Source organism: Bufo bufo, chromosome 4 (assembly GCF_905171765.1).
Source record: "Bufo bufo chromosome 4, aBufBuf1.1, whole genome shotgun sequence".
Classification (NCBI taxonomy): domain Eukaryota; kingdom Metazoa; phylum Chordata; class Amphibia; order Anura; family Bufonidae; genus Bufo; species Bufo bufo.
The window spans coordinates 468,002,707-468,074,795 of record NC_053392.1 but is presented as its reverse complement, the minus strand read 5'-3'; positions in this window follow the sequence as shown (position 1 = coordinate 468,074,795).

Sequence of the window (72,089 nt, the reverse complement as noted above, 5' to 3'; positions counted from 1 at the left end):
TAATTTCGTCACTGGAGCGTGATCGTAAGATGCGCGAGTATAGGCACATACTGGTAGATGCGCTGCTTGTGGCATTCCCACCTGACCGTGGGGGCACAGTGGAAGCACAAGGCGAAGGCAGAGGAGGAAGAAGAGGTCGCCAACGCAGATGGTGCACCGCCAGCTCCTCAGAAGGCAGGGTTAGCATGGCCGAAATGTGGAAAAGCTTTGTCAGCACGTCACAACAACCAGCACCATTAGCTGATATGGAATGTCTTTGCAGGAGGCAGCATTTCACCAACATGGTGGAGCAGTATGTGTGCACGCGCCTACACGTACTGATTGATGGGTCTTCCCACTTCAACTTCTGGGTCTCCAAATTGGCCATATGGCCTGAGCTTGCCCTTTACGCCTTGGAGGTGCTGGCCTGCCCTGAAGCCAGTGTATTGTCTGAACGTGTGTTTAGCACAGCAGGGGGCGTTATCACAGACAAGCGCAGCCGCCTGTCCACAGCCAATGTGGACAAGCTCACGCTCATTAAAATGAACCAGGCATGGATCCCACAGGACTTGTCTGTACCTTGTGCAGAATAGACATGTATACTGGCCTCACCCAGCCATTTTTATACTCCAGCGCAATTGCTCATTGTTGTATTTTTTTATATTTCCCACTCTTTTGGGGTGTAACCTAATTTAAGCAAAAAATTATAATTATTCAAACCCAAAACCAGTGTTGGCTACCTCCTCCACCGCTGCTTACACCTACACCGCCACATCCACCGCCTCCTCAACCTCCTACTCTATATGGACCTCCTCCTCCTAGATCAGTGATGGCGAACCTATGGCACGGGTGCCAGAGGGGCACTCAGAGCCCTCTATGTGGGCACCCACGCCCTGGAAAAAGTCTATGGCATAGCAATATGCTTTAGACTTTTCCTGCCATTCATCATCCCCAGGACACACTATAAACAGCACAGTCAGCGCATTAAATGTAGGCTATTAATCTATTATAGATAAATGATAAAGGACATGAAAGATATATTATATTGGTATTTAGGTTAAATTGCCGTGTCGGCACTTTGCGATAAATAAGTGGGTATTTGGTTGCAGTTTTGGGCACTCGGTCTCTAAAAGGTTCACCATCACTGTCCTAGATCAAGATTTTTATTTTATTTTTTTATGTATTTTATGTTATTTTAAGTCATTTGCCTATCCACATTTGTTTGTAGAGCACTTGCCATGCTCTTAATCAAATTTTGCTGCCATTTGCAGCCCTCTAGCCCTTGACTTTTTTAGAGCCATTTTAGTGCACAAAAGTTCGGGTCCCCATTGAATTCAATGGGGTTCGGGTTCGGGGTCAAGTTCGAGTCAAGTTCGGGTCCCGAATTCGAACTTTTTTGTGAAGTTCGGCCGAACCCGTCGAACCCGAAAATCCAGGTGTCCGCTCAACTCTACTTAGCACCATCGGTGGCCAGTATTTCAGTCTGCACAAAAGCACTTTTTTTCTTGGCTGCTGCCAGGAAGGAAAAGAGAAAGTGCCCGTTATGATGTCATCACCCATAAGTGCTGAAGGGTTCCATTGTGACAAGCTCAGTGTTCCATCTATTATAATTTTCATGGAAGCTACCATATTGATTTTCTTCAGACTGCCATTTTGATTTGCACTTAAACAGAGTAGTCATTTCAATAAAAAAACTATTTTGGGAAGGGTTTGGATTGCAACAAAAGAAGTCAGCAAGGAGGAAGCCTAGTTTCTAAGCATTCTTGCTTGCAGCTGCTTTTGAAATCCTGGAGCACACAGGACAGGTGCAGAGTTGCTAAGAAAATTCTGTAGTAGCACAGAATGTTGATTGGACAGACAGGAACCTTCTTATTCTTCCTGGTCTACAAATCCATTAAAGATATGGTACCTCATGGGAGCTAATGAGGTGCAGACGCTAAACTGATCTGAACCTGCATTGCAGTGACCAAAAAGCAAGAGCCAGAAAAGCTTAGCACCGTCGGTGGCCGATTCCTCCCCACCATGTTGAGACAGTAGGTAGAGAGGGGTCCTCTTAGAGTTCATATTGCCTTATATCAGAAACAGATAAGAAGCCTTATTTGTCCTGGGCATGCTAATGTACGCTGGACAGTATTCCAATCTCCACAGAAGCACCTTTTTTCCCTTAAAGGGGTTGTCTGGATTCAGAACTGAACCCGGACATACCCTTATTTTCACCCAAGCAGACCCCCTGAGGCTAGCATCGGAGCATCTCTCTAGCCCTGTGCTAGATCACGCAGGGCACTGGCTCTTTTGTTTATCATAACACACTGCCGGGTGGAAGCTTCCGCCCGGCAGTGTGTTCAATGATGTCACCGGCTCTGATGGGCGGGCTTTAGTGCTGCCCTAGCCATTTTACTGGCTAGGGCAGTGCTAAAGCCCGCCCATCAGTGCTGGTGATGTCACCAGGCTTCCTGGCAGCCCCATGGAGAGCCCCGGTACGTCACCAGAACTCCTAAAAATGCCTTTGCCCTGCGCGATTTAGCGCAGGGCAAAGGAGAGCATCAGAGCATGAACTGCTCCGATGCTCATGTCAGGGGGGCTGCCTGGGTGAAAATGGAGGTATGTCCGGGTTCAGCTCTGAACCCGGACAACCCCTTTAAACAAATCTTTCCATTAACTGACACATTTCATGCACACAAAAATGCACATCTACATGTTGATTTGCACCCTGACCAGTTGATATGCATTAATTCAAGGCTGAATGTAGAATGAAGCATCATGGCTGCTGCCAGGGAGGAAAACAGCAAGGGACCATTGTGATGTCAACATCCATGAGTGCTGAAGGATTCCATCGTGACACTCTCAGTGTTCCGTCTATTGAAAATGACATGAAGGCTGCCAGATTGATTTTCTGGAGGCTGCCATTTAGATTTACAATTAAACAGAGTCATTGTTTCAATAAATAAGCAATGTTTGGAAGGGTTTGGATTGCAACAAAGGTCAGCAAGGAGGAAGCCTAGTCCCTAAGCATTATTGCTTGTAGCTGCATTAAAATAGTGGGCTGGAAGCTGCTTTTGGATTCCTGGAGCATCCAGGGTAGGTGCAGAGTTGCTAAGAAAATTCTGTAGTAGCACAGAACGTTGAGTGGACAGACCGGCGCCTTCTTATTCTCTCTGGTCCAAAAATCCATAAAAGGTATGGTATCTCATTGGAGGTGGTGAGGTGCAGACACTAAACTGATCTGAACCTGCATTGCAGTGGCCAAAAAGCAAGAACCAGAAAAGGCTTAGCACCATCGGTGGCTGATTCCCCCCATGTTGAGACAGTGGGTGCAGAGGGGTACTCTCAGAGTTCTTATTGCCTTTCTGTCAGAAAAAGAAGTTTTGTCTGTTCTGGGCTTGCTAATGTACGCTGGCCAGTATTCCAATCTGCACAAAAGCACTTTTTTTCCCCTCATAAAAATCTTTCCATTAACTGACGCTAGCATTTCACGCACACAAAAATGCACATTTATCTGTTGATTTGCACCATGAACTGTTGATATGCATGGATCCACATCTGACACTGTAGAATAAAGCATTGTGGCTGCTGCCAGGGAAGAAAACAGCGAGGGCCCATTGTGATGTCATCATCCATGGGTGCTGAAGGGTTCCATTGTGACACACTTAGTGTTCTGCCTATTACATTTTTTATGGAGGTTGCCATATTGATTTTCTGCAGGCTGCCTTTTTGATTTGAAGTTAAACAGACCCATTATTTCAAAAAATAAGCAATGTTTGGAAGGGTTTGGATTGCAACAACAGAAGTCAGCAAGGAGAAATCCAAGTCCCTACGTTCAATTAAATGAACACACTACTCACTGGTACTGACAATTTACAATGATATATTGATGCAGCACATTGCGTTAAATAAAAGTGTTAAACTAACACAGTATAATGAATTGAAATTTAACGAGTGTACTAACACAGTACAATGTGTTGATTGAAACTGTTAGACAAACACAGTACAATGCATTGAATTTAAATATGCAGTATATGCTTATATATACACTCACCTAAAGAATTATTAGGAACACCATACTAATACGGTGTTGGACCCCCTTTTGCCTTCAGAACTGCCTTAATTCTACGTGGCATTGATTCCACAAGGTGCTGATAGCATTCTTTAGAAATGTTGGCCCATATTGATAGGATAGCATCTTGCAGTTGATGGAGATTTGAGGGATGCACATCCAGGGCACGAAGCTCCCGTTCCACCACATCCCAAAGATGCTCTATTGGGTTGAGATCTGGTGACTGTGGGGCCATTTTAGTACAGTGAACTCATTGTCATGTTCAAGAAACCAATTTGAAATGATTGGAGCTTTGTGACATGGTGCATTATCCTGCTGGAAGTAGCCATCAGAGGATGGGTACATGTTCTCATTCTGTTTACGCCAAATTCGGACTCTACCATTTCAATGTCTCAACAGAAATCGAGACTCATCAGACCAGGCAACATTTTTCCAGTCTTCAACAGTCCAATTTTGGTGAGCTTGTGCAAATTGTAGCCTCTTTTTCCTATTTGTAGTGGAGATGAGTGGTACCCGGTGGGGTCTTCTGCTGTTGTAGCCCATCCGCCTCAAGGTTGTGCGTGTTGTGGCTTCACAAATGGTTTGCTGCATACCTCGGTTGTAACGAGTGGTTATTTCAGTCAACGTTGCTCTTCTATCAGCTTGAATCAGACGGCCCATTCTCCTCTGACCTCTAGCATCCACAAGGCATTTTTGCCCACAGGACTGCCGCATACTGGATGTTTTTCCCTTTTCACACCATTCTTTGTAAACCCTAGAAATGGCTGTGCGTGAAAATCCCAGTAACTGAGCAGATTGTGAAACACTCAGACCGGCCCGTCTGGCACCAACAACCATGCCACGCTCAAAATGGCTTAAATCACCTTTCTTTCCCATTCTGACATTCAGTTTGGAGTTCAGGAGATTGTCTTGACCAGGAGCACCCCCCTAAATGCATTGAAGCAACGGCCATGTGATTGGTTGACTAGATAATTGCATTAATGAGAAATAGAACAGGTGTTCCTAATAATTCGTTAGGTGAGTGTATATATGCAGTACAATGTGTTGAATTAAATTGCTATACTAAAGCAGTACAATGCATTAAGGTTAAACTGCTATTTTAGTTCAGTAGAATGCATTGAATGAAACTGTAATACTAATGCATAACAATGTTTTGAATGACACTGTTATACAAACACAGTACAATGTGTTATATTGAAAATGTTATACTTACGAAGTACAATGTTTTGAATGAAAATGCTTATGTAATACAATGCTATAAATGCAGTTATTCTAAAATAATGCAATGTGCTGAATAAAACTCTTATACTTTATTGTTACCTCCAAATGCAAAATGAGACAAAGATGAATCCAGCACTAGAAGTTTCTTAAGTTGCTTGTTTCTTTATTAAGGCGTATATAATATATGGTAACAGCGTCAGCATCAATCCTCTCACTCCAGAAATAGTCTACGCGTTTTGAACAAAAAAGTTCTTACTCATGACTAAAGAAATGCCCAAATACCTGTAATTTATAGGGAACTATTTCTGATTCTCCCTTAATCCAAAAGTAGGGAGGAGAAAAGGGAGAAACAGGTGCATAGCTCCACCTTCATTACTTAGGGTGTTACTATTGTGTCTATCCTAAACACAAACATGGTGCATAAAACATGTAACATATAAAAAAAATCACATTGTGTGTGCTCAATGATAAAAACAAGTAGCAAAAATGGTTCATGTACCTCCTTCGCGGTTTATAGACTCCAAACTCGAGTCCTATTGCACAAACCGCAAGCATGAGTTTGCAAAAAACAAAAACTGCACAGTCTGAATAGGCATGTGAAAAGCAGTGCTGAATAATGAATTATAATATATAGAGCAGCACTGATTTGATAATCACAGCGTGCAGTGCAGTAATGGTACACATGGGGATGAAGGTATACGCAGGAAATATGGAAAAAACATAAATAAAGAAAAATTGAACTGTCAGTTATAATACATTCAATAAACGTGCATCAGTTCTTTTCTTAAATTCAAACCAGTTGGGTATCTGGTCTTTAATCTAAATATCCAAAAGGCTTCTCTTTGTACAATTAACCTTTTAATATCCCCTCCTCGAGATGGAGTGTAAACTCGCTCTATAGCATATGCACATAAGTGACGCAGAGAACGATTATGTATGGTAATAAATTGTTTTGCCGCATTGGAGATATTAGTGTATGATGGATTGGTGATGTCATTTAAATGCTCCAGGATTCTTGTTCTGAATCTTCTAGATGTACTTCCCAAGTATAATAAATCACATGGTTTGCATTCTATCACATATATGACCCCTGTGGAGTTGGATTTTTTTATATGATTTGATAGGAAAATTTGTAGTATGACCCGAATTATGAAAGGTTTTTGTTTAGGGACTGCGATACCGCATGTTTTACAAGGGTGTCGACCACATCGGGTAAAAGCCGTATACTTCAACTAGGTGTTAAGTTTAATAAACCTAACTAATAAACCTAACACCTGGTTGAAGTACCTGTGGTTTCCGTGCACCTGGGGGATTACAACAAGGATAACAATTCAAGGTGAGCTGGATATCTCTACTTTATTGTTACAATTATATTTCTTGCAATTTCAATAGCACAAAGTCAAACACTCTTGTTTTTAAGAGGTTAAGAGATGGAGTCTGATCACTGAAGGCAAGGGCACTAAAACTTAACATTTAGCAGAATAAATATAAAAAAGTCTATCCAAGGTAAGATGACCAAAACAGGTCCCAAGAACGAGTCTCATATTTACGGACACAACAGAGAAAACACAGCTGATGAATAAAATGTAGGGCAAAATATCTAGCCTAAGGTCCCAAACTTTATTATCTATCTGGCTGCACTGTGGACACTATGGGGGTAATTTATCAAACTGGTGTAAAGTAGAACTGGCTAAGATGCCTATAGCAACCAATCAGATTTCTCCTATCATTTTCCTAAGGAGCTGTCCATAATGAAAGATGGAATCAGATTGGTTGCCAGGGGCAACTAAGCCAGTTCTACTTTACACCAGTTTGATAAATTACCCCCAATATTTATTTCTTAACTGTCTACCTATTAAGGTGCCAGTTACATGTTGGTCCCCTGAAGAACTCGTTCTAGGGAAATGGGTGAGGACAGTGTAGGGACACTTAGGGCATCAGGGTGTGACTTTATTGTTAGGGATATTTAGGTCTATGGGATAATCTCCCCTGCCTCTACCCTTTTTGTTACATGTTCTCGTACCTTACCCAAATTATTTTTTAGCATGTTTTGTTTGTCGAGTGTGTTTTGTGTGTCATGTCTGTAATTATGGGCATATTGTTTTGTGATCTGTTTTTGGTCATCTTACCTTGGATTTGATTTATTATATTTATTCAATTAAAAGTTACGTTTTAGAACCTTCAGTGATGAGACTTTCATTTAGCATGCTTTTCCTGTCCTATTTTTGTATCTAATTGCCTTCAGTGAATTTTGGTAAGAGACAGAGATTGACATTATGTTAAGATAAAAAAATAATTTAATGTTAGAAATACTTTCTATAGTACAGATTTTGCTTTTGTATGTATTCTGCCGAAAAAATAAGGCTAGCCATGAAAATAAGGGTAGTCTTTTAATATTTATTGCTTATGAGTGTTCATATTGTCAAACACAAATGGATTGTCTGAGCGATTGGTAGAATAGAACATTTCTATCTAGCTACAAATATGATCAAAGTATACCGTATTGTCTGTTGTAAGAAGACAATTCTGCGATTAAGGCCTCATGCACACGACCGTTGTGTGCATCCGTGGCTGTTGTGCCGTTTTCCGTTTTTTTTCGCGGACCCATTGACTTTCAATGGGTCCGTGGAAAAATCGGAAAATGCACCGTTTTGCAGCCGCATCCGTGATCCGTGTTTCCTGTCCGTCAAAAAAATATGACCTGTCCTATTTTTTTGACGGACAACGGTTCACGGACCCATTCAAGTCAATAGGTCCGTGAAAGAACACGGATGCACACAAGATTGGCATCCGCGTCCGTGATCCGTGGCCGTAGGTTACTTTTGTACAGACAAATCCGAAGATCCGTCTGCATAAAAGCTTTTTCAGAGATGAGTTTTCACTTTGTGAAAACTCAAATCCGACAGTATATTCTAACACAGAGGCGTTCCCATAGTGATGGGGACGCTTCTAGTTAGAATATACTACGAACTGTGTACATGACTGCCCCCTGCTGCCTGGCAGCACCCGATCTCTTACAGGGGGCTGTGATCCGCACAATTAACCCCTCAGGTGCTGCACCTGAGGGGTTAATTGTGCATATCATAGCCCCCTATAAGAGATCAGGGGCTGCCAGACAGCAGGGGGCAGACCCCCCTCCCTCCCCAGTTTGAATATCATTGGAGGCCAGTGTGCGCCCCCCCGCCCCCACTATTGTAATATCATTGGTGGCCAGTGTGCGGCCTCCCCCGGCCACCCCCCTCGCTCTATTGTAATATCATTGGTGGCCAGTGTGCGGCCCCCCCGGCCCCCCCTCTATTGTAATATCATTGGTGGCCAGTGTGCGGCCTCCCCCGGCCACCCCCTCCCTCTATTGTAATATCATTGGTGGCCAGTGTGCGGCCTCCCCTCCCCCCCCCGATCATTGGTGGCAGCGGAGATTCCGATCGGAGTCCCAGTTTAATCGCTCTTGGGCTCCGATCGGTAACCATGGCAACCAGGACGCTACTGCAGGCCTGGTTGCCATGGTTACTTAGCAATATTACAATATTAGAAGCATCATACTTACCTGCTGGCTGCTGTGCTGTCTGTGTCCCGCCGGGAGCTCCTCCTACTGGTAAGTGACAGGTCTGTGCGGCGCATTGCTTAATGATCGGAGCCCCAAAGCGATTAAACTGGGACTCCGATCGGAATCTCCGCTGCCACCAATGATCGTGCAGGGGGGGGGGGAGAGGGGAGGCCGCACACTGGCCACCAATGATATTACAATAGAGGGGGGGAGGGGGGCCGACGGAGGCCGCACACTGGCCACCAATGATATTACAATAGAGGGGGGGCTGGGGGGGCCGCACACTGGCCACCAATGATATTACAATAGAGGGGGGGGCGGGGGGCCGCACACTGGCCACCAATGATATTACAATAGAGGGAGGGGGGGCCGCACACTGGCCACCAATGATATTACAATAGGGGGGGGGTGGGGGGAGGCGCACACTGGCCACCAATGATATTTAAACTGGGGAGGGAGGGGGGTCTGCCCCCTGCTGCCTGGCAGCCCCCGATCTTTTACAGGGGGCTATGATACGCACAATTAACCCCTTCAGGTGCGGCACCTGAAGGGTTAATTGTGCTGATCACAGCCCCCTGTAAAAGATCGGGTGCTGCCAGGCAGCAGGGGGCAGTCATGTACACAGTTCGTAGTATATTCTAACTAGAAGCGTCCCCATCACTATGGGAACGCCTCTGTGTTAGAATATACTGTCGGATCTGAGTTTCACGATGTAACTCAAATCCGATGGTATATTCTAACATAGAGGCGTTCCCATGGTGATGGGGACGCTTCAAGTTAAAATATACCATCGGATTGGAGAAAACTCCGATCCTATGGTATATTAACTCCTGACTTTACATTGAAAGTCAATGGGGGACGGATCCGTTTGAAATTGCACCATATTGTGTCAACGTCAAACGGATCCGTCCCCATTGACTTGCATTGTAATTCAGGACGGATCCGTTTGGCTCCGCACGGCCAGGCGGACACCAAAACGACTTTTTTTTCATGTCCTTGGATCCTCCAAAAATCAAGGAAGACCCACGGACGAAAAAACGGTCACGGATCACGGAAAAACGGAACCCGTTTTTGCGGACTGCAAAAAAAAAGGTCGTGTGCAGGAGGCCTAATAAAGATGTTGCTCTGAGTCTGTGCCTTACTTTTACACATTGAATGTTATTGTTATATACACTTAGGAAGAGTTGATAATTCTCAGAGCACATGCAAAATATAAAAAGTCTTCTTTTGCACTCTATTAAGCTATGACCTTTATTATAACCAATTTAAAAACATCTTGAACACAGCAGTAAAAGACATATTTTAGACACAGTGTAACTTGTTCTTAGTCCTTATATATCTTCCTCCTCATTTGTGCCGATAAGCCTGCATCCATCCATGCATACATCATGTACATTAGCAGAAATTTCAATACTTTTGGGGTCATTTATTAAACTAGTGTAAAGTAGAACTGACTTAGTTGCCCATAGCAACCAATCAGATTCCACCTTTCATTTTTGACATCTCCTTTGGAAAATGAAATGTAGAATCTGATAAGTTGCTAGGGGCAACTAAGTCAGTTTTGCTTTACACCAGTATTATTAATGAACCCATTTGAGTTTAACATTAGAGTCAAGAGGTGGCCACAGCACTCTTTCTAATGGCTTTTTTTGGGTGCACGTCCCCCGGTTGATCCCTCTCCACCCGAGGATCCGTATTACACTTTATCATATAGTAGAAGACAGCACACAAAGGACTTTAGTTTTGTTTATTGCTTTAATTTATTTGATTTCCACATCAGTAGTATACAGTGCAATGTTTCAGGCCCTTGTTATTGGATGCCATTTATCAAGATAGTGGGTAATAATAAAATCATAATGTCGGATGTCGTATATCTGGACTTCTCCAAAGCATTTGACACTGTACCACATAAAAGGTTAGTATATAAAATGAGAATGCTCGGACTGGGAGAAAATGTCTGTATGTGGGTAAGTAACTGGCTCAATGATAGAAAACAGAGGGTGGTTATTAACGGTACACACTAAGATTGGGTCACTGTCACTAGTGGGGTACCTCAGGGGTCAGTATTGGGCCCTATTCTCTTCAATATATTTATTAATGATCTCGTAGAAGGCTTGCATAGTAAAATATCAATTTTCGCAGATGACACTAAACTGTGTAAAGTAATTAACACTGAAGAGGACAGTATGCTACTACAGAGGGATCTGGATAGATTGGAGGCTTGGGCAGAGAAGTGGCAGATGAGGTTTAACACTGATAAATGTAAGGTTATGCACATGGGAAGGAATAATGCAAGTCACCCGTACATACTAAATGGTAAAACACTCGGTAACACTGACATGGAAAAGGATCTAGGAATTTTAATAAACAGCAAACTAAGCTGCAAAAAACAGTGTCAGGCAGCTGCTGCCAAGGCCAATAAGATAATGTGTTGCATCAAAAGGGGCATAGATGCCCGTGATAAGAACATAGTTCTACCACTTTACAAATCATTAGTCAGACCACTCATGGAGTACTGTGTACAGTTCTGGGCTCCTGTGAACAAGGCAGACATAGCAGAGCTGGAGAGGGTCCAGAGGAGGGCAACTAAAGTAATTACTGGAATGGGGAGACTACAGTACCCTGAAAGATGATCAAAATTAGGGTTATTCACTTTAGAAAAAAGACGACTGAGGGGAGATCTAATTACTATGTATAAATATATCAAGGGTCAGTACAGAGATCTCTCCCATCATCTATTTATCCCCAGGACTGTGACTGTAACAAGGGGATATCCTCTGCGTCTGGAGGAAAGAAGGTTTGTACACAAACATAGAAGAGGATTCTTTATGGTAAGAGCAGTGAGACTATGGAACTCTCTGCCTGAGGAGGTGGTGATGGTGAGTACAATAAAGGAATTCAAGAGGGGCTTGGATGTATTTCTGGAGTGTAATAATATTACAGGATATAGCTACTAGAGAGGGGTCGTTGATCCAGGGAGTTATTCTGATTGCCTGATTGGAGTCGGGAAGGAATTTTTTATTCCCCTAAAGTGGGGAAAATTGGCTTCTACCTCACAGTTTTTTTTTTTGCCTTCCTCTGGATCAACTTGCAGGATAACAGGCCGAACTGGATGGACAAATGTCTTTTTTCGGCCTTATGTTACTATGTTACTATATAATATATCTTAGGCACAATATTACAAGATATTACAGAAACATGATTATTATATGGTTGGCAGTAGAATACATGAATTAGCAATAGATGAATACATTAGACATGATTGGTAGCAAATAGCATAGGCAAAAAAGGAGAGAAAAAAATATAGTTGTAGGTAGTCACTAGAAAAATATAAATGGAGTGAAAGGAAGAGTAGCTATTCAATTTTGTTAGGTATGTCGCATAATAATTCATAGAGAAGTATATAATTAGATTCATAAAGCAAATCCAAGGATGAACATTAATTATTTCAAAATATTCAACATATACATTGCATGATCGGTCGCAAAGAGCATAATTTCCAGCATTCACAGCAAGTTCACAGTAAGAATATAATTGTAGGTATGGATAACAAGCACATGAATAGTTAAGTATTTCAAATTAGATTTAGAGATCAATGTATAGTCAAATGGTCATACTGTATATGTACAGCTGAGTGAATTGAAGGTGCCCTAAGTAACGGAGGCTAAATAAAATAAAATCTAGTTAATAGGAAGTAAGAAGGAGGCAGTTGTACAATCTATTCCAAGGCGGTAAATAGTAGACGAGAATGAAGTTGTCTAGTCTAAAGGTAACAGGAAAAGTATCCAGATCATAACTATATAGAATATAGTGGTGTGGTCTTACCTGTCCTAATGTGGGTACAAATGAGGGTGGCTGGTGTGCGCTGGCTGGAGACGCCGGCGCCTTTTTAAAACCAACCCCTTGTCTTGTGGGCCAGCTAGAGATCGCGTCTTGCGATCATGCGCAGTGGAAATTCTGTCAAAAACGGATGAGAAAGCTTGATGTTCTGGGCTTGCTAATATACGCTGGACAGTGTTTCAGTCTGCAAAAGTGGCTTTTTTTCACCCAATCTTTCCATTAACTGACACCAGCATTTCAAGCACACAAAAACATACCCTTACCTGTTGATTTGCACCCTTAGGCCCCTTTCACACAGGCGAGAATTCTGCGCGGGTACAATGCGTGAGGTGAACGCATTGCACCCGCACTGAATCCGGACCCATTCACTTCAATGGGGCTGTGGACATGAGCGGTGATTTTCACGCATCACTTGTGCATTGCGTGAAAATCGCAGCATGCTCTATATTGTGCGTTTTTCACGCAAAGCAGGCCCCATAGAAGTGAATGGGGCTGCGTGGAATTCGCAAGCATCCGCAAGCAAGTGCGGATCCGGTGCGATTTTCACGCATGGTTGCTAGGAGACGATCGGGATGGGGACCTGATCTTTATTATTTTCCCTTATAACATGGTTATAAGGGAAAATAATAGCATTCTTAATACAGAATGCTTAGTAAAATGTCCATTGAGGGGTTAAAAATAATAAACAAATTTAACTCACCCCATCCACTTGGTCGTGTAGTGGATCTCCTCTTCTTTCTACTTTCTTCAGGACCTGGCTAAAGGCTGCACGACCAAGTGGATGGGATGAGTTAAATTTGTTTATTATTTTTAACCCCTCCATCCCTAATTTACTATGCATTCTGTATTAGGAATGTTATTATTTTCCCTTATAAGCATGTTATAAGGGAAAATAATAAAATCTACAGAACACCGATCCAAAACCCGCATTTCTGTGAAGAAGTCCGGGTTCGGGTCTGGGTACCAAATATGCCGATTTTTCTCACGCGCGTGCAAAACGCATTAAAAAGTTTTGCACTCGCACTGAAAAATCGCACATTTTCCCGCAACACACCCGCATCTTGTCCGGCCCTCACACGCGATGCCCATGTGAAAGAGGCCTTGCCTGTTGATATGCATAAATTCACACCTGACTGAAGAATGAAGCATCATGGCTGCTGCCAAGGAGGAAAAGAGCAAGGGCCAATTATGATGTCATCACCAATGGGTGCTGAAGGGTTCCATTGTGACACGCTTAGTGTTCCGTCTATTGAAATTTTCATGGAGGCTGCCATTTCTGGAGGCTGCCATTTTGATTTGCACTTAAACAGAGTCATCATTTCAAAAAATAAGCAATGTTGGGAAGGGTTTGGATTGCAACAACAAAAGTCAGCAAGGAGGAAGCCAAGTCCCTAAGCACTATTGCTTTCAGCTGCATTGGAATAGTGGCCTGGAAGCTGCTTTTGAATTCCTGGAGCAGCCAGGGCAGGTGCAGAGTTGCTTAGAAAATTCTGTAGTAGCACAGAACGTTGATTGGACAGACAGGCGCCTTTACCCTGGTCCAGAAATCCATAAAAGGTATGGTATCTCATTGGAGGTGGGGAGGTGCAGACACTAAACTGATCTGAACCTGCATTGCAGTTGCCAAAAAGCAAGAACCAGAAAAGGCTTAGCACAAGTGTAGGTCGAGCATTTTACTCAAACATCGCAATGCTCGGCACATCACGTTGTTCGGCCGAATACCGCGTGTGCTCGAGCACGATGCTCGAGTCTCCTCCCCGCACGTTTCTTGGCTTCTACGCAGCCAATAAACGTGCAAGTAAGTACTGCCAATGGCAAGTAAGTACTGCCATTCACTGTATTGCCGTAGTGCCATGTAATGCTGTTGGCTACTGGCATTACAGTGATTGGCTGGCTATATAGCACCCGATGACATGAATTTGGCTCAGTCTTAGTCAGGAAGAGCTGGAGAGCAGAAGGGAGAGATAGTGTAGGGAGTGAAATAGGAATATTTTAGTTTTTATACTTGTTATAGACCCAAAAGTTATTTTAAGGACTATTGATGTGTGTGGCAGCAATATATATTTTTAGTGCAGCCTGCACTAAATTGCTAAAACTTGTTAGAGACCCAAAAGTCCTTTTAAGGACTATTGTGTGTGGCAGCAATATATATTTTTAGTGCAACCTGCAGTAAATTGCTAAAACTTGTTAGAGACTAGTGATGGACGAACATCGGCCGGGACAATTCATGAACGTAAAGGCGCATTCGCGATCAAATATTTGAGAACTGCGGGTTCTGGCGGACCCCATTGACTTTAATGGCAGGCGAACATGAAAAACCTTCAGGTCACATTCGCAGCCACAAAATACTTACTAGAAAATTATACTGCACAAATAGTCCCACAACATGGACAGTGACATACCAGAGGGGGATCAATGGCAAAAATTCCCAAATATGAATTTTAATCAGGGGCCATTTTTATGCATCTTACGCTACTTTCACACTTGCGTTCGGAGCGGATCCGTCTGGTGTCTGTACCGCTCCTATAATGCAAACGCTTGCATCCGTTCAGAACGGATCCGTCTGCATAACTGTTTTTTTCAGATCTGATTTTTCACTTCGTGAAAACTCAGATCCGACAGTATATTCTAACGCAGAGGCGTTCCCATGGTGATGGGGACGCTTCAAGTTAGAATATACTAAAAGAACTGTGTACATGACTGCCCCCTGCTGCCTGGCAGGTGCTGCCAGGCAGCAGGGGGCAGACCCCCCTCCCTCCCTCCCCTGTATTTAACTCATTAGTGGCCAGTGTGGCCGGACCCCCCTCCCTCCCCCCCTGTTTTTAACTCATTGGTGGCCAGTGCGACCGGCCCCCCTCCCCCCCTGTTTTTAACTCATTGGTGGCCAGTGCAGCCGGCCCCCCCTCCCCCCCCTAATTAAAATGACCGACCCCCCATCATTGGTGGCAGCGGAGAGTTCCGATCGGAGTCCCAGTCTAATCGCTGGGACTCTGATCGGTAACCATGGCAACCAGGACGCTACTGCATTCCTGGCTGCCATGGTTACTTACCAATTTTAGAAGCATTATACTTACCTGCGATGTCTGTGACCGGTCGGGCGCTCCTCCTACTGGTAAGTGAAAGGTCTGTGCTATAAGCAAAGCGCCGCACAGACCTTTCACTTACCAGTAGGAGGAGCACCGGGCCGGTCACAGACATCGCAGGTAAGTATAATACTTCTAAAATTGCTAAGTAACCATGGCAGCCAGGAATGCAGTAGCGTCCTGGTTGCCATGGTTACCAATCGGAGCCCCAGCGATTAAACTGAGACTCCGATCGGAACTCTCCGCTGCCACCAATGATGGGGGGGTCGGTCATTTTAATTAGGGCGGGATATAGCAGGGGGCAGTCATGTACACAGTTCTTTTAGTATAGTCTAACTTGAAGCGTCCCCATCACCATGGGAACGCCTCTGTGTTAGAATATACTGTCGGATCTGAGTTTCACGATCTAACTCAAATCCGATGGTATATTCTAACATAGAGGCGTTCCCATGGTGATGGGGACGCTTCAAGTTAAAATATACCATCGGATTGGAGAAAACTCAGATCCGATGGTATATTAATAGGGACTCCTGACTTTACATTGAAAGTCAATGGGGGACGGATCCGTTTACAATTTGGCTCCGCACGGCCAGGCGGACACGAAAACGCTGCAAGCTGCGTTCGGGTGTCCGCCTGTTGAGCAGAACGGAGGCCAAACGGTGCCAAACTGATGCATTCTGAGCGGATCCGCATCCACTCAGAATGCATTGGGGCAGTACGGATCCGTTCGGGGCCGCTTGTGAGAGCCTTCAAACGGAACTCACAAGCGGAACCCCGAACGCAAGTGTGAAAGTAGCCTAAAAGGGCAACTGTCAAAAATTTGCCCTGCTGGAGCCTAGAAAAGTTTTATTTTAGGCCACGGGAGTACAGGCCCCAAAAATTAGGCATTCACCTGATAAAAAAGAACTTGTGATGATGTGGCTGGAGGTACATAAGGCAGTCACTGGATAACAATTTTACTGTAGGCCAGTAGAGTACAGGCCCAAAAAATTGGGCATTTACCTGACAGAAAAGAACAAGTGATTATGTGGCTGGAGGTATATTAGATGGTCACTGGATAACAATTTTACTGTAGGCCAGTACAGACCCCAAAAATTAGGCATTCTTCTGACAGAAAAGTACAAGTGATTATGTGAATCAGAAAAGATGGTTGACAACAGTTTTCGCAAAATTGAGGAAGAATTTCTGATCACTGTAAGTAATTTGACATTAAAGCAGTGTATTTGATTACATTTCAAATGCATGTTATAACAATCGCTGTATATGCAGATCGATTGTTTAAAAAAAGCGCCATTACGAAAATCCCTAATGATGCGATTTATTTTTTTGCGGTACACACAACTTCACATTTGATAAGGTCTCATGAGATATTAGTGATTGGTGCACTAAGTATTGTTGTGAGAACTAGCCACTCCAGTACAGGCCCCAAATATTTGCCAATAGGCATTCACCTGACAGCAAACAACTTTGTAGGATTCTGTGGCTGGAGGGACATTAGGCAGTCACAGGATAAAAATGTAACTGTCGGCCAGCACAGGCCCCAAAAATTTGCCAATAGGCGTTCACCTGACAGCAAAGAACTTTGGACTCTGTGGCTGGAGGTACATTAGGCGGTCACAGGATAAAAATTTAACTGTCGGCCAGTACAGGCCCCAAAAATTAGGCATTCAACGGACATAAAAGCCCTTTTATACAGCTGTATTTACCTAAGACAGGGACCATGATTTGTTCTGGGTGGTGGCAGATATTTGTGGGCTGTCATGAGGAAATTTAATCAATCAATCATTAGCTAGGTGAGTGTGCTTATCGGTCACTATCCCCCCTGCTGCGCTGAACGTCCTTTCGGACAGGACACTGGACGAGGGGAAAGCCAACAGTTCCATGGCAAATTGTGCCAGCTCTGGCCACAGGTCAACTAAAAACCAAACAAGTGGAATGTTATATCAAAAATTGTCATTTATTATAAAATATAAAAATGGAGAACAACAGGATGTCATACAGTACACGGAGAAGCACAGGGTAAGTCAAAACAAAAAGAACCACCATGAGGCTGCGCAAGGTAATGCACAGATGGGTACGATCAAAAGGTAACGCTAAAGCAAAGGCTCTGGGAAACCAATTGAGTATCACATATAATAGTCTCCTCAATAGGGATGTGGTGCACGAAGCGCCACAGACTCAATGTGAGAAACCCAAAATAGTAGCTAGCAACATGGAATAATATAGGCGTCACATTCAGCCAGATAAAATAATACAATGGTGAGAACTCACTTGGCTAGGATCAAAAATAATAGACCTGGTATACGCCTAAGTGCAAGGGACCCAGCGTGGATACATGCAGGGGTACCCCACACACAGTGAAGAACCGTGCTAGTTACAGACCGTACCTGAAGACATGGTGGCAAGATGAATGACAGGCCCTGGGCGCGAGACCTCGACGCGCGTTTCACCTCAACGGCTTCGTCAAGCCTGCACACCCAGTAGTCCAGGGGTTCATCGCTTCTCAGAGCGTCCACATCGGCCGTTAACCCGATGTAGTCGGACACCTGTTGGTCTAAGCGTTCCCTGAGGCTGGATCCGGAGGACGGCTGTCGATGGGTTGTCTGCAAGAATGATCTCATATCCGAAGTGACTAACACATCTTCAAACGGCCTTCTTCTTGCATGCGCTGTTGGATTGGTAACCGCAACTGTTTCTCTGTGAGTGGAAATTCCTCTGCCAGTGCCTGCAAAAGCAGAATGCAGCATTTCTCGAAGCAAGGCCTGGAATGGCTACATACTGATAGCCCTCTGTGATGGTGGTAACATTTCTGCCATTTTGTGTTTGTACCGGGGGTCTAAGTACGTTGCCACCCAGTACTGGTCCTTGCCCTTTATGCTTTTTATACGGGGGTCCCTCTTCAAACACTGGAGCATGAAGGCCCCCATTTGCACTAAACTGAAAGTGGTGAAGTGGTCTGGCCCCTGCTCATCATCCAGGATAAGGTCGTCTTCATTCTCCTCCCCCCATCCACGGACAACACCAGGGATCCCAGAAACGATTAAAGCATGCTCTTCTTGCTCCTCCTCCGCCCCGGCAACATCCTCCTCTGACACCTCTTCAAACTCCTGTTGTTGACTTGTCTCAGATGGAGTAGCCCCCCCTTGGAATTCATACGGCATTGCGACTTCCTCATCTTCCTGCTCCTGCTCCTCGACGGCTTGATCAATGACACAACGCATTGCACGCTCCAGAAAGAAGGCGTAATGTGCGATGTCACTGATGACGCCCTGGCTGCAACTGACCAGTTTGGTGATCTTATCAAATAGCCACATAAGTCTGCATGCATTGCGCATGAGCAGCCACTGGCGCGGTAAAAAAAAAACAAGCTCCCCAGAACCTGTCCTGCCGCAGAGTTCGTACAGGTAGTCATTAACTGCAAGTTTCTGCTGGAGCAGCCTATCAAGCATATACAAGGTGGAGTTCCATCGCGTCAGGCAGTCACAAATCAGACGTCTAACGGGCAGGTGGTGACGCCGCTGAATGTCAGCAAGGCGAGACATGGCCGTGTAAGATCTTCCTGGCCTGCCGCAAGACGTCCTGGACCTCGGGTTATTTGGCAACAAATTGATGCCACGACTAAGTTCAGGACATGTGCCATGCCCGGCACGTGTGTCATTTTCCCCTGTTTCAGCACGCTCAGCAGATTGACACCGTTGTTGCACACCACTTTACCAACTGTCAAATTGAACAGGGTGAGCCATTGATCTGCCTGTGACTGCAAATCTGAAAGGAGTCCAGGAACGGTGTGGCTCTTGGCTTCCAGGCACAACAGCCGCAGCACAGCATGGCAATGTCTCACCTGGCACGTCAAATTGGTTCTGGGGAGCTTGGAGGGCGCAGCGGAAGAGGCGGTAGCAGTGGAAAAGGAGGAGTCAGCCGAGGAGGAGACGGAGGAAAGAGTAGGAGGAGGAGAAGAAGAGGCAGGCCTGCATGCAATCCGTGGCGGTAACACCAAATCCACACTGGTGCCACGGGTTGCATGCTTGACAGCCGTCAGAAGGTTTACCCAGTGGGCAGTAAAAGTTATGTACCTTCCCTGCCCATGTCTGTGGTCAGATGTATCTTGGCACCGACAATGTATGCCAGAGATACATTCACTTTCCGCTAAACGTGGCCGTATAGTTCCGGGATGCCCTTATGGGAGAAATATTTCCTTCCGGGGACCTTCCATTGCAGTGTGCCAATCGCCACAATTTTTCTAAAGGCCTCTGAGTCCACCAGTTTAGATGGCAGTAGTTGGCGGGCTATTAGTTCTGACAAGCCGTCAGTCAGCCATTGGGCAAGAGTGTTATCCGGCGTCATCGTTTTACGCTCTAACATTTGGGCCACGGAAGCCTGCCTTTTGCCGGATGAACTCGACGACGGCACGGTGGAAAGTGGAGTAGAGAACAAATGGGAGGATAGAGGAGAAGAAGGAGAAGAGGCAGGACATGGAGCGTCGGGAGTGTGGCTTTGTGGGTTCTGACGGTGTTGTTCCCACTGGGCTCGGTGATGGGAGGCCAGGTGCCTGCTAAAGGAGGTTATCCCTAGGTGAGTGTTGGGCTTACAGAGACTTATGTGTTGAGAGCACAGGCTGCAGATGGCAACTCTATTGTCAGCAGCAGACACGTTAAAAAAGGCCCACGCTGCGGAGCCATGTGCTGGCGTCCCGAGAGCACCAGATGTGACCTTGCATGGTGGATGGATCGTTCCAGATACATTAGCAGTCTTCTTTTTGCTCCTCCCTATCTGCTGCCTCGTCTCTCCCTCTGAACTCCCCTCCTCTTCCTCTTTTGTGGGCACCCACGTGAAGTTCATCGACATGTCATCATCGTCACTTTCACTACCACTGACATTAGAGATCTCGGAGTAGGCAGCAACAGAGGGGACCACCCTCCTTGGGCTAATCTGGGTACTGTCGTCAGACTGCTGGGTGGCGACCATTGATACCTCCTCTTCCTGATCCTATGTCAAGAATGGCTGCGCATCGGTAAGGTCTTGGAATGGATGGGAAAATAATTCCTCTGACTCAAGCGGAGGGGATATGGTGGTGGTGGTGGTGTCTTTGGGGGTGCATATAGCAGAGAGTGAAGAGGGTGCATATAGAGAGAATGCAGATAGAGAGAATGAGGAGGGTGCAGAAGCGGAAGGCTGAGTGAGCCACTCAACCAACTCTGGTGCGTCCTTCGACGTAATTGCATGCACCTTCTGAGAGATCTCGGAGTGGGCAGCAACAGAGGGGACCACCCTCCTTGGGCTGATCTGGGTACTGTTGTCAGACTGCTGGGTGGCGACCATTGATGCCTCCTCTTCCTGATCCGATGTCAAGAATGGCTGCCCAACGGTAATGTCTTGGAATGGATGGGAAAATAATTCCTCTGACTCGAGCGGAGGGGATATGGTGGTAGTGGTGGTGTCTTTGGGGGTGCACACAGCAGAAAGTGAAGAGGGTGAAGATAGAGAGAATGCAGATAGAGAGAATGAGGAGGGTGCAGAAGCGGAAGGCTGAGTGAGCCACTCAACCAACTCTGGTGCGTCCTTCGACGTAATTGCATGCACCTTCTGAGAGATCTCGGAGTGGGCAGCAACAGAGGGGACCACCATCCTTGGGCTGATCTGGGTACTGTTGTCAGACTGCTGGGTGGCGACCATTGATACCTCCTCTTCCTGATCCGATGTCAAGAATGGCTGACCATCGGTAATGTCTTGGAATGGATGGGAAAATAATTCCTCTGACTCGAGCGGAGGGGATATGGTGGTGGTGGTGTCTTTGGGGGTGCACACAGCAGAGAGTGAAGAGGGTGCAGATAGAGAGAATGCAGATAGAGAGAATGAGGAGAATGCAGAAGCGGAAGGCTGAATGAGCCACTCAACCAACTCTGGTGCATCCTTCGACGTAATTGGATGCACCTTCTGCAACTTCCCACTTAGGCTCTGGCCTGGTGCACCTGCCCGACCCCTACCACACTTACGGAATAGCCTGCCTCTTCCTCTGCCTGTCATTTTCAAAATGACCCTGTGACAAAAGTCCCTATAGAAGAGCAGTATGTGTGGAAGAAGGTATATCACACCCCTGCTTCAACCAGTTTTTTTGTGGGGCAACCGGTATATCACACCAGTTGAAATTATTTGTTCTAATAGCGTTTCTCACTCTGTGTAGCTGCGGTAACGCAGCAGAAACGCAAACAAATGCTGCACTACCCAAATGCACTATATAGAAAGTATATTATTGGTATATCACACTTCTGCCTCAATCAATTTTTTTGGGGGGCAAGTGCTATATCACACAAGTAGAAATTATTTGTTCCAAGAGCATTTGCCCCTCTGTATAGCTGCAGTATCGAAAGCAGAAACGCACACAACTGCTGCACAGTACAAATGCACTATATTATACTTTCTATGTTAGAAAGTAAATTATGAGTATATCACACCACTCTTTAAGTCACACCTATCGATAGCACACCTATATCAGTCCTTAAAAGGACTTTTGTGGCCCTATTAGCTAGCGTTTGGTGTCCCTAACAGTCTGTCCCTGCTCCACACAGCAACCTCTCCCTACAATGGCAAAAGACTGAATGTAAAATGGCGACCAGATCAGGTTTATTTATAAGGTAGGGGGTATGTCCATGTGCTGAAACATCTCAATTGGCTGTCCTGTACCACCTGATGGATGTGTCATGGGTCAAAGTTCTTTGCAATGTAAAAGAATATGGCGCTGGTGGACATCGCCGAGCAAAGTTCGCCGCGAAACAACCGCCGGGAGAACTGCAAGGCCATCTCTATCTTCAATCACCGATCAATTTTCCCCAAAAAGCCTGTTTCATAAAAAATTTCATCACTACATAATTCGGTCCATACTGCAAAATGGGCTTTACCACATATAACTGCACCGCTGAACTGCAAATAGGCCCTTATTTTTTTCCACTTTTACACTACACAATGCTTTACAACATATAAATGCAATGCTGAACAGCGAGTATATTTTTCTTTTGCCATTAATACATGGCAGACAGAACTTTAGAATATATAACTGCACCGCTGAACGGCAATTAGGCCTTCATTTTTTTCCACTTTTACACTACGCAAAAAGCTTTTCAACATATAAGTGCAACGCTGAATTGCGAATATATTTTTATTTTGCCACTAATAAACAGCAAACAGGGCTTTAGAATATATAACTGCACCGCTGAACGGCTATTAGGCCCTAATTTATTTTCACTTTTACACTACACAAAAGGCTTTTTAAAGGGAACCTGTCACCTCCTAAAAACATCCCAAGCTGGCAGCAGTACCTGAGAGTAGCCAGCAGCGTGTTTGTAACGATCATTTTATCATTTTCTTCCTGCAGATAGTTGAATCAAAAGCTGTAAAACCGATCTTTAATCCCCTGCGGGCACGCTTCTCTAGTCAGGCTTGAAGTCACGGAGGCAGCGGCCTCCTTGCTTCAAGTTACGGTAACCACTCCCCCTTGACTGCCCCTTCGCTGTGATTGATATGTTTCAGTTTTACATAATAAAGCATTTTTGAAAATTAAGATTTTTTTTTGTGTCTCCATATTCTGAAAGCCATAGTTTCCATGTCACATTTGAAGACCCCCTGATCCACCCCTAGAGTAGAAACTCCAAAGGTGAGGCAAGGTAGCAAAAATAGGTTTCGGCACAGTTTTAATTTTTTGTTATTTACAATGTTCATCTGACAGGTTAGATCATGGGGTATTTTTATAAAGCAGGTTTTTAGAGACGCGACAATACCAAATATGACTACCTTTTTTGGTTGTTTGTTTCAGTTTTACATAATAAAGCATTTTTGAAAATTATGATTTTTTTAGTGTCTCCATATTCTGAAAGCCATATTTATTTTATTTTTTTGTTTTTGGGGGGGGCGACTGTCTTATGTATTGGCTCATTTTTTGACATGGCTTTTTTGACACTGTTTTTATTTTATCTTTTTTACGGTGTTCACTTGAGGGGTTAGGTCATGTGGTATTTTTATAGAGCAGGTTGTTACGGAAGCGACAATACCTAATATGTCTACTTTTTTATTTGTTTTACATTTAAATCTACTTTCACACTCGCGTTTCGTGCGGATCCGTCATGGATCTGCACAAACGCTTCCGTTCAGATAATACAACCGCATGCATCCGTTCAGAAAGGATCCATTTGTATTATCTGTAACATAGCCAAAACGGATCCGTCTTGAACACCATTGAAAGTCAATGGAGGACAGATACGTTTTTTATTGTGCCATATTGTGTCAGTGAAAACGGATCCGTCCTGACACACAATGTAAGTCAATAGGGATAGATCCGTTTTCACTGACACAATATGGCACAATAGAAATAGAATGGCATTTGCCTTCGCATCGTCAGGGGGACACCAAAACGCTGCAAGCAGCGTTTTGATATCCGCCTCCAGAGCGAAATGGAGGCGGAACAGAGGCAAACTGATGCATTCTGAACGGATCCTTTTCCATTCAAAATGCATTAGGGCAAAACTGATCCTTTTGGACCGCTTGTGAGAGCCCTGAAACAGATCTCACAAACGGAAACCATGATAGGGTTATTGGTTACTTACTCAGGGCCTTCCATAACTTCCCCTTTTTCCACCTCCAAGTACCATCCCAATAAAACACCACACACTTTGCTTGGATTAAATCGGCCACAGCAGCCGTTTTATTAATAAAATAAATACATCCATAAATAACAATAACATTAAATTAACATTAACCCCTGACGAGGGAGATCGTAGAAGCCCCAAAATGTTACCATCCACAAGAAGCCAACCTGGCAACTCCATCTTGCCTCCAGCCGTAAGCACCAGCTCGGAGACACCAAGTGATGGATGCCTTCTCCAATTAACCAAGTACCTGAAACTATGAGAGTCCAGCCCCAACATTGAGGCCCTCCCATTTCCACTACCGTCATATACCACCAGCTTCTATGATCTCCCACCGCCACGACTGCCGCGACATATAACACTGTCCCGTACATTCCACCACCCCAAAACCTTAGGGCGGGAGGGAGGGAGTTTGCTTTCCACAAAATGGCACCGGCTGCCTGCCGGTCACCTCTATTTAACCCCTAACTCCTCCCATCTCATTACCCTAACCACACCTCTACCCACCAGTTTAACTCACTCCAACCCAGGCCCTTCCTACCAAAACCCATCATGACGGCCTCCCTTTACCTGGCGTCCTAGTCCGGCCTCTCTAAATGCCAGTGTGAAAGTAGCCTAACACAATAAAAGCATTTTTGAAACAAAAAAAATCATGTTTTAGTGTCTTCATAGTCTGAGAGCCATAGTTTTTACATTTTTTGGGCGATTGTCTAAGGTAGGGGCTAATTTTTTGCAGGATGAGGTGACAGTTAGATGGGTACTATACGCCTTTTTGATTGCTTGGTGTTGCACTTTTAGTGATGTAAGGTGACAAAAAAATGTTTTTTTAGCACAGTTTTTATTTTATTTTTTGATGATGTTCATCTGAGGGGTTAGGTCATGTGATATTTTTATAGAGGTTGATATGGACGCAGCGATACATAATATGTCAACTTTTCTCCCCCTATTCTTTGCAATTTTTTATTACTTTATTTTGGGAAAAGGACCCTTTTTTTTTTTTTGCTTAACCCCTTAAGGACCGGGCTCATTTTCACCTTAAGGACCAGGCCATTTTTTGCAAATCTGACCAGTGTCACTTTAAGTGCTCATAACTTTAAAACGCTTTGACTTATCCAGGCCATTCTGAGATTGTTTTTTCGTCACATATTGTACTTCATGACACTGGTAAAATAAAGTCAAAAAAATTATTTTTTTTGCACCAAAAAATACCTAATTTACCAAAAATTTGAAAAAAATTGGCAAATTTCAAAGTTTCAGTTTCTCTACTTCTGTAATACATAGTAATACCCCAAAAAATTGTGATGACTTTACATTCCCCATATGTCTACTTCATGTTTGAATTGTTTTGGGAATGATGTTTTATTTTTTGGGGATGTTATAAGGCTTAGAAGTTTAGAAGCAAATCTTGAAATTTTTCAGAAATTTACAAAAACTCAATTTTTAGCGACCAGTTCAGGTCTGAAGTCACTTTGCGAGGCTTACATAATAGAAACCACCCAAAAATGACCCCATCTAAGAAACTACACCCCTCAAGGTATTCAAAACTGATTTTGCATACATTGTTAACCCTTTAGGTGTTGCACAAGAGTTATTGGCAAATGGGGAGGAAATTTGAGAATTTCATATTTTTGTCAAATTTTTCATTTTTAACCCATTTTTTCCACTAACAAAGCAAGGGTTAACAGCCAAACAAGATTGTATCTTTATTGCCCTGACTCTGCCGTTTACAGAAACACCCAATATGTGGCCGTAAACTACTGTACGGCCACACAGCGGGGCGTAGAGTGAAAGGTGCGCCGTTTGGTTTTTGGAAGGCTGATTTTTATGGACTGGTTTTTTGACACCATGTCCCATCTGAAGCCCCCTGATGCACCACTAGAGGAGAAACTCCCTAAAAGTGACCCCATCTAAGAAACTACACCCCTCAAGGTATTCATAACTGATTTTACATACGTCGTTAACCCTTTAGATGTTGCACAAGAGTTATTGGCAAATGGGGATGAAATTTGAGAATTTCATTTTTTTTGCCTAATTTTCAATTTTAACCCATTTTTTCCACTAACAAAGCAAGGGTTAACAGCCAAACAAGATTGTTTCTTTATTGCCCTGACTCTGCCGTTTACAGAAACACCCCATATGTGGCCGTAAACTACTGTACGGGCATACAGTAGGGCGTAGAGTGAAAGGTGCGCGGTTTGGTTTTTGGAAGCCAGATTTTGCTGGACTGTTTTTTTGACACCATGTCCCATTTGAAGCCCCCCTGATGCACCCCTAGATTAGAAATTCCATAAAAGTGACCCCATCTAAGAAACTACACCCCTCAAGCTATTAAAAACTGATTTTACAAACTTTGTTAACCCTTTAGGTGTTGCACAAGATTTAATGGAAAATAGAGACACAATTTCAAAATTTCACATTTTTGGCAGATTTTCCATTTTAATATTTTTTTTCCAGTTACAAAGCAAGGGTTAACAGCCAAACAAAACTCAATATTTATGGCCCTTATTCTGTAGTTTACAGAAACACCCCATATGTGGTTGTAAACCGCTGTACGGGCACACGGCAGAGCGCAGAAGGAAAGGAATTCCATACGGTTTTTGGAAGGCAGGTTTTTCTGGACTGTTTTTTTTTTGACACCATGTCCCATTTGAAGCCCCCCTGATGCACCCCTAGAGTAGAAACTCCAAAAAAGTGACTCCATTTTAGAAACTACGGGATAGGGTGGCAGTTTTGTTGGTACTAGTTTAGGGTATACATTTTTGGTTGCTCTATATTACACTTTTTGTGCAGCAAGGTAACAAGAAATAGCTTTTTTGCCACGTTTTTTTTTTTTTGTTATTTACAACATTCATCTGACAGGTTTTATCATGTGGTAATTTTATAGAGCAGGTTGTCACGGACGCGGCGATACCTAATATGTATACAATTTTTTTTATTTATGTAAGTTTTATACAATAACTTCATTTTTAAAACCAAAAAAATGTTTTAGTGTCTCCATAGTCTAAGAGCCATAGTTTTTTCAATTTTTGGGCGATTATCTTGAGTAGGGTCTCATTTTTTGTGGGAGGAGATGACGGTTTGATTGGCACTATTTTGGGGTGCATATAACTTTTTGATCGCTCGCTATTACACTTTTTGTGACGTAAGATGGCAAAAAATGGCTTTTTTTACACCGTTTTTGTTTTTATTTTTTTACGGTGGTCACCTGAGGGGTTAGGTCATGTGATATTTTTATAGAGCCGGTCGATACGGACGCGGCGATACCTAATATGTATACTTTTTATTTTATTTATGTAAGTTTTACACAATGATTTCATTTTTGAAACAAAAAAAATCATGTTTTAGTGTTTCCATAGTCTAAGAGCCATAGTTTTTTCAGTTTTTGGGTGATTATCTTGAGTAGGGTATGATTTTTTGCGGGATGAGATGACGGTTTGATTGGTACTATTTTGGCGTACATGCAACTTTTTTGATCACTTTTATCACCTTTTTTGGGAAGTAAGGTGGGCAAAATTTCAATTTTCTCATAGTTTTTATTTTTTTATTTTTATGGCGTTCACCGTGCGGGGAAAGTAACATGACCGTTTTATAGATCAGGTCGTTACGGACGCGGCGATACCTAATATGTGTAGTGTATTTTATTTTTTGAATTTTTATTTAGTGATAAATGTTTTTTTTTTTTATCTTAACGTTTTTCACTTTTTTTTACATTTTTGTGACCCAGACCCACTTGATTCTTGAAGATCCAGTGGGTCTGATGTCTGTATAATACAGTACAGTACAATATATATTGTTCTGTACTGTATTTTACTTACACTGAATAGATCTATGCTTTTAGCACAGATCTGTTCAGCACCATGGACAGCAGGACGCCTGAGCAGGCGTCCTGTTGCCATGGGAACCTTCCCCGTCTGCTCAGAACTTCGCAGACGGGGAAGGGTAAGCACAGGGCTGAGGGGGGCTCTCTGGGGGCTCTCTCCCTCTCCATCGGGGGGCTGCAAAGGCACAGCAGCCCCCCGATGGAGAGGGAGGGAGCTCCCTGACCGATCACAGTTAACTTTTTCCATACAGCGGTCCGTACGGACCGCGGTATGGAAAGGGTTAAACGGCTGACATCTTCACAGATGTCAGCCGTTTATACCAGGGTGCCAGCAATGTGCTGGCTCCCTGGTATAACCACTAGAAGCCAACGATCATTCATGGGGAGGCGGGCGGGGGATCGCGATCCCGCCTGCCACACCGCCCGCCTCCCGCAACGCCCCCACCGCATTTTAGCCACTCTAAAGTTTCTGATCCCCGCGGTCAGGGACCGCGGCGATCAGAAACTGCAAAAAGTGCAGCAAACCGCAGGTCTGAATTGACCTGCGGTTTGCTGCGATCGCCGATACGGGGGGTCAAATGACCCCCCCCTGCATTGTTACGGGATGCCGGCTGAATGATTTCAGCCAAAATTTCATTCCAATTAACCCCTGGGGCGCCGGAATACAGATTTTAAGTCAGGACGTACCGGTACGTCCTGGGTCCTTAAGGACTCGGGAAATAGGGCGTACCGGTACGTCCTGGGTCCTTAAGGGGTTAAAACTTTTTGTTTTTTTTAACAATTTTTTTTTAACTTAATTATTCACATTTTTTTTTGTCCCACTCTGGGACTTCAACTTTTGGGGCTCTGATCCCCTATACAATGCATTCCAATACTTCTGTATTGTAATGCATTGGCTGTAAGTGTATTACACACTGTAATACACTTACAGCTTCCTGCCTGTGAGATCCAGGGGGCTGGATCTCACAGTCTGTCACGGAAGGCAGCCATGATGCCTCAGGAAGGCATCGGGCTGCCTTCCCTGCCATTGGGTCCCCGTCACAGCAGTGCGGGTGCAGTGCCCCACTACCCTCGTAGGTACTGCAAAGTTGTTGTGCATTGCTTTGTATTCCATATATAGCCTGTTTTATGCTGCGATGCATCTTTATGTATAATCCCTGCTTACAGGTGTATTTAGATTGCATTACACTGAGCCTACCACTAGGGGGAGATAACACCTCCCATATATATAGTTCAGCTCTGGCCTAGTCTAAGGGAGTGTGTGCAGAGAGTGCAGTCTGGGTGTGTCCGCCTAGCCAGTTAGTTCCAGTTCAGTCTGAAGTTTGATCCCTGAGTTGAAGTGCTCCATTCACTCAGTAGGATAATAAATTCAAAGAATTCCAAAGAAGGAGACCCCCAAAGGGTTACGGCCATCTCCACAAGCGCCTTAGGACCTTTGGATTCACCAGCCTTCCGACAACCTCACTAACCTGCACTGGGATAACCAGGACCTGCCTAGAATTCCTCTACCAGTAAGGCTACAAACTTATATCATTTAATAGCTAGAGAGACAGACATCACACCTGTCAACAGTGACCTGAAGCAGCTTTACCTCTGTCCATCTTAGAGAAAGAGACTGTTTAATACTTGGATGTTACTTTTACTAGGAGCAACGTTCAGTAAAAGTTGTCAGTTGAATTACACCATCCTCGTCTCAGTCTCCAGTTCCTCAATTAACACTACAGTAAATGGTTAAACCACCACAAAATGTACTGGCGTCACGACTACAAGGGACCTTGCCATAGGCACATTAATACAGACCATAAAGGGCACCTCGAACCACCATCTGGCCTGTGTCCCTTACACCAGAGTGTGCCCCAGAGAATTCTTGTGCCGTTCTCCTTATCACTTATGCGAGCCTGCCCAATGGGGTCGTAACCGTGAGTAACCAGAACTGTATTGACCTCGGCCCACCTATTGCTCACACCTTGACCTTACGCATAATTCCCGTTAGGTCTGACATACCGCATAATTAAAATTGGTGTTACTACAAACAGGATTTCTAATAAACTCCTTTGTGCTTTAAATGAACTGTGAGAAAAGCACTTGCAAAACCCTGCATCATTATTGACTGCCTATTGTGAATGAGACCCAACTGTTTATTGCTTTTATTGGGCCAAAAGACTGTTCAGATTGCTTAGAGACTGTCTGGATGTATTGCCTTATCCTTCTACTACAAAACTGCATAGTTAAAACTGCAAAAATTGTGGGTTTTTCAAGAGTCCGTAGCGCTGCTTGCTGTATTTGAATGGACTGTTTTGCACTTAAAATTGCCGCCTGAAGGACTTGTACTTGTTTGCTGCGCCATCACAGAGCAGCCTGGCGGGGAAAACCAAGTTACACCCCCTTCCAGTGCAGAGAAAGTTGGTGCACCGCCCCATATGCACAGTAATTATTGAAAGTGCTGCCTACCACTCCTGTAGAGGTCCGGGGAGGCCGGGCTGTATGTAAAGTGTAGCACCGCCCCTTCTGGCTGTGGAATCGCGTTGAAGAGACGCCGCACACGGGACTTGTGTGTGACGTACTCTCGCGCATCGCGAGATCTGGAGTGCGTGCAAAAGAGAGGAGGATCATTGCATTGCCAGCCAACCTCCACGGGGATAAATGCAAGTAAAAGCCCCGATCTTACTATTCAGCCTGTGAGATGTAAGAATTTACCTCAACAGTAACCTCCGGCCCGTACCGATCGTCTTAAAGGGTCATACACCCGCAACGGTTGCCTATAGCAAACCCATTCAAAAATCGCATAAAGCAAAATTTCGCCTGCAGCATTTAAATAAACTGTCACTGCCATGTCTGTTCAGGAGGAAGCCGCGCAGCCTGACCTCAGGGAATCCCCTGCAGCAGCCACAGCTGGCTCCAATACACCACCAGCCGCTGCAGCAGCCAGCATGATGCCACTAACCATGCCCTACTACTTTGGGGCCCCTTGGTTCCCCCTATACTCTGGGGAAGCTCACACCCTAATAGACTTTAAAGAGAAAATGTGTGCCTTGTTCAGATTGTACCCTGTCTCCACAGAGCAGCAAATGGAAATACTTCTAGCCCAATTAGAGGGAGCCGCACTCCTGGAGGTGAAGTCCTGGCCTAGCTCTGAAAGAAGAACATTGGGACAGTTTTTTGAGAGACTCTACACCACCTTTGTGTCAGAAGTCAAAATGAGGTTTGAGCATAAAACAACGAACTGGTGAGTCACTCTTTGCATTGTATTTACAAGAAGCCCTTAGAGCTGTGGTTCAGGTAGACCCCCGTGAGGCAGAGAACCAAGACAAAACTTTAAAGGAACAATTCATTGAAGGTTCATTAAAAGCTAGTTGAGAATGTTAGCTGCACAACACCCGAGTGTCACCTTCCTAGACTTTAAAGAGCTAGCCATTAGTATTCTGGGAAAGAGTCTGCAGCCAGAGCCTGCTAAAATTGCTGAAACTTCTGTCCACACACCTGCTACCCTTTCCATGTGTTGTCCGGTAGCCAGCCAAGCAGCTCAAACTCCAGTCCCTGATGCCGTAGCAGCCTTAACAGAACAGGTTAACTTTTTGACAAAAAGCATGGAGAAGGTCTGTCAGAAATTAGAACAGTGGGAGAAGCCTTTATTATTGGAGGATGAGACACCTGTAGGAAAATAACTTTTCCCTCCTGACTACAAAGATACATATCTCAGAAGTCCTGGCGGGCGCCCAAACAACCACTCCAACGACCTGCTTGCACCTACTGTCATAAGTCGGGACATACAGAAACAATGTGCTGGCGGTTAAAAGAGAGACCCTTGAGACTAAGGACCGCCCCTCGAGAGGTAAACCAGAAGGTCCACAAGATCCCAACTGGATGCCCAGATATGTAGGATCCCGTCCGGAAGTAGCAATCCAAATTAACGGAATTCCCTTTTTCGCCCTACTGGACACCGGATCTCAGGTCACTACCATCCTACGGCCTGCATTTCATAAATACTGGGACCAGAGCCAACTTACGCAACCACAACCACCAGAATCCTGGTTGGATCTTACAGCCAGCAACGGGAAACCTGTGCCAATACATGGTTATTGGGAGCCAACTCTGCAAGTAGGAGAAGCCACCCTACCTTGACAAGGTATTAGGCCAAGTTCACACAATCGTTTTTTTTTGTGAGTGTACGGGCCGTTTTTTTGTGTTCCGTATACGGTCCGTATACGGAACCATTCATTTCAATGGTTCCGCATTAAAAACGGAATGTGTTCCGTAAGCATTCCATTTCCGTTTTTCCGTTCTGTTGAAAGATAGAACATGTCCTAGTATTGGCTGCAAATCACGTTCCGTGGCTTCATTCAAGTCAATGGGTCCGCAAAAAAAACGGAACACATACGGAAATGCATCCGTATGTCTTTCGTATCCGTTCCGTTTTTGCTGAACCATCTATTGAAAATGTTATGCCCAGTCCAATTTTTTTTCTATGTAATTACTGTATACTGTATATGGCATATGGAAAAATGGAACGGAAAAACGTAAAGGAAACGGAAACACAATGGAACTCAAGAACGGAACAACGGATCCATGAAAAACGGACCGCAAAAAACTATAAAAGCCATACGTTCGTGTGAACTAGGCCTTATTGTTGTAGAAGACGAAGACAAAGGTGGCTCTGCAGTGATCGTAGGAATGAATGTCCTTAGGAATTGTTACACTGAGATGCTTGAGGCATTACGCCAATCTATGCCTACTGCCTCACCTGCCTCCAAAAGGGTCATACAACAGACCATCCATGTGTTAAGCGCACAACAGAGATTCGCCAATGAGAAAGGAGAAATCTGCTGTGTCCGCATCCAAGGTAACCAGCCTGTGATCCTTAAACCAAATACCGAGACACTCATATGGTGCCGTGCCACCCTGGGAATTCAAGGTCAAGACTACCAAGCCATGGTAGAGCCCTTCGCGCTAGATGATCATCCCTTAGGCCTCCTGCACACGACCGTTGTGTGCACCCGTGGCCGCTGTGCCGTTTTCCGTTTTTTTTCGCGGATCCATTGACTTTCAATGGGTCTGTGGAAAAATCGGAAAATGCACCGTTTTGCAGCCGCATCCGTGATCCGTGTTTCCTGGCCGTGAAAAAATTATTACCTGTCCTATTTTTTTCACGGCCAACGGTTCACGGACCCATTCAAGTCAATGGGTCCGTGAAAGAACACGGATGCACACAAGATTGGCATCCGTGTCCGTGATCCGTGGCCGTAGGTTACTTTTTATACAGACGGATCCGAAGATCCGTCTGCATAAAAGCTTTTTCATAGCTGAGTTTTCACTTCGTGAAAACTCAGAACCGACAGTATATTCTAACACAGAGGCGTTAGAATATACTAAAATAACTGTGTACATGACTGCCCCCTGCTGCCTGCCAGGCAGCAGGGGGCAGCACCCCCCTGTAGTTAACACATTGGTGGCCAGTGGGCCCCCCCCTGTAGTTAACACATTGGTGGCCAGTGCGGCCGGCCCCCCCTCCCTCCCCTGTAGTTAACTCGTTGGTGGCCAGTGGGCCCCCTTCCCTCCCCTGTAGTTAACTCGTTGGTGGCCAGTGGGCCCCCCTCCCTCCCCTGTAGTTAACTCGTTGGTGGCCAGTGCGGCCGGCCTCCCTCCCTCCCCTGTAGTTAACTCGTTGGTGGCCAGTGCGGCCGGCCCCCCTCCCTCCCCCTCCTAATTAAAATCTCCCCCCCCTATCATTGGTGGCAGCGGAGTGTACCGATCGGAGTCCCAGTTTAATCGCTGGGGCTCCGATCGGTAACCATGGCAACCAGGACGCTACTGCTGTCCCGGTTGCCATGGTTACTTAGCAATTTGTAGAACCATTATACTTACCTGCGAGCTGCGATCTCTGCGTCCGGCCGGAAGCTCCTCCTACTGGTAAGTGACAGGTCACTGGCCACCAATGAGTTAACTACAGGGGAGGGAGGGTGGCCCACTGGCCACCAACGAGTTTACTACAGGGGAGGGAGGGGGGGCCCACTGGCCACCAACGAGTTAACTACAGGGGAGGGAGGGGGGCCCACTGGCCACCAACGAGTTAACTACAGGGGAGGGAGGGGGGGCCACTGGCCACCAACGAGTTAACTACAGGGGAGGGAGGGGGCCCACTGGCCACCAATGAGTTAACTACAGGGGAGGGGGGGGGGCCGCACTGGCCACCAATGTGTTAACTACAGGGGGGGTCATGTGCAGGAGGCCTTAGTCGGAGCTGCAAGGAGCTTAGTGACTGTTTCCCAAGGTAAAGTGCCTGTCCGTCTCATAAACCTGAATGATCACCAAGTTACCCTCACTAAGGCCTTGTTCACATCAGCGTTCAGCCTTTCCGTTCTCCTGCTCTGTTATAGGAGCAGGAAAACGAAAAGGACGGATTCGGCTCATAACTGAGCCGAACGGAGCCTACGGACCTCATAGACCCCCATAGACTATAATGGGGTCCGTTAGGTTTCCGCTCAGAAGATGATTTTGGAGCGGAGACAAAAGACCCCATTTATTTTTATTTATTTTTATGGTCAGGGGTTAGTTTTTTATTTTATTTTTTTATACATAAACCAATATTAATCACATCGGTATACATAGTATGACAATCATAAACATCATTATAAACAAATTATACAAATCATCCTACGTTCATACCTCAAAAAGGGGAAAATCTAAGTATATCCCCCCCCCCCACCCCATAGGCTGTCGTCCACTCCATTCAATTAAATATATAATAATATCATTAAGTATAGCTACGTAGTTCTGCGTGCAACTCTCCATTTCCTTTCAATATCCTCATATATTCTGATTTGTTGAAGGTATATACCCCACTCCCCTGTCGAGGGCGGGGAGACAGAACCCCAATACTTAACCAATATAGCTTTCGCCACCATCAATCCCCTCATCCAAACCCGTCTGACCTGGGGCGGAACTTCCATTTCTGAGCCATAATCACCAAACATCACTATCAAGATCCCCGGGTTATAGTTCATTGAAGACTCCTTTTGTAGGGAAAAGAACACCTCATCCCAATATTTTCTTATTTTGCTGCAGCTCCAAAGCAAATGGACATAGTTCGCATTAAGATATCCACATTTTGGGCAGCAACAATCCCGATCTTTATTTTGGGGAAATTTTTCTTGGGTTTTGGGCGTATAGTAAAATCGATGGAGGATCTTAAATTGGATTAATCTATGAGCACTGGAAACTGTCGCCTTTCTCACATTCCTATAGATAGTGGACCACTGTAGTGGAGAGCAATTCAACTCTTGCTCCCACTTACTTGGACATTTAAATGGAGTTACAGTTGCCAGTGCCGTTCGGAGTTTAGCGTATAACCTAGATATCTTCACCTTCTTGTACTTCTGCGCGTCACAATAATCAAAAAACTTATTCTCTCGTGGAAAAATACGGCCCCTATTCCTAGAAGCATCAAATATATGTTTCAATCGTGTATACATAAATAAATTTAATGGTGAACTATCAGTAGACCACCTATAGACACATGGATCAAAATTATCTACAGTTTGACACTTGAAAAATCTACAAAACTATAACAAATCCGCTATGAACTTTTCCCCGAATTTTAAGTCCCAAGTTTTATATCACTATATTTTAACATCATGTTTTATTTATTTTAAATATGTGATTGATACATATCATATTATCTATGAAGAAGAGACATTGTAATGAGATACTATGTTGCTATGATATATAGGTTACGGGTATGTAAATATATGTATGAGATTATAAATTTCAAAATGATATAACTCTGCAAGGCAACCATAAACATTAAATTTGTTCATACCACAAGTTCCCAAGGGTTAAAGGAACATCCAGCAGAAAAAACGCACATGCACCTAAAAAAACGCATGAAAACCGCATACAAAAAAACGCAAGATAAATCGCTTGTTCCATATGGAAATCCAGGTCTCCACAGTTTGAGCGCCTATTTGGATATAAAAGGCGGAGGCTATCAGGTGTCTTGATACCACTGATGAAGGGAAAGCTAATTCCCGAAACGCGTCTGGGCTGGATCAGATACCTGTGAACAGTACCTCCGCAGTCATAAGCGTGGCCACGCTATGAAAATTGAATCGCAAGGACAGTCAAACTAATATCGGCACTAAAGAGTCAAGGACCCTAAAGATTCCTCCCTCTGTATCAAGCCGGAAGAGTTACAAGCACGGACAAAGCTGCAAGTCTCGTCCGAACTCCCGTGATATTTCGGGTAAACCGGCTAGAGAGGCAAGGAGTGAGACGCCAGCAAACACCTGCGTCGCCGGATCCTTGCTAGATACGTTGAGGAAGGTAAGAGTGTTTAAGCTGAAATTACAAGCCACAGATACATGACACCTTGATTCATCAATGTCTATTGGAGCATTCAAACTAAAAAACGGATTTCCCAAACTACTTCAGAAATATTTGAGTCCCTAAATATCTGCACAGTAACTATTTGGGACATATACCCATATACATATACATATGGACGTATCCCCAAGGAATCGCAACTAATACTACCAACAATTGGAGTTCAATACTGTGCGTATTGGGAACTATTCTACAGCAATTGCAATACCTTGTGGACTTTGCTGGACTTTATAGCTTTTGAAGTATATACCCTATACATGGTCTTCTATTATATTTTATTATATTTTAAATATTTTATCATTTTTTTATTTTCCCAGGATATACACGTGTATTACTATTGTGTGATTTAATTAAATTTTATACACATGCCAAATGCAGTGTGCTCGCCTATTACTATAGTTTGCATTTCTTTGTTTTTAGAGGGTGGGTGTCCCTCTAATTAGGCTAGCAGCACCTGTTCCTATATTTCGTTTGGAGTGAGCCACCATCTTTGATTCTCACATTTTGGGAATGATATTTTATTTTTTGGGGATGTTACAAGACTTAGAAGTTTAGAAGCAAATCTTGAAATTTTTCTGAAATTTACAAAAACCCAATTTTTAGGGACCACTACAGGTCTGAAGTCACTTTGCGAGGCTTACATAATAGAAACCGCCCAAAAATGACCCCATTCTATAAACTACACCCCTCAAGGTATTCAAAACTGATTTTACAAACTTTGTTAACCCTTTAGGTGTTGCACAAGAGTTATTGGCAAATGGGGATGAAATTTGAGAATTTCATTTTTTTGCCTAATTTTCCATTTTAACCCATTTTTTCCACTAACAAAGCAAGGGTTAACAGCCAAACAAGACTGTATCTTTATTGCCCTGACTCTGCCGTTTACAGAAACATCCCATATGTGGCCGTAAACTACTGTACGGGCACACAGTAGGGCGTAGAGGGAAAGGTGCGCCGTATGGTTTTTGGAAGCCAGATTTTGCTGGACTGGTTTTTTGACACCATGTCCCATTTGAAGCCCCCTGATGCACCCCTAGAGTAGAAACTCCATAAAAGTGACCCCATCTAAGAAACTACACCCCTCAAGGTATTCAAAACTGATTTTACAAACTTTGTTAACCCTTTAGGTGTTGCACAAGATTTAATGGAAAATAGAGATACAATTTCAAAATTTCACTTTTTTGGCAGATTTTCCATTTTTATATTTTTTTTCTAGTTACAAAGCAAGGGTTAACAGCAAAACCAAACTCATTATTTATGGCCCTGATTCTTTAGTTTACAGAAACTCCCCATATGTGGTCGTAAACCGCTGTACGGGCACACGGCAGGGCGCAGAAGGAAAGGAATGCCATACGGTTTTTGGAAGGCAGATTTTGCTGGACAGTTTTTTTTGGACACCATGTCCCATTTGAAGCCCCCCTGATGCACCCCTAGAGTAGAAACTCCAAAAAAGTGACCCCATTTTAGAAACTACGGGATAGGGTGGCAGTTTTTTTATTGGTACTAGTTTAGGGTACATATGATTTTTGGTTGCTCTATATTACACTTTTTTGTGCGGCAAGGTAACAAGAAATAGATTTTTTGGCACGTTTTTTTTTTGTTATTTACAACATTCATCTGACAGGTTAGATCATGTGGTAATTTTATAGAGCAGGTTGTCACGGACGCGGCGATACCTAATATGTATACAATTTTTTTTATTTATGTAAGTTTTACACAATGATTTCATTTTTAAAACAAAAAAAATGTTTTAGTGTCTCCATAGTCTAAGAGCCATAGTTTTTTCAGTTTTTGGGCGATTATCTTAATTAGGGTCTCATTTTTTGCGGGATGAGATTATGGTTTGGCACTATTTTGGGGTGCATATGACTTTTTGATCGCTTGCTATTACACTTTTTGTGACGTAAGATGACAAAAAATAGCTTTTTTTACACCGTTTTCATTTTAAATTTTTTACGGTGGTCACCTGAGGGGTTAGGTCATGTGATATTTTTATAGAGCTGGTCGATACGGACACGGCAATACCTAATATGTATACTTTTTTTTATTTATTTAAGTTTTACACAATGATTTCATTTTTGAAACAAAAAAAATCATGTTTTAGTGTTTCCATAGTCCAAGAGCCATAGTTTTTTCAGTTTTTGGGCGATTATCTTGGGTAGGGTATGATTTTTGCGGGATGAGATGACGGTTTGATTGGTACTATTTTGGCGTACATGCGACTTTTTTGATCACTTTTGTTACTATTACTATTACTATTATTTTTTGGGGAAGTAAGGTGGGCAAAATTTCAATTTCCTAATAGTTTTTATTTTTTTATTTTTATGGTGTTCACCGTGCGGGGAAAGTAACATGACCGTTTTATAATACAGGTCGTTACGGACGCGGCGATACCAAACATGTGTAGGGAATTTTATTTTTTTCATTTTTAATCAGTGATAAATGTGTTTTTTTATTTTTACTTTTTTTTCACTTTTTTTCACTTTTTTTTTTACCCAGACCCACTTGGTTCTTGAAGATCCAATGGGTCTGATGTCTGTATAATACAGTACAGTTCAAGATATAGTGTACTGTACTGTAATTTACTTACACTTTGTCTGAACAGATCTCTGCCTTTAGCACAGATCTGTTCAGCACCATGGACAGCAGGATGCCTGAGACGGCGTCCTGTTGCCATGGGAACCTTCCCCGTCTGCTCAGTACTGGTCAGAACTTCGCAGACGGGGAAGGGTAAGGACGGGGCTCTCTGGGGGCTGTCTGGGGGCTCTCTCCTTCTACATCGGGGGGCTGCAAAGGCCCAGCAGCCCCCCGATGGGAGAGGGAGCTCCCTCTTACTGTTAACTTTTTCCATACAGCAGTCCGTACGGACCGCGGTATGGAAAGGGCTAAACGGCTGACATCTGCACAGATGTCAGCCGTTTATACGAGGGTGTCAGAAATGTGCTGGCACCCTGGTATACCCACTAGATGCCAACAAATTTTCAAGAGGAGGCGGGGGGGGATCGCGATCCCGCCTGCCGCACCGCCCGCCTCCCGCACCTCCCCCACCGCCCACAATTTCCCCCCCCTGTACCACCCGCCGGCAAAAAATCATGCAGGGGTGCAGGGGGGGGTGCAAAATCTTTATTTTAGGGACACTAAAGTTTCTGGGACCGCGGGGATCAGAAACTGCAGGAAGCGCAGCAGTCACAATCTGGCGCTGTGACAGGATGCCGGCTGAATGATTTCAGCCGGCATCCCGTTGCGATTAACCCCCCGCGGCGCCGGAATCCCGATTTAAAGTTAGGACGTACCGGTACGCCCTGAGTCCTTAAGGACTCGGGAAATAGGGCGTACCGGTACGCCCTGCGTCCTTAAGGGGTTAAAGCTTTGGGAGGTCTTGGGGCTCACCGGTTTTCCATTGGATCCGGGCGAAAGGAAATAGAAAATGTACTTATGTTTTTTTGTTTCCATTCCTTCTATACGCCGGAGTGAGATGTTCCTGATGTCTAATCAACCGAGTTACGGAAGACCGAACAGACAAGACGCCCTGAAGACCAAACCATGGACCAGTTGCAGAGGATTCCAAACCAGCCGGCGACCAACGCGAAATGCCACCTCCTGAGTCACCTCCCGAAGAAAAGAATCTCCGAGTCAAGATTTGTTTTTTAGCTACGTGTCAAGATTGACTTTCTGTTTTCCATCATCTGTTTTGTTTTATGGATTCAGTATTTTTCATAGACAAGACTGTTTCTTTCAAAGAAGAAAATCGAGATTCATCGAGGGACACTGGAAAGGATATGACAAAGAGGAGGGACTGTTGTGGAAATTTTATTAGGATGTGTTTCTTATATATTGTGTATTGTCATCATGTCTCTCAGCATCAGAGTAAACCATTGGAGTGGATATGTTCCTGTGTATGTGGAGACACAGCTGCCGGGCACAAAGGTCTCCGTCGGCGAATGGTCCATGTGTTATGCACTGGGCTGTGGGCCGGGGGAGACTGATGTGTTCAACAGAGCAGTGTTTTCTTTGCTGATGTATGGACGTCGGCTAGGGCCCCGCGCAAGACACAGAATTATTGGTTTGGCGTAGATGCATTTATTAAGAGAACAATATATGAAAAGAATGTGCGTTTGTTGTCTCTAGTGCGCCTGATCAGCCACTGGAGATAATGACGTTGTCCTGTAAATAAACATGCATGAGGATCATAGTGACTTTATTTGGCATTGATCACTGAGTAAGGCTGGATAAAGTTAACTCCAGTGGTAATGGTAGGTTATAGTATACATGTGTTTGTTAGCTGGCTATGTTATTTTAAATGCTTATCTTCCTATGTCAACACTTCCTTTATGTCATCACGTCCTGCATCCTTGTTACATGAAGTAAGTGGTCGGGTGACGGGCCAGCCCCTTTTCTATTGTTACACCTTTTGTGAGTAAGAAATAAAAGTGAACAGACTGGACAGGAGCGAGGGGTTTTGCTCAGCAGAACTGAAGATGATAACACCTTTGTCTGTGTCGTGAAGATATTTACCTTTCCTTACACAAAGTCTGATGCGAGCGGATTTCTACTATAAATATTTCTATTACACCATGCAATAAAGTAATTTCAAGGGAACCAAAGGGGCAGCAACAGGGCACAGATTGTCAGGATTGTTATTGGGTCACACAAGGAGGGCCCACAATTATCTGAGAACTATACTCCTGTCCTCTAGATAGGGCTTAACTTTGCACTAATTCAATTTTGGACTAGCTGTATAATTACATGGACAATTCTGAACTGACAATCCAAGATAATTACTTAAACTTGCATCATCCGGAGCCCTACTTGTCCCCTCTTGTCATCCCCAGCTCCTGCTTGTGAGGGCCCACCATGAAACAAGATTACATATTTAGAACCATGTCTAATAAAATGTAAATTGGGATTGTCTTTCAAGGGACATTAAAAAAATAAGTTCAATACACTTACAGAGTCAGAACCTTCTCCATAAGTGGGGGACCACGTGGGATCCATTGCCCCCTCGGATGCTGGACTGGATTCCTCCTTTTTTCATCATGAAAAAAATAGGTAACATTTACAAATCATGCAAATCTCAATAGATTTACCTGATAGTTATATCCAAATGCCAGAAAATGTACATCTACCACTATCTCCAGAGGCAGGATGATGCTGTTTGATTATGACAGTTCTACAAGAGGAAGAAAACAGATAAGGTCAGTGCCAAGACATCAAAACTTTGTGGTGGGGAAGTCAGTTTTTAAATGAAAACACTTAAAGCTTTGGCTTTTGCGAGCGCCAACATTTTGGGGAGACACCGCTTGAGTTTTCGGCAGTTTTAACAAACACTTTACATTGGAAACTGAAAACAGACGAACAACAGGACACTTAGTATATTAGAAAGACACCCCTGACCGCTGGTGAAACCAAGCGACATGCTGTTATAACCACATCATAAACAGTACTTGATTTAAAAGGCAAAGACCTTGTATTTCAAATATTACAAATTGATTATGGTTCCTCTTGGTAACGTAGTGGTAGCAGCTTCATTCTTGTGCTTCTAAACATTAAAGGGATTGTCATGGTTCAGAGCTAAACTAAACATGGTTCAGAGCAGGGCAAGGGAGAGCATTGTAGCTTGAAAAGGTCCAATGCTCATCTCAGAAGGGCTGAGTGGGTGAAGAAGGGGATATGTCATGGTTCAGATCCACTGTTGTGTGTGTTGGCCATCCTTCGGTCAAAATATTAAATAACATCACCAAATACAAAGAGATGGTTAATGGTACCTTCTAATTGGACCACGTGTGTGAAATGACGGGACTTGTGCCCCCAAATAAATTACTGTATTTTGCGCCTTATAACACGACCAGAGCATAAGACGCACCTAGGTTTTATAGGAGGACAATAGGAAAAGTAAAAAACATTAGACCTCAGGTCAGATCTCCAATCAGACCTCAGCTTACAGCCCACATCAGACCCCCAATGTCCATAATATCCACATATTAATTTAGATGTAGGAGTAGTGGTGAAGACAGAGAACTTAAATAATACGAAATAGAGACCTATTTTTTTTTTGCACCTTTAAAAAATACCTTGGACAATACTGCTGGAAAGCTCCTTGCAAACATATCACTGAGGATGATGCAATTACCTGTGTCTAAAATGGCTGCTTTTATATTTTCTGTCATGTGAATGAATCAATTTCCTGTAAACATTAGAGAACTCTGCAAACCTCAAAAGTTGTTCTGAGCATGTGTGAACACAAAAACGGAACACTAAAACAGAATCCATAACGGAAACCATTAATTTCCAATCCATTCCTATCCATTTACCCTTGACTTCTATTCATAAATTAAAACGGAATGTGACACATCCATTATCTGAGACGGAAAAAAAAGTCCTGCAGACAAGACTTTTGTTTCCGTCATGAATAACAGATCCGTGATGGAAATGCCTATAACGGAAACAAACTGACATTTTTCACCATTGAAATTAATGGTCTTTAAAACGGATCCGTTATTTTCCGTTTTGTTAAAAAGAAACAAAAGCTGTAATGTAATGCATAACGGTGATGTGAGCAAGCCCTGATTGCAGTAAAATGCTTTTGCTGTAATAATGAATGGCATCTTTCAGTAAACTGGGTATAATGCACTGAAATGCCCAATTATAAACAGTAAATAGAAACTTTTTATTTTTTAGAAAAATAGGGCAATGCCTCAGTGTTTGCATCAGAATACATGCTATTGGGGTGCTGGCAATACACCTATGACCTGTAGAAACATTTTATAAAAACAAAAGCTAGCTGGTTGTTCGTGCACAAAAATATGAGTTACTTTCAGGATTCTGCATAGCAGAATTTGTCAGGAAGCTGTACCAGTCCCTTACTCTCTATCACAATCTATCCCTACCACTTTCCCTAATGAAACTAGAAAATCTACCCAATTATATCTCTCAATTGTCTCTGTATGGTGCCTCTATAGTGTCTCTAGTACAATTAGATTACTGGCTTTTGTCTGTGTTTTTTTTGGCAGGCACTAGGGGAACAGAATGGAATATCTACCATCTGAGCAGACGGACCTGCCTGCATACTGCTCCCTGATTGGCTGATCAGGCTGTCTGTCAGCCTCTGAGGAAATCAGGGCAAGCTCTCCTCCCACTTCCTCCCAGCGTCATGGGATCCTTCATCTTCATCGTTCCTCCTGTTTTCAGTGTCAATTTTTCAAAGTAAAATAGAGTTGGATGCCGTTTTTACGCAATTCGTCTATATGTTGTTAAAGGTCCCTAATAATTTCTATTTTACAATATCAAAAACTTTCCAATTATAAATGTAAGGATTTTTTTTTCTATATTGCTTCTACATAAATTTATATAAAAGTGGTCTCATGATGTTACATTGCGAAAACAATCTAAGAAAATATAATACAATTGTATGCTAAAGGTAAAATTGTGTCTCTACCAATTAAACTGTGTGCTATTATCTCTGAGATCAATAACATTAGCAGAATAGCATCCATTATGTTGGTTTATGGCATGATTAGATGTCTTATTCTGCTTTAATGAAAAGAAATAGTGCTCAATTATCTTACTTGTTGCTTCCTTTCTAATTATATTGTAAGCACCAAAAAAAAGCTATCAACGCGACTATACACACTTCTTATAAGAATATAATTGAGTGTTTTACTTTTATATTTCTATAGAATCGTATAATTAAAAGCAAACTCAAGCATTTATAGACACTTCTAAAGTGGATAAATTATACTACGGTACATAATGTTAAGGATACTTCATAGTTTGTATAATTTAAAGGGGTTATCTAGTTTAGAAAATCCATTTTCACATACCTAATTGGGAAATTTTGAGCAAATAGAGGTGAGTTCACTGTTCAGGAACCTCGTTTCTTGGCCGGAGTGTAAAACAGTTATAAATGTGTCTTTTGCTCTGCCAGACTTGTCCTGTCTTGCTTTTCACACGCAGACCACTGATGTGAATAGGTATTGTTTAACCCCTTAAGGACACAGGACGTACCGGTACGCCCTATTTCCCGAGTCCTTAAGGACACAGGACATACCGGTACGTCCTGACTTAAAATCGGGATTCCGGCGCCGCGGGGGTTAATCGGAATGGGATGCCGGCTGAAATCATTCAGCCGGCATCCCGTAACAATGCAGGGGGAGGTCATTTGACCCCCCGCATCGGCGATCGCAGAAAACTGCAGGTCAATTCAGACCTGCGGTTTTCTGCGTTTCCGGTCCATTCGGGTGTCCTGTGACCCGATGTACCGGAAAAAGACTGCGATCGGTGGCGTGATTACACACCACCAATCGCAGTCCGAAGATTTGGAGAGGCGGTGCTGGCCCTGGTGCTGAGCAATGCTGTCCAGGGTGCTGATTGGTGCAGGGGAGAGAGGCGCGAGATTCAAACTTCCTGCGCTCCTCTCTCCCCTCCTCTTCCTGTTCTGCACGAGCACCCGGCAGCATCGTCCAGCACCAGCTCCTGAGTCCCCCTAATCGATATCCATCACCCTCCTGCACCCATCGCCACCCAGGTAGGTTAGGGTCAGTGAGGGAGAGGCACCGTTAGGCAGGGAAAGAAGGGAAAAGTTAGTTAGGAAAAAAAAAAGAAAAAGTACTTTTATTCAAAACTTTCTTTGATCCATATATCAGACCCCAGACCCCCCCTGTGAAAAGCATTACTGGAGTGGGGATGTCTTATACCAGACCCCACTGTACAGTATGGTCATGACACGCTCCCGGTTTGAGGCCATCCGGAAATGTCTGCATTATTCCGATAATGCAGCATGTCCACCCCGAGGTGATCCTGCCTATGACCGGCTGTATAAGATACGGCCGGTCATCGATTACTTTGGGGCCAAATTCATGGAGGCCTACGTACCTGGAAGGGAGGTCGCGGTTGATGAGTCTCTCGTTGCGTTCAAGGGGAGACTCAGTTTCCGCCAATATATTCCCACAAAGCGGGCGAGGTATGGCGTGAAGCTATACAAAATTTGTGAGAGTACCTCAGGGTACACTTACAAATTTCGTGTGTACGAGGGGCGAGATTCCCGTATTCAACCCCCAGAATGTCCCCCCACTCTGGGTGTTAGCGGGAAACTCGTGTGGGACCTTATGTACCCACTGCTGGATAATGGTTACCACTTGTACGTGAATAACTTTTATACCAGTATCCCCTTGTTCAGGTCCCTTGCCGCCAGATCCACGTTCGCTTGTGGGACCGTGCGGAAAAATCAACGCGGCCTCCCTGCCTACCCCCTCCAGGAACCTATCCCCAGGGGTGAGACACGTGCACTTACCAGTGGAAACCTGTTGCTGGTCAGGTATAAGGACAAGAGGGATGTCCTTATGCTGTCCACAATCCACGGTAACAGCACCACCCCTGTCTCTGTGCGAGGTACCGCGGCAACGGTCCTCAAGCCCGATTGTATCGTCGACTACAATCGGTATATGGGAGGAGTTGATCTCTCTGATCAAGTCCTCAAGCCATATAACGCCATGCGCAAAACCCGGGCATGGTACAAAAAAGTTGCGGTCTACTTGGTGCAGGTTGCCTTGTACAACTCTTTTGTACTATCCCGAAGCGCTGGCAGCACAGGGACATTCCTCCAGTTCTATGAGGCAGTCCTCAAGGACCTGATCTTTTCGGACCGGGAAAGAGCAGGCCGGAGTACCTCGGGAACTGGAGGCGCCCGGATCGTCCCTGGCCAACACTTTCCAGGTGTGGTCCCCCATACTGGAAAGAAGGGACGAACCCCAAAAAAGTGCAGAGTGTGTCACAAGAGGGGGATACGGAAGGACACCACCACTCAGTGTGACACGTGCCCCGATCATCCGGGCCTCTGCGTTATCGATTGCTTCAGGGAGTACCACACTTCCATGGAGTACTAAATTTTTATAATCCCCAACAGTCCACTAGAGAACATAATAAACTATGTCTCTCAGACTTTGGAGACACAGAAACAATTTTTCTTTCCCCAAAAAATATTAGTTTTAGTGCAGGCATCCTCAAACTGCAGCCCTCCAGATGTTGTAAAACTATAACTCCCAGCATGCCCAGACAACCTACAGCCATCAGCAGGGCATGGTGGGAATTGTAGTTTTACAACATCTGGGCATCGTCGCGTGCGTAAAAGTCGTCGCTATAAAAATAACTTTTGACCAAACGCCTCGGATGAACGGTGTTAAAAATATAAAATAAAAACGATGCCAAAACACCCATTTTTGGGCAAAATTTCAATTTGAATCCATTTTGTCGGTAATAAAGCAAGGGTTAACAGCCAAACAAAACTAAATATTTATTGCCCCGATTCTGTAGTTTGCAGAAACACCCCATATGTGGTCGTAAATGGCTATATAGCCGCACGGCAGGGCATAGAACGAAGGGAACTCCATACGGTTTCTGGAAGGCAGATTTTGATGGACAGTTTTTTTTTTTTTTACACCATGTCCCATTAGAAGCCACCCCTGATGTAGCCTAGACTAGAAACTCCAAAAAAGTGACCCCATCTAAGAAACTACACCCCTCAAGGTATTCAAAAGTTACTTTAGAAACTATGTTAACCCTTTAGGTGTTCCACAAAACTAAATAGTGAATGTAGAAACAATTTTAGAATTTAATTTTTTTGTTACATTGCCTCAAAAAGAGTAATATAGAGCAACCAAAAATCAAATTTACCCCTAAAATAGTCCCAAAACAACAACCACCTTATCCCGTAGTTTCCTAGATGGGGTCACTTTTATGGAGTTTCTACTCTAGGGGTGCATCAGGGGGATTGAAAGGGTACATGGTGTAAATAAACCAGTCCAGCAAAATCTGCCTTCCAAAAACCATATGACGTTCCCCTTCTTCTATGTCCTGCCGTTTAGCCAAATAGTAGTTTACGACCACATATGGGGTGTTTCTGCAAACTACAAAATCAGGGCAACCCATTTTGAGTTTTGTTTGGCTGTTAACCCATTTTTTTCCAGTAATAAAGTAAGGGTTAAAATGGAAAATTTTCCAAAAAATAGAAATTTCTAAATTGTTTCTCCATCTGCCATTAACTCTTGTGGAACACCTAAAGGGTTAACAAAGTTTGTAAACCCAGTTTTGAATACTTTGAGGGGTGTACTTTCTTAGATGGAGTAACTTTTTTGAAATTTCTATTCTAGGGGTGCAACAGGGGGCTTCAAATGGGACATGGTATAAACAAAACCAGTCCTGCAAAATCTGCCTTCCAAAACCCATATGGCGTTCCCCTCCTCCTATGTGCTCCCGTTCGGCCAAACAGTAGTTTACGACCACATATGGGGTGTTTTTGCAAACTACAGAATCAGGGCAACCCATATTGAGTTTTGTTTGGCAGTTAACCCTTGTTTTACTCCTGGAAAAAATTGATTATATTGGAAAATTTTCAAAAAAATTGAAATTTCAAAATTGTTTCTCCATCTGCCATTAACTCTTGTGGAACACCTAAAGCGTTAACAAAGTTTGTAAACCCAGTTTTGAATACCTTGAGGGGTGTACTTTCTTAGATGGAGTCACTTTTTTGAAATTTCTATTCTAGGGGTAAAACAGAGGGCTTCAAATTGGACATGGTATAAACAAAACCAGTCCTGCAAAATCTGCCTTCCAAAACCCATATGGTGTTCCCCTCCTTCTATGTGCTCCCGTTCGGCCAAACAGTAGTTTACGACTACATATGGCGTGTTTTTGCAAACTACAGAATCAGGGCAACCCATTTTGAGTGTTGTTTGGCAGTTAACCCTTGTTTTACTCCTGGAAAAAATTGATTATATTGGAAAATTTTCCAAAAAATAGAAATTTCGAAATTCTTTCTCAATCTGCCATTAACTCTTGTGGAAGACCTAAAGGGTTAATAAAGTTTGAAAAAACTGTTTTGAATACCTCGAGGGGTGTAGTTTCTAGAATGGGGAGGTTTCTATTATCTAAGCCTCACAATATGACTTCAAACCTGAACTGGTCCATAAAAAGTGGGATTTTGAAGATTTCTAAAAAATTTCAAAATTTGCTTCTAAACTTCTAAGCCTTGTAACATCCCCAAAAATTTAAATATAATTCCCAAAATGCTACAAACATGAAGTAGACATATGGGGAATGTAAAGTCATCACAATTTTTGGGGGTATTACTATGTATTACAGAAGTAGAGAAACTGAAACTTTGAAATTTGCAAATTTTTTTTTGATTTTTTTTTATGCAAAAAAATTAACTTTTTGGACCCAATTTTAGCAGTGTCATGAAGTACAATATCTGACGAAAAAACAATCTCAGAACGGCCTGGGTAAGTCAAAGCGTTTAAAAGTTTTCAGCAATTAAAGTGACACTGGTCAGATTTGCAAAAAATGGCCTGGTCCTTAAGGTGAAATAGGGCTGTGTCCTTAAGGGGTTAATGGTTAATTTGGTGGGCAGCACTACTCCCTCTAACCACACAATAGGGAGTTCACTTTCCTACTAAAATGGTGAATAGAGATGAGTGAAGTTATGAAAAATTTGATTTGGCTGCTTTGACAAATTTCACATAAAAATTTGATTAATTACTTTGTCTAGAAGTGCATTCCTTTGTATGAAGTGGGAACAATGACGGGGAACGGCGATTGCGCCACCCCTCATCATTGAACCCCACAGATGCTGCATTCATCACTGATTGCAGCATCTGATATTAAAATTAAGGCCTTTCAGGGGCTAATCCAGTTACAGAAATACATATTCACCTTATCCATTTGATCATGGAGTGGCCATCTTGATTGAAGACACCATGCAAAATCTTGCATGATGAGGTAATGACGTCATCACACTGGCTTGGTGATGTCACCATGCCCGGCCAGCAGGGTGACCACACCACACCCCACACAAGATTTAATGTGATTTCTGCAATCAAGATGGCCACAACATCCTCTTCACATGCAAATAGATGAGGTGAGTGTGTATTTTTATTACCATCATATCAGGAAAAATAGATTCGTTACCATGAAGAGTGAGAAAATTCAGCTTCACGGCAAATCAATTTTTTTTAAAATTCTAATTCCAAAGTCCACTTCAGAAAATTCTATTTGATCAACACTAGTGCTGAACAATTACACTTATAATGACTTTCTGCCCCTAATCAGGTAATTTAGTTTTTATCGAATATGTGAATCAACGTGTTTACTGGCATCTGGATCACAGTCATTTTTGGTCTCTTCAAATTTGATGACTTTGTGAGGATACCTTCAAATAGACCTAGGCATGTGTTTGACATGTATGAATTCTGCACTTGTTGAATTTTCATTTATTATGTGCATGTCACGGCCATGGCTATGACCGTGACTCCTGAACCGCATGCGGTTGTCAGCGGTTTTCATTGGTGTTCAATCACAGGTGAGGGCTGTGGTATTGGCCTCACCTGTGGTTGCCGCTGGCAACAGTATGTATGTGGCAGCGTACCAGGCTGAGCTGTGCCATGCAGCTCGCTACGCTGCGCATGCGGTTTTGTGTGTGATGTGTGGATGTGTGCACTGTGTTTTATGTTATTGTGTGCACGTTCCCTTTAAGTGGTGTTTTCCCTTCCCTGGTGTTGGAAGGGTTAATCCCCTTCCTAGTGTGTGTGATCACTGGGTGTGTCCGACTGTGGGGTGTGGCTTCTTGGCCTATAAAGCCTCACTGCTTTTGCAGGCCTTCAGGTTGCTTCAGCCATGCTTAGCTGAGAGCAGCCTCATGTATTTATTACCTGCCAGTAAGAGCCACCCCTGTGGTCATAAACCTTAATGTCATAACCATATTGTGCGTTAGTTATTTCCAGTTATGTGTGATGTCCGTGTGATGTTTTATATGTGATTTTGTGCAGCTATGGATCTGGGTCCCTGTGTAGGGATGCGCTTGTGATCTGCACCCTGCTAACACAGGGATCCAGTCAGCAAGGCTGTGGCAGGTAGGTGGAACTCCTTGTTCACCTGCCATATCCATAGAGCTGTTTATGTCTCCCCTTTTCCTGCAGCTTGGCCGTTGAGACTCTTGCTCCTCCGTGTCTAGGAGGAGTGGGCTTGTCTTACTTAGCTCCTAGGTGAGGGTCATCTTGAGGGCTAGCAGGGACTTTTAGGTTCCGGAGCATGGGCCCTCCTACCATCAAGGTTGGCCCATGCAGCTAGGAGCTAGGGTCAGGTTAGGGATGCCTTAGGAGGTGACCTGCTCCCTAATCCTGTCTTCATGGCCAAGCAGCCGTAACATCACCGGGCTCCACACGGCTGAGGATTTCCCCCATCCTCAGCCGTGACAGTGCATCTAAGGCCTCATGCACACGACCGTTGTTTGGTTCCGTGTCCGTTGTTCCGTTTTCCGTGATTTTCTGCGGACCCATTGACTTTCAATGGGTCCGTTGAAAACTCGGATATTGCACCGTTTGTCATCCGCGTCCGTGATCCGTGTTTGCAGTCCGTCAAAAAATTATGACCTGTCCTATTTTTTTCACGGACAACGGTTCGCGGACCCATTCAAATCAATGGGTCCGCGAAAATCACGGATGCACAACCGTTTGTCATCCGCGTCCGCGTCCGTTTTATTAATCTTTAACATGGCAAAACTGTCTGCCAGATTTGTGCCAAATAAAACAAAAAAATAATAATTTCAATACAGGAAGGAAGCTGCAGGTCATAGGTTACCTCATAGCAGTTTGCTAGTGTCCTGTGGTGATACTGCTTGTGTGGTGTTTGGTGGCTCATTTTGCAAACTGTTTTCATCATGCCAAAATGGAATGTGGAAAAATTAATAACTCTGGTACAGGAGAGGCCAGAGCTTTGGGACAGCAGGCTGAATGTGTACCATGACAAGGTCCGCAAGGAGGTCTCGTGGGAGAAGGTGGCCCGTTCCATGAGGCGGGTGGAATGGCAAAAAGCTGATGCCAGAGTCCGGGCAGATTTAGGTAAGTGCCAGCAATGTTATTGCACTGTCCTGGCCCCAGTCTTGTCACTTTTGAACTTGCTATTAATTCCATGATGTCTTAACAACTGCTTACGAGCGTGGAACACGGAGGTGAGCGCTCTGCCGTATCCCAGCCTGGCATCCTCTTTTATTGCTATGATGCGGTGTGCTTTGGGTCGACAATGAAGTACAGTCAGACACTGGTATAGATCATACGAGTGTATAATGGTACTGCAGTGGCGGGACTAAGCGCACGGCGTCATAGCAACCAATGATGGTGTGAACTCCTGTTCTCAACACGATGCTAGGCCGTGTTACGGCGGAACGCTTAGCTCCATGATCCTAAACTGTATATTTAAATTGTCTTCCTTACTTTATAAACGTCTATATTTGGAATTTTGCTAAAAAATGTAAACTAAATACCATATACTACTACCATTGGGTGTATTTTAAATGCCTGCCCCTAGCTAGGATACTGTAAACTGTAGTAATGGATACTATGCATATGCACCTGCTAGTGGGTGGCACTTGTTTGAGTTTTAATTGAGCATACAATTGTTTGTACTTTACGCATATTGTGCCTAAATTTACATACCAATGGCTCGCACAATTTTTCGATGCTTTCATGAATGTATTTCATTAGTATAGCTACACTGGCACTACTGTAGCATGTGGTGTATTTTCTTCCTATTTATACTTTTAATCAATTTTCTAAATGTTTTTGGGACCCTTAATAATTCTAAACTGGATTTTTGAAATTATCCCAATAGTAAAGCAGACCAAGACCCGTTGGAACAGCTGTCGGGATCAGTTTAGGCGGGAGCTAAATGATCGGGGACGCAGTGGTGAGGGTGGAGCCAGGAAAAGGCCCTATATTTACACGGCCCAGTTGGAATTCCTGAAACCAGTGATGGATTTGAGGACGTAAGTATGGTTATTATGGTGTTTGACTATTGAGCATCTCTCACCTCTGGGTCGGTCCAATTTTTGCAAACCCAAATAAACACACCAACGAACACCCACGCTCTTCAGCAGTCTGACGAGTCAACACAAGCACATCACACCTGCCCTGCCCTCTGCCGTCTCTCTTTCCTCCTGTGTGGCACTTTATGTTAAATGTAGTCACAGATATTTGATGGGATAGAGTACTATCAGTGCTGGAAATGAGAAGGGAGATGCCACTTGTGCACTGCACGTATTTTCTATTCATATGGCTGATTGGCATATATTTTTCCCGGAGTTTGTACTTCGTCAATATGATAATGTGTACCTTGACATTGGATATCTTCCAAATATGATAACGATTGTCCAAGGCCTTAGCAAAACTAGGTGCCTGCATAGTGTTCCCAATTTGGAATTGGTCTCTGTATTCCTTTGTTTTTGGACCTAAATGAATTTGTTTCTGTTCAAATCCAAATGAAAAAAGGACCTCGTTGCAATGTATATTTCATTTTACAGTATTTGCAAGTTTTATTTCTTTGGGAAAATCTATTTGGAAACAGATTATAATAAAAAGGCACAATACTTTGTACTATTATACATAGATTAATGATGCACCAACTGCGTTCCTGCTGCACAATTTGATTATAAACTTCAACCATGGTCTTATGAAGCATTACAAATGTTCAGGAAGTTGTATTTTTTCCACTTTAATATACATAAACGAGTGTGACTGTGTTCAAACACGTCCAATGCAGATGTACTGAATTTCAGCACTTGGTTAGCTCCTAGAATGTGTCCACCAGGTTTCGGCCAGGACATACCCAAACTACTATCATTGAGCTTCGAGTTTGTTTGTAAAATTGAGTTGCTGCTCCAAATAGGAATCCTCAGAGAATTTGTGTATAGATGGATGTGTTAAATTAGCATCTCACGCTGATTTTGCTCATTTTTCCAAATTGGACTTGGAGACACTACGACTAGAGCCCAATTTATTAATTTAAATAAGTTTTTAACCTAATGTCAAAGCCCAATTTTGGGAATACATAGATTTAATATATGTTTCTTTTGAATGTTTCCATACAGTACAGTAGACAGCTTGGATGATGATCCAGAGGAATCGGATGTGGGTGGCAGCGACACACCAGCTATTTTCTCGCCAGAAAGTAGCCCCACCCATACACAGGCTGAGGAGACAGAGACGCCAACAGTTGCGCCCGCCAACCCTTTCCCAGGGGACAATGGACACGACACAGCAGCCTCAACCAAGGCGGCGTCGTAGTGTCCCCCAGGCTTCCGCGGTCCCAGAAACTCGGGAGCAAATTGACGCTAGAGTCATTGAATTTCTGGCCAAGAGGAGGAGTGAAGGACCGGAAGAAGCAGTGGTGAGGGGCCTGGGTCCTTTACTAAGGGGCGTCCCTGCCCACAGATTGAGCCCTTGTGTCGCAGGGCTTGCGATGGTGATAGAATTGTTTTCCTCCCCCTACGAGGAAGACATTGTGGCTGAAATATATAATGTGAGGCGCAACATTCTGGCAGCGCGCTCACACCAGGCTTTGATGCCAAGACATCCACAACCCCCACACCATGGCCCACCTGTACCTGGCCCATCTTACCAGGTGGCACAGGAACCTAGCCAACAGACATCCCATTTTTATCCCCAGGCTGCCACCTATGCCACTGCCCCACAGCAACAGCCTCAGGCTAGGCCAGGTAGTTCGTTCCAGCCTGGTCCCTTTACCAGGGATTTATTTGAACTTTAGAGTTCGATTTATGTTTAAGTTTATATTGTGTTTACTAATGTTTTATTGCCTTTTTTGGACCATACTACATTTGGTCTAATCTCTCTGGAGACCTTGTGTTTCGGAAGTTAAAAAATTACCTCCAACCCAATGTGTCTTGTTTTTTATTAACAAACATAAACAATTGGGACGGAAAACTAAACCCCCAAAAAATATGTGATGTGGCTTTACAAACAACTTAACCTTTGGATGGTGTAGTAGCCAAACAAATTATATAGGGCAGCGATGGCAAACCTTGGCACTCCAGCTGGGGTAAAATTACAACACCCAGCATGATCCATTTTGTAGTAGCGGGGTTGTAAAGCAGCGAAGCAAGGGGGGCCTCTTGGGAGTTGTAGTTTTAACACAGCTGGAGTGCCAAGGTTAGCCATCACTGTGATAGACCATTTGAATTGGTGTTCGTCCCAACATCAGTTTGTATGGGGAGCAATGGAAACTAAGAATAGATGAGAGTAGAAGGCACAAATGCACAAACCTCCCTTTGATTTCGATTTGGTTGGTTGAGAAATATAATCTTATTCTAATGGTTGTACTGAAATCCTATTGGATATGTGATTTTGCAATCAAACAACACTTACTATTGAGTGTTTGTGTGCCCCAAAAACACATCATGATTATATACATGGAATACATGGAGAATATGAGAGTGTTTGAATTGATAAATTACAGCTTGATATGAAAACTATAACATTCAAATCTAATCAGACACTTCCAAAAGACACCAACAATACTTGTATTAGTAAACAAAGTTTATTTTACATGGTGTGGCCCACTGTCCAAAAGCAAATTATAGAGGTATTAGAAGGTTTTTAGAAACATAGAGCAAATCCTTTAATGATGTTTTAATATTTAAAAACAGAAACATCTTTATTTGGATAAAATCGATTTAATAACTTTTAGTTCGTAAAAACCTCAGCCCGCAAGCCCACGTCAAGGGTCCTCATTGTCTTGCGAGTCCCTACACTCAACTATGTCTGAAATTACAGAAGCTATCTAGAAAACAAATAAAAAACTACCGAGCACAGAAGAAATCAAACACTGCCACGAATCGCGTCCCTCTGCCATGGCAAGGACCCCTCTGGGCTTAAAAAGTAGTCTGCATAGAGTTCTCGAACTGCAATGCCTGCAGTCCCAGGTCGTCTATGCAGGGTCCTTTCCAAACCCAAATCTGATGACGTCGGAAGATCTTCCATGTCAACAGAAGATGAAGCCTCGTGAATCCTGGTGAAGTTGTGTAGAACAACACAAGCTTGAATCACCAGGGTAGCATTCTCCGGATCCATCTGTATGGATGACAAAAACACCCTCCATTTGCTAGAGAGTATCCCGAAAGCGCACTCAACATACCGACGGGCACGAGTCAACCGGTAGTTGTAAAAACGCCTCCTGACATCCAAACCACGCTTTGGAAAGGGCCGCATAACATGGTGAGTCAATGCAAACCCTTCATCCGCCACGATAACAAATGGAGCCGGCGGACCAGCAGATTCGGGCAGTCTTCTGGACTCGGGCAGGGCAAGCTGGTTGGCACGAAGCCGCTCACCCATTCTAGAAGAACTAAAGATGCGAGCATCAGCAGTACTTCCATAGGCCCCGATATCAACCATTATAAACCGGTAGTTACTGTCAGCAACAGCCATCAGCACTACCGAAAAATACTGTTTATAATTGAAGAATCGGGACCCTGAGTGAGGAGGCTTCTTCACACGGATGTGCTTGCCATCCATTGCCCCGAGGCAGTTTGGAAACTGCGCCGAAATTTGGAAGCCCTCAGCAATCCGAAGCCAATCGTCCAACTTGGGCTGCGGCATCACCGTCTCTCGGAGTTGCTGCCAGATGACCTGGCAAGTGTGTTGTACAATTCGCGAGATCGTCGAGGTTCCCAAAAGGAACTCAAAATGCAGGGATGCAAATGAGTTCCCCGTTGCAAGGAATCTGTAGAAAAATGGAAACAACGAAAATCAGACAACAGCAAATCAAAGGGAACATCAGATACATGTATGACGTATAATGTTGTACACAAGATATGATTGGAAACACCCTATGTCCATTGTGGACTTATCCGAAATGTAAAAAAATAATTTGGGGTCTAGGAGCAAAACACTACTAGCTAATGGGGTGTGGGCATTACGACCACATCTTAAAGTTACAACTACTGTCTTTTGCACCTTGGAAATGCTGTAAGGTATTGGTGACTTAAAAAATAGGGAAACATTATGCATGATGAGGACGATATTTGAAAAACACAGGGTTTTTCCAACACCACAATCCCACAAAATAGGGTACAGACCAGTCTACAGGCTTCAAGCAGGGTGTTGCACGCAGATAGTGATCCTGAGTGAGGGTACCAAAGCTTCAACACACTCCAATAATCCGATGCAGTCAACAATAGTTTGTTTAAAAATTTATATTTCGTCACTCACACAGCCAGGATACAGGCTGCTGTAACCTGGCTGCCTGACTGACCTCAAACTTCATTTAGTCTCAAAATACTGGAATGTGCTGAGGATTAGTGGAGTGTCTGGAGGACGTTAGCTTAACCCATTTTGAAAACTTGCACCAAAGAATAGACAACCTTCAATATTTGAATATGTGTCAGGGATTAACGGTTATTCAATCCAAAAACAAACAAATAATTCGCACAAAACATTAGGGCCAAAGAAAGGTTACTTCAGCAAACAGAAGCACATGTCGAACAGCAGCCATTTTCAAAGACATGTTCCTCCAGACAGAAGCACTGCACATTACTGCTGAAGCTTGACAAATTTAATATTGCTTACCTCAACGTGACGATGAGCCTTTCCACAGGAGAAATGCTGCGCCTCATATTGGTGTCCATAAAAGAAAGGACAGTACGTAGAGACGACAGCAAGCGATCAAATGTATTGACTGACATCCTGCAGAAGGAGAAAAACTTCTCTGGATGCAGCCGCAGATCTTTGTAGAGGGTATGAAAGTGTCCTTTCCGGTAACGTTGCGAAACAATCGGATGGACCCAAAATCTACGCCTTCTAGTAGGTTCCTCAGGCAACAAAGGAGTGCGCGGTCCCCATCGCCGAGAAACAAGCCAATGCATTAAGACCTCGTCCTCACATGCATCATCCATGGTGAAACAGCAAAGACAAGCAGCCAAAATAACCTCTGTACTCTGTGAAGACTCCAGAAAATGGCCACAAAACCAAACTCAGGTGAACTTCATTTATACCAGTATCCTGGGTGGAGCTATTAAAATTTAATTTTTAACACCATTCCTTCTTTTATGACGGTCCGCAAAAAAAAAACGGAAACACGGACACACGGAAACACAACGGAAGCAAAAACGGACACGGATCACGGAACAACGGAAGCCCGTTTTGCGGACCGCAAAAAAATACTGTCGTGTGCATGAGGCCTAAGATTGTGCTTTGTTCAGTGTTTGATATACGTTCAGAAAATATATTGTAGGCTTTTAGAAAGAAGCTTAGAGATGTATATAAGACTAGAAAAGGATTTATAAAGATCCCTAAACGATTGAAAATTAATCATCCTAAAGTCAAGAAGATCAGTAACAAGTGGAGTACATTTTGAACAACTTCCAACTTGCCAAAATCAGGTCAGGAAGTTCAGCCCAAAAGCAGAGCATTTTTGGTGGCTGGATCTTCAAAGAGACCTTTGAGAAATGTTCTTCTTAAGGTGGACTTTATTCCACATAGCACTAAGACGATGAAATTCAACATTTTTTTTTATAATAGCATACTAACTGACAAGAATCTTGACCACTATAGGAGTTTCCTTGCTTGGGCAAATGTTCCACTGAGGTTTTCCTAGTTATGTGGGTCTCAGAGAGATGCCATTTATCTCACAGAATACTACAACAGTAAGCTGGGGCCGCCACATTGATTGTCAAGAACTTGCTTTCCAGCAAGCACATGTTGGCTGAAGTTTTAGCAATGTCTATTGGCTGCCTATGTGTGCTATTGGCACCAGCCCTTCTGAACTTCAATATCTTTTCCTTGCTTTGACAGCCTCTGCTTTTTCAGCTAACTTCTGTACATTTAATGAGGTCACGGTGCAGAAGGTAACTGCCACTAAACAGGCATCCACCACGAGCCATTATAGCTCCAGAAAAAGTCTGCCATGTTCCTGCTCTTACACAGACCTTGCAGATGAAGAATAAAATTCAGCACACAGAAGGGAAGCAGAGTAATACCATGGCAATATCAACCCACAGGGGAAGAATTAGCCCACAATAACAGATGGAGGTACAGAAACATTACAAAATGTGAACTTTTACAACATGGGAGTATTTTGATCCTCCTACACAATAGATATTAAGAAAGGTCTATATGAACCCAAACCTTTCATCATGAGGCCTTTACTTATTGACACTAAAGATGTTAAAGTGCATAAGTCTACTATAAAAAAAAAAAAAGGCTCCCCAAGCTATATAGCAGGTTACTGTAGCTAGGAGGTAACTTTGCTATCCAGAAAAAAAAAAAACATCATGGTACCAAGGCTTTTAGAATATGTAATCTTCACAGACAAGGAAAAGTTATTTCACCAGAGGTCAGGACCTGGAAAGCAGTGGAGGGAATGCTGATTTGTTGCTGCTTTGCTGCAACAGTGGCTTTTAAGTTCACCATTCAATATAACTATTCTTGTGGCAAGTTTTTAAGTTATCTCCTATGCACAGGATAAGAGATAACTAGAGGATCACTGGGGGTCCATCCACTGGGACCCTTGACTTCAGAAGTAGGGTCAAAAAGTAGATACAGATACAGTAGAAGCAATTCAACAAATAAGTCAAAAATATTAGACAGTCATGTATTTATTGAATAAAGTGATCTCATTTCACATGTATGTGAATGTAATAGTATATAAACCTTTGCTTTTAGTATCTGGTGTGACCTTCTTTTCCCAGTTCAATGCACTGTGATATAATATAATATGATTTTATTAAACATTACAAGGTTCACAATAATAACACTATACAAAACTAACAATCCCTCTAAATATTATGCTACCCACCTACTGTACAATTATCTAACACACAAACACACAAACTGTCCCTAGACAAGAATAACAAAGGGTTAAAGGATGAAAGGATTGGGGTTAATCCCCAAAGCAGCAGAGAGGCTTACAAGGAGACAGTGAAGGGATTAATCTGCAGGAAATGTATAGGGAAATGTATTGCAAGGCCCAATGGAGGGGTGTTGCAGGGCAGGAATACAGGGCTGACATGGAAAGGGTTAACTGTAATGCATTGGTGGCAGTGGGATAAAATGGTACAGTGGGAAGAAAGGGTTAACGTAATATATGCTCGTTGTCGAGGGGGTAGGGAAAGGGTTACTCTGCCAGTTCCAGAGTGCGGGAAGCTGCTGTCTGTCCATGCAGGGAAGCTCGATGCCCATATGCAGTCTTCTATGTGTGTAGTCTCCCCCTAAGTTCCCTGTGTTCGGCTATTTAAGCCCATTCAAAGTGTTCCCCCTCCTCCCCAGCCTATGGCGCAGGGATATGACATCACCTTGTGGGTATGACGGAATGCATGTGCGAGACTATAACAAATAACTGCCAAAAGACCCTCTGTGGATTGAACAAAGGGTCTCAGGATCTGTACAGCAAAAGGTACAAAATGATTCCTGTCCAAGGTGTAAATGAGATCATCCTCCTACCCAAGTACACAATGGCATACACACACGTCATAAACAGCACTTCACTTCTTCTTTTATTCCATTCTTCCATAAAAAGCAGCTTTAATTCTGTATTGTTGGCAAGCTTCCTCCCATGAACTGCTTGCTCCAGGTGCTTCCACAACATTTCTATTTTATTAAGGTCAGGACTTTAACTTGGCCATTCCAAAACATTAATTTGATTCTTTAATCATTTTTGGTAGACTGACTTGTGTGCATAGGGTCTGCATGACCCACGTTCTCCTGAGATTCAGCTCATGGACAGATTTCCTAACATTTTCCTTTATAATTTGCTGAAATAATTCAGAATTCATTGTTCCATAAGTGATGGCAAGTTGTCCTGGGTGAGATGAAGGGCCAAATCATGATTCTATCCTCACCATGTTTCACTGGTGGGATAATGTTTTTAAGCTGAAATGTACTGTTTTCCTTTCATCAAACTTAATGCTTCTCATTTAAACAAAAATCTATACTTTGGTCTCACTCATTCCCAAAACATTGTGGCCTTCTGGCTTGTTGAGGTGATCTTTAGCAAACATCAGATGTGCAGCAATGTTCTTGGAGAGCAGCAGATTTTTCCCTGCAACCATGTCATGCACACCACTGTTATTCAGCGTTCTCCTGATGTTGGACTCATGGATAATAATATTAGCTAATGCAAGAGAGGCCTTTACTTGCTAAGAGGTTACTTTGTATTCCTTTGTTACCTTAAAGGGGTATTCCGGTAAAGTAACATAATTTTTTAAAAACTGCATTAAGGCTGCAAGCTGTGACCCAACCAGAACCAATACCTATACATTTAACCAGAGCTTCAATTTACCCTGCAATCCATTTGTCTAGCTCCTGTGTGAGCCTGCAACACTCAGAGTATCATGGCGCCTGATCATCCATCACAAAACTTCAAAGACTGCAATCCCCACAATCCCTAGCTTTCCTGCTGTGAGTGTTAATGCTCATTGATTGGCTCCCCTTTACTTAGTAATCACCAGCACACTAACACACTCTTTGTTTCACAAGACATTTAGTTAGGGAATTCATAGCAACACACTGAGCATCCTCGACCTAACAAAGGAGGAAAACTACTTTTATAACTACTTGTTAGCGGTTTTCTTCAGGCAGGTTTATGCTGGTACAAGATGAGGCATCAGACCTCCAACCCGTGAATATTTCCCTGTGCAACGAATATCCCTTTGCGTCTGATCAGAGAGATAAATAACAGCCCAGACCGAACTTAGGTTGCTAAATATCTGACATCTTTATTTTTCATGACATACTTATAGGGCTTTTTGGGGGTGGGCGCATATTGTTTCTCAAGGTCCAATTGGAACACTCCTGGTATTTCTAAAAGAGGCTCTGGGAACATGTGTCACCAAATTACAGTTGAAACTTTGTTAAACAATGCTGGTATCTGCTGTATACAATACTTGCAAAAGGGTTATTTTACATAGAACAGGTTTTCTCTACATGCTAATACGTTGAATAAGTTGCTATCATTGTATGTGAGGTGAGATGTTAAATAGCTCCTTTGTTCAGAGATGCTGCTATTGTGTCCAGTACTGGCAGAGGGTGTGTTACGTGCTAATTTCGATGTGCTGCATGCATCAGAGATGAGGCTTCTATAATATATGTCTTATCTGTGATGTATCAAACGATTTATGAAAAATACCTTTCAATCCAACCATTGATCCCAACTTATATATATATATAGAAACGGGATCACTGTACGTTTTCCTCCATCTAAGGCCGTGTGTGTGTGTATGTATGTATATATATGTATATATCGTGCGTGTGTGTGTGTGACACATGAAGACACTGAAGACTATGAAGGAGATAAAAAAAACCTTCTGTGTAATTTGGCGCACAGTAGGAAAAAATCTCCTGCATAGTGAAGAAAGAGAAAAAAGAAAAGTAAGGAGGCATGCAAGCTCTACACATAGATAGGCCTTGACCAATAGAAATTCTTTTTAGACCTAGAAGGCACACATTCCCCGAGAGTGGCGGTGGGTGGCGCTCAAACACTCACCATCCGCTACCACACCCAGAACATGCGCAAATGCTCCCAAATGAATCAGCCTTCTTTTAAACAAATGTGGCCCTAATCGGACAACATCTATTTAATCTGGTACAAATATGCTACTGACACACAGTGAATCTCTGTTAGACATGGTTCTGACAGGGGGGATCAGTCCCTGAGGAAGGTCTTTTAAAACAGAGTCGACCAATAAAGGTGATATAGCATTCACATAGACACCAGTCCCACCAACCAATGTTCCATGTTGGGGCGCCCATGGTTCAGTGAGACCGGCATCAGTGTGCCATACCCCACCGTTGCTGATGAGGACCCGCTGGTAGCCTTCACTAAGAACATTGCTCTCAGAGCCAGCAGCCATTGGATCCCTCTCAAACCAACGGTGGCGGCTTTCACATGGGAAGTAGGGACCAGAGTGCTGATTTATAGAATTTCCCTTGCAACGACCTGACCCGATCACGCTCTCATAACCGTAATCAGGTCAGACCTTACACAGGGAGGCATATAGAAAATAAACCTACATACCATTCCTAAGCCAAAAAGAAAGTCTACTATAGTCATCCTATGCTTAATAAAACTTTCCACGACAGTTCCCTCCTCTCTGTAATATGTCCCCTGTGTTCTTTGAGTCTCTTGCTAAATCTTCGGTTTCCTCAGCTTGCCCTCGTCGATTGTGATACTCCTTGGGTGTCATTGCCTCCATGATGATGATCCATCCTTCGGTTCGATTCTTTGGGGAGTTGACTCTGAGGCAGGTCCTGATGTGGTAAGGTGTGGCGTGGCGATGAACGTTTAGTTGGACATCCTTTCCATCAAAGACATAGGTTGATCCGTGGTGTATCTGGGAGCTGCGATTTAGGATGTGATTATCTGCACGTGACTGGGAGATCCGATCGATCAACCAGCAAGGAGCATCTCACCAGGATATATACGATAAAGAGAAAAACAACAACATAAGTATATATATATTCCTATTTCCTTCAACCAGTTACCTATGGAAAACAGGAAATCTCCAAAACCACCCAAAGCTGCGAAAGGATTCTATCCCTCAGTAATAACCCTATCTCTGTCCTGAATTACAGTGATCTTATCCATATGGGCCTGGACTTTATCCCTGGTATCTGCAGTCCTCTCCTATAAACTCACAGAAACCCCCCTAAGAAGCAAAAGGAAAATCCAGCTGGTGCACCTGTTGGCAAGGGAAACAAGAGCGAAATATCATTATAGTCAATGTTTAATTTCTTAATCAGTTTTGCCACATATTCCTCTTATATCTGCTGCAAGTCTCTAGGCCAGAATTAATGGACTCATTGTCCATGGGGTTGGGAAGGGTCTTCCCATCCAATACTACTCCTCCCTTTGACCATAGACCGTTAAGAGTCTCTGGTCAGCCCTTGAATCTTTAATGCCCTTGCATATATTGTTCTAGTGGGCTGTGCAGACTGTACAATAGGCTGACTAGCATGCTCAGACAAAACTTGTTCCACAGGTTCTGTAAAGCCAGGAGCCTGTGGTAGAGTCAAGTGGGCGCATATCCCATCATCCAACTGTACAATGGCAGATATGGGGGTGGGACAGGAGTTGGGGTCACAATGGGGGGTTTTTACTTTGCTGTCTTGTGTTTGAACTGCACAAGTCAGTCCAAAATTTTTGCACAGACAGCCATGCTTGGCCACAAGTTTTCATATACATTCCATTCCAATGAGGGTCTCCTTTGTACCATGGAAAAGTGTCTATGTCATTCAGACATAGGCCCTTGATCATGGCCATATGAAAGTCCGAAAAAGACCCTTCTTTTGGGAACGGGTCAGTACATTTCATTCCTTCTGTCCATTTACACATATTATCAACCCAAGGATCAGTATAAAATAGACCCAAACACCTCTGGACAAACATTTTTGGACTTTCCCCCAATTCATTTTTAGGAGACAGTTTTACCATAGAGTGATTCGCAGCAGACTTAGGAACATGATTTTTAGTTCTAAATTAAAAATGCAGTTTATTTTTGGGATCCTCCTTACCATAAGAATTGCCCATTTTTACTTAGCTAAAATATACAGTGAGATCAGCTGAATTTGGAGGTTTATCAAAAGGATGTTTGTGTTCAGTGCAAAAATACTTACTGATAAACCTTATGCTTATCAGTTTATGTGGGTTTTTATCCTATTTCTTCTAATTCAGGTTCATAACTACTCCTGAATTTATGGCAGATTTTAAACTATTCTGGGCCAATTTTATACCTTCAATTTCAGCATGAACTCACATACAATCTATACATAATCTATACACAGTCTATACAGTAAAATTCAACCTTATATATATGACTAAAAATGCTTAAGCAACTATACAGCTATATACAGGTTTTAGCAAAGGATATTCGTTGCACACAATACTGTTTTTCAGATTAGGGGACTCCAGACCCCATTTTTTTTCCAGAAATATCAGATTCCTGGGGGACATCAGATCCCTCTATTTCTTTAGGAATATCAGATTCCTGGGAGACGCTTATCAGAAGCGCTTACCGGGTTCAAATAATCCACTCTTACAGTATAGGGCAGTAATAATATATATCTTAAATATAGAATCACTTACCCGATACTGTATTCTGGTGGATCCCACCTTCTGACACCAAACTGTTAGCGGTTTTCTTCAGGCAGGTTTATGCTGGTACAAGATGAGGCATCAGACCTCCAACCCGTGAATATTTCCCTGTGCAACGAATATCCCTTTGCGTCTGATCAGAGAGATAAATAACAGCCCAGACCGAACTTAGGTTGCTAAATATCTGACATCTTTATTTTTCATGACATACTTATAGGGCTTTTTGGGGGTGGGCGCATATTGTTTCTCAAGGTCCAATTGGAACACTCCTGGTATTTCTAAAAGAGGCTCTGGGAACATGTGTCACCAAATTACAGTTGAAACTTTGTTAAACAATGCTGGTATCTGCTGTATACAATACTTGCAAAAGGGTTATTTTACATAGAACAGGTTTTCTCTACATGCTAATACGTTGAATAAGTTGCTATCATTGTATGTGAGGTGAGATGTTAAATAGCTCCTTTGTTCAGAGATGCTGCTATTGTGTCCAGTACTGGCAGAGGGTGTGTTACGTGCTAATTTCGATGTGCTGCATGCATCAGAGATGAGGCTTCTATAATATATGTCTTATCTGTGATGTATCAAACGATTTATGAAAAATACCTTTCACTACTGAACGGTAAAAATGCAAGATTTACATTATATTAGGTAATTATTGATGATGAAGTAGTCTAGAGCATAAGTTATATTTATGGTAATAGGAATACTCCTTTAAGGATTATTACACGCCTTGCTTATTGAGTGATTTTTGCTGGTTGACCACTCCTGGGGAGAGTAATGATGGTCTTTAATTTCCTCCATTTGTACGCATTCTACCTAACTGGATTGGTAGAGTCCAAATTCTTTACAGATAATGTGTAACCTTTTCCAGCCTTATGAGCATTAACAGCTAATCTTCTGAGGTCCTCAGAAATCTCCTTTGTTTGTGCCACGATACACTTCCAGAAATGTGTTGTGAAGATCAAATTTTTATAGATCCCTGTTCTTTACATGAAATAGTTTGCCCACTCACACCCGGTTGTCACCTTATTGATAGAAAACATCTGACTCTAATTTCAAATTATCTGCTAATCCAAAGGCTACAAAAAAAATTCCCCTTTGCAACATTCCCATAATAATCAAAATATTAATTTAATTATCTATCTCAGAAAAAGGCAAAGAGTCTTTACAGTTCCCAATCAAAATCATGATTTTATTACATTAATTTAAAAATCGACAACCAACCGTATCTTGGATTGATAAAATTTAATAAAATCATGATTTAGATTGGGAACTGTAGGGACTCATTTCCTTTTTCTGAGATAGATATCCCGAAGGTATGTGTACTTTTGCCACTCAGTGGAGTGTTACTACCAGGATTTTATATATGCTATGAACTTTAGCTCGTTTGTGAGTATAATAAAACCACAAGTTGTTTTATCTGTATCCTAAGTGCTTCCCTATGGTGTGATTTTTGGTGCCCTGCAGAGGAACCTAGGAGGCGTGTTTGGAGTCCAGAGCTGGGAAGCACTGTTATTCTGTATCAGTCCGGTGCGATTACAGCACGGTTGGAAAATATTCCTTGCTCAGGCAGCGCGGTTCTTTATTTAAACGCATTGGAAACTGGTGTTAATTGACTCACAACACTACAAGGACCTGCAGCGCAAGTATTCAACAGTATCTAAAAGAACTATGTGACTGACTTTCTTTTATCAGACTTAATGAAATTAGGGTTCAAAGGGTGGACTTGTATAAGTGGGTTGGGTGGACCATAATATGGAAACGAGGGGGAAATGTGAGTACCAGACTAGGGATGATGCTGATAGTGACTAATCAGAGATGGAGGTCTGCAAAATTGTACAAAATCATTTTTATAATGATAATCCAGACCGTGATGCATCGAATGTAAGGAGGATGGCAATGTTGTTTTTAAGATATCCCTCCTTCTAAAGTGGACAGACACAAATTCCACGGCCTGTAATGTATATTTACCCCTTTGGAAATAATCGAATGTGGATGTACGCCATGTTAATGTAATCCTTTGTGGTCAACTTAATATCAATAATGGACAGGTAATATGAAATAGAGTATAGGGGACTGGGAGGCCCCATTTGATCGGGAGTATGGTAGGGCTATTTTTCAGCTAACATGCTGTTATGCATTGCGCACTGTGTGTGATATCTGTGTTACCCTGATTGCCACATTTTATACAAATTCTGCAGACCTCCATCTCTGATTAGTCACTATCAGCATCATCCCTAGTCTGGTACTCGCATTTCCCCCTCGTTTCCATATAATGGTCCGCCCAACCCACTTATACAAGTCTGCCCTTTGATCCCTAGTTTCATTAAGGGCTTTGTCCCTAATCAGGTCCCCCACTTATAGCTCCTGCGCTCACGTACAGGAGAATTGCCTCGGAGCTGTTTACTGGGCTCCGATCACGTGACGCGGAATGGGAGTGGCCTCATTGGATATGGGAGGGGCTATGGATTTAAATGCCCGCAGGTTCGGAGCACTGCCTCCATACATGTGGGGGGTAGCGCATTGCTGCTTTGATTTATGTTCAAATGAAAGTACTCTATGCTACTGTAGGGCTCCTGATGATTGCGGAAAGAAACGCTTTGAGACAATGCTTAATGAAGGATTAGCATAGGTAGTAACCAAATGTAACGAACATCTAGCGGCAGTGATAGCTTTTTTAACCCCTGACTAATGCTCAGTGTGCTCTAGCTCAGCTCCAGCTGCATTTTGATTCAGCAAAAGTGGTGTTTCTGTGGTGTATGTGTCACACTGCTGCGTAATAACTATAGAGTCAGTCTAATTGGGTTACATTAGCGCAAATTAATGTGCTCTTGCTAAGTGGTGTCTTGCGGGTTTAGTCTTTAACAATACCTGCATTCAGCATTACCATCATTGATTTATAATTGTTGTATGTCAAATTTCTCCCAAGTTTTCAATTTAGTGTCTTTGAATAAAGTCTTTTTTGTTTTCATTTTTAGCATTAAAGAAATGATAAAGCCCAATATTTTTCCGTGATTTGTTTGATTTACTTATCTTTATCTACTTTAAGGATTTTTGTGAAAATCTTTTGCAGTTTTAGGTCATATTTAGGCGGAAATATAGAAAATTCTGAAGGGTTCACAAACTTTCAAGCACCACTGTATATGTATAATACTGTGCAAAAGTAGGAATGTATGAAAAAAATGCTGCCATACAAAATAAGAATGGTTTAAAAATAGATGTGTTAATAGCTCATTTATATCAGTTAGCAAAATGCAAAGTGAATGAATGAAAGGGAAATCTAAATCAAATGAATATGTGTTGCATCATTTATCCAACTGGTGTAAAGTTGATCTGGCATAGTTGCCCATAGCAGCCAATCAGATTCCAGCTTTCATTTTCCAAAGGAGTTGTCAAAAATGAAAGGTTGAATCTGATTGGTTACTATGAGCAACTAAGTCAGTTGTGCTGTACACCAGTTTGATAAATTACCCCTTTGGTCTACCCTTTGCCTTCAAAACAGCATCAATTCTTTTAGGCATAATTGATCACAGTTTTTCAAAGAATTTGTCAGGGAGGTTGTTCCAAACATCTTAGAGATCTAACCACTGTTCTTCTGTGGATCTATTCTTGCTCAGATCCTTCTGTGGGGGCAAAATCATCATATCCAGGACTTCATGTTTTTCATTACACTGAAGATTGTTGTTAAAGATATTGGCTGTATGTCTGAGGTCATTGTCCTGCTGCTGAATAAACTTGTAGCCACAATCAGACTTGCATAGTGGATAAATATCTGCTTGTACTGTATTTCTCAGAACAAAGAAATGGGCAACACTGAGAACCATAGATGTAGTGGTTGGCCAAGGAAACATTATAGATAAGCATTATTTTTCCCTTTAGATTTTGCATCCAATCCACAATTGCAATGTGTGAAATTAACTGTGAATATCTGTAGCAATTCCACATCATAGACATATAACAGAATTTAACATTGTCAGCAAACCCTGAATTCCACATTTGTTTCTGCTGCATATGAAACAATTCCGTATGAAATCTGTCAAGTCTGAATGTGGCCTAATAGTCAAATTTTACAAAGAGAAATGGTAATGATAACTGTTCAATGCCAAAGGCATTACATGCTTGACATTTTTCTTCAAGGTAAAGAGTAGCTCATATACCGTAATAAATTGCATCTTTACGAAAAATGTTGGGCATATCTGAAAGTAAAAGAAACATAAATTATTTCCATTGTTTTTAGGGCAATGAAAGCAATTCCAGTAGCTATTATATTTTCAAATTGTAAAGCTGATTGTTTTGCCCTGGTACAAGCAGAATCTGAATATACTAGTAGAATCGACTCTGAACATAAACACAGATGGTGTTTGTGTTCACGCAATTAAGTTAATGATCCATATGAAACACAGTGCAAATTTCACAGTCTGCACAGACAGTGTTTTTGCAATAAAAGCTTGTGCCAAATTAGAAAGTATACAGTTCTAAAGTGAAGTATATGCATAATCCTAGAAAAGATTGGTTTCCTTCAAATTATGGCAAGACATAGAGTACTATCCTGCCCTTGTTTCCCAACAGACTCTTCTGTTCTTCCTTCAGACATTGAGCATGGAGAGACACAACTGTATGATGGGTGGTGGCGGGGTTGCCAAGGAAACCACCCAACTTACAGCAAGTGTGGGTCTGATAAGAGTAGGACCCATGTAATATACTCACAAATAGTAATATCTCACAAAATAGTTATTAACATTCATCATATGTCTACTTCATGTTGGCATCATTTTGTAAACTGAATTTTTTATTTTTATTTTTTCATAACAATAGAAGGCTTAGAATTTTTATAATTTTAAAAATTTTCTAAAACATTTCCAAAACCCACTTTTTTAAGGACCAATTTAGTTCTTAGGTGACTTTGAGGGCTTACATAAATAGAAATTATTTATTTTTGCTGAATTTCAATTTTAATCTGTTTTTCTATAATACAGCAAGGGTTAAAGGGAATGTGTCATCAGAAAAAGACCTGCTGTTTAATCACTTTTTTATTTTTTAATAATTTTGATGTTATTTTAAATTTTTCCATGTCACTTTTTATATTTAAACTAAAGCCAAAAATCCTGCAGTTTTTGCACTGGCCAACATGTTTAATAATTGGTGCCACTTTTTGATTTGGACAGATCACTTTTTTTATTTTTCTATTACAATTTTTACAGCATTACAAAATTTGTTCAGTATACCGTTAATACAATTTTTACAGACAATACAAAATTTATTCAGTATACAATTGGTGCATTTATATACTTAAATCCCCACCCTTCACCCTTTGCGTGCCACATTCCCTCTCTAAGAAAAAATAAATAAAATGTATCCTCTCTTCCCCTCCTCCGATCCCCCCTTCCTACCAACTCCCCCTTCCCCCGTCCCCTGATCCCCATTTTCCCTCCCCAGGAACTACGTATTTTTTTTTTAACCACTCCTGCCACATCCTAGCAAATCTATATTTTTTCTTATCATCTACCAAGGGAGATTCCTCGCTAGCGAGCGCGACTCTAGTGGAACTTTCCCATTCTTTGACAGTGGGGGCCTCCCTCCCCCCCAGTGTCCAACAATACATTTCCTGGCCTGGAATACAAGTTTAGATACTATCTCTCGATGTTGAGGGGCATCCGCACCATCCATCACTCCCAATATACATATTTCAAATTGACCTAGAACTTTAATCCGGTGATATTCCACTATTTTCTCAATAACCTTTTCCCAGTACTCTTGGATCTTTACACATGACCATAATATATGTATATCGTCCGTCCCAACCTCCCCACATTTTCGACAAGTGAAGACTTTAGGCTTATAGCACTTCATTAACATCTTGGGAGAGTAGTATAAATGATACAATATATGAAATTTTATGATTCTATGTGAAAAATTCCTTGAGACCTTATTTTTTGCCTGTATGGCCAGTTCCCAGAAATCTTCCCGTTGAGGATTTAAGTCCCTCTGCCATTTGTTCATTAAACTATCAACTGCTCTTCTCTCAGTCTTTTGGTGCAACAGGCATTGATATATTCTTGAGACCAATTTCTTCCCTGATGTTAGTTTCATGATATTAGCTAGGGGCTGCGATAGGGCAATTATTTGTGTACCTTTTCCTAATGACTTATTTAGTGCTTGCTTTAATTGAAGGTAATAAAACCTCATATCTATATTTATCAATTGACAGTTATCCTTAAGTTTTCCATAGGAAATTATATCCCCCTCTTGCCATACCTGGCCTAATTTATATATTCCATGTTTCCACCAGATTGTTTGTTCAATAAACTTTAATTCTGTAAGATAAAAATTGTCCCACATTATGGTATCGGCATGGAAGCCACTCTGGGGCCACAATTCTCTTACCTTCTTCCAATTTTTAATCATCAACTCAAATAGAGGTATCTTATTATATCCCTGTTACATCAAAATACCTGCTTCCAATATTTGAAAAATATTGAATTTTTCCAATCTTTTATTGAGCTTTGCTATTATATTCTTATATCTTTGCGTGTCACACCATGATAACATATTTTTTATATGACCAGAAATAAAGTAAAGTTCCAAATCTGGTACTGATAGACCACCCTCCTTCTTATGGGTGCTAAATATTTGTGCCTTTATCCTCGTTTTTTCCCCACGCCATATTAAATCCAATAATAAGCTAGTTATTGTTTAAAAAAATCTTTTGGGGATTATCATCGGTGTATTCCACAGAGTATAATTGAGGGCAGGTAGTAAACACATTTTCACCAAGGAGATACGGCCAGCCATCGAGACATACAGTCTTTTCCAGACCTCTATTTTCTTCCTGAGTTCCTGTATTTTTGGTATCATGTTCATCTGTACGTAGTCCCTGGGATTTGGAATAATCTGAATGCCCAGATATTTTTCTTTTTTTTTTTTTTTTTTAAGATTTAAAGTTTTTATTATTTTTCAACATGAAACAAGGGGTTACAAGGTTTCAAGATATAGGCATGCAAGCCTTTACAGTTATAGACAACGAAGAGACAGTTATAATGCAAATAAATGTATAAGTGGAACAGCGAGGGTCTAAGTTATACATTCTGGACATTTTGACACATCATCTGAACGACACATAGAAGTAAGGGACCATATTATGAAAACCCTGTAAGCATTAGAGGAGGAGTGGATTTCACTGGGTAAGGAGATCTGTAGATTGGGGGCCAGGAGAACAGAAGATCATGCTTACATCTCTCTAGACTGGGTTTCTAAAGTTCGACCAGGGGGACCATTTTTTGAGAAATGCCTCATGGGATCGCATTTCCCAGGAGGAAAGTTCTTCAAACCTGTGGAGTTGGTCCATTTTTTGGATCCAGTCCTCCAAGGTTGGAACTTGAATTTGAAGCCAGTGAGTGGGAAGCAACAGGCGGGCAGCCATTAACATTTGCATAAAGATGTATGGTGGTTTTATCTTCTGATCTGCAGGGTGGAGGGATAAAAGAGCAAGCTGCGGAGAGGGTGGTATAGAGGATCTACAGATCTTATTTGATGATGCAAAAATCTCCATCCACCATCTGTGTATGCTGGGACAAGTCCACCAGATGTGTAGGAAGGTTCCCTT